Source organism: Peromyscus californicus, unplaced genomic scaffold (assembly GCF_007827085.1).
Source record: "Peromyscus californicus insignis strain IS unplaced genomic scaffold, ASM782708v3 Scaffold_15__1_contigs__length_86483966, whole genome shotgun sequence".
Lineage (NCBI taxonomy): Eukaryota > Metazoa > Chordata > Mammalia > Rodentia > Cricetidae > Peromyscus > Peromyscus californicus.
The window spans coordinates 55,606,382-55,678,470 of NW_026294447.1; the positions used below are offsets into that span (position 1 = coordinate 55,606,382).

Below are 72,089 nucleotides of genomic sequence, written 5' to 3' on the forward strand. Positions count from 1 at the left end.
ACTTGGGTTTAGGCCTTCAACATATGAAATCCAAGGAGAGCATGGTCAGCAGTGACAATGGAGAATTCAAACAACAGGTCATGGAGAGAAGGGGAAGGTCCTGCATAGGACAAACTGACAGGAAACCAGGCAGCCAGATAAGCAGGAAGGAAGTTCATGGGGAGAAGTGCAGAGGAGTGGAAGCTTCCCGAAGAACAGAAGATCTGGAGCTTCGGATGTGGCTTCGCCCAACACAATGAAAGCCCTGGGCTCTGTGGTCAGCACCGCACAAACTTGAGTGGCAGTGTACTTGGGCAGCAGAGCACCTGAGTGGCAGTGCATCTGAGTGGCAGTGCATCTGAGAGGGAGTGCATCTGAGTGACTGAGTGGCAGTACAACTGAGAGGCAGTACAACTGAGAGGCAGTGCACCTGAGTGGCAATGCACCTGAGAGGCAGTGCACCTGAGAGGCAGTGCACCTGAGTCGCAGTGCACCTGAGCGGCAGTGCACCTGAGTGGCTGAGTGGCAGTACATCTGAGAGGCAGTGCACCTGAGTGGCTGAGTGGCAGTACATCTGAGAGGGAGTGCATCTGAGTGACTGAGTGGCAGTACAACTGAGAGGCAGTGCACTTGAGTGGCAGTGCACCTGAGTGGCAGTGCACCTGAGAGACAGTGCACCTGAGTGGCAGTGCACCTGAGTGGCAGTGCATCTGAGCGGCAGTGCACCTGAGAGGCAGTGCACCTGAGAGGCAGTGCACCTGAGTGGCAGTGCATCTGAGCGGCAGTGCACCTGAGAGGCAGTGCACCTGAGAGGCAGTGCACCTGAGTGGCAGTGCACTTGGGAAGCAGAGGCAGGAGGATCAGAGATGCCAGGTCATTTTCTGCTGCGCAGTGAGTGTGAGGCTGGCTCAGATACCTGAGACCCTGCCTGCCTGTCTCAAAATAGATGTAAACATTTAAACAGTACTCAATGCTTATCACTGTGTCTAAAGTGTACCCCGAAAGTTGCTGCTGGACTGAGGTCTCTTACTGCAGCTTCTGCTCGCACATGCCTCACCTTTCTCAGGATGTTATTACAGCCACATGGCCTGCCATTCCTTTCCCCAACACACCAAGTATGGTGGCCTCACCTCGTGGCTCCAGGGCTCTCTGGTTCTCTCTGAGCGAACTCTCCAATCAGCTGGTTCACTTCCTTTCATCTTTGAGGTCTTAACTCAAACACCTCTGTGTGTAAAGCCATCTCTCGTACGCAAAAACAAACCTCTCTACTCAACACCCCATTTTCTCCTCTGAGGCACCTCGCCTCTCACCGTTACGTTCGTTTGTGCGGGAGGAAGGAAGGGAGTAGTTGCCTGTGAGAATCCTGGAATTCGAAGTCTTTAAAACACAAAGTGTGAAGATCTGAGCCAGAGACGTGGATTTGGAAGTTTCCAGCTTAGAGTGTCTAGTTCAAACCACGATGCGACTGGGGCCTTCCGGGGAGAGGTTCTGAGTCGGGGAAGAAGAGGGGAGAGCCTTCGTTCAGTTCCGGGATTAGAGACGACAGACGGTAAGTGAAGAGCCAACATGGAAGTCACAGCAGAAGTTCCTGGGCTCTCTTCTTTCTTTTTCCCTGAGGGGAGATAATTTTAGCGGCCTGAGGAACCTTCCTTAGCGTGGGGGCTGAGTAGACACCAGATGGCATGGATGAGTCTGTGCTCACGGCCCTGTGCTGATCTCATGGTCAGAGCTCCCATGTGTCTAGAGACATGGGACCATGAACCTCCCTCATGTTCACTGTGCCCTGCTATGCCGGTGACAGACTACCAGAGTGCCCGTTACCAAGGACAAAGCTGGTCCTGAGGCTTGCCCTAGGCACAACAACCCTGCTTGCAGAGTGCATAATTGATCTCCCTAGACCTGTGACCCACCTCATCTTTCTAGAGCATGGCCAGGTAAGCAGGGCTACTGTGGAGATCTAGAGCTCTGCAAATCAGACAGGGTCTAGGACCACAGAGCTTCAAAACACCAGTTTCAGCCAGAGATCTACTTCTGGGCTCACCAAGACCCAGGATCCTGAAAGCTTTTGTCGCCAGAGCGGAAGCCCTCTCAGGGAATATGGCGGGTACTACCTGGGTGCCCACACGTCTTCTGACAGAAAGGATCAGGTGAGAGTATCAGGATTCAGGAGCCCAGCACTGAACATCCAGCCAAGACACTGCCGCCTGCCATCTCCTAGGCCCTACCATTAACCACCCCGCCCTGCCCACTCCTGTGGTGAGAACCTGAGTTTTCTGGTTTCAGATGGATAGTGCCAGCTCTTCTCTGTCCAATTCGGTCACTTGACAACCTTCTGCGTCAGACAAAGTCCATGTCTTTTTACCTCCCTCTGTTGAGGAAAGCGGTCAAGCAACTCGTGTGTTCCCTGTCTTTCTGGGAGGGAGGTTCTAAGATCACCTTAGCTACTTGGAGTTCCTGTTTCCTGGAGGGTCAAGTGAGGGTAAACACCATTCACCCTGCAAAGTTGTTCTGATGATTCAGTATCTGACAAACCGGGAACAGCCCGGCTGACAGGGGCTGTTAGGTGCATGGGAGAGCATATGAGAGGGGCAGGGGTTAAGCTTGGAGCTGAGCTTGTGCGAGTGGAGAGGCGAGGGGGAACATGACGCTCTCCCATGCTTATGAATTAACCGGCACTGTTGCCATTTCTCCATGTTTCCCCCAGGTTGGGGCCATTGGAGATTTATTTATTTTGGTGTCGACTGACTGCATTTTGAAGTTACTGGTGTTCAACGTGATCACAGAGATTTTTCAAGCGCCTTCCAAAAACGGAGTGCTTATACAAAAGAAAAAGGCCACTGAAGAGTCCAATAATGTTAAATTGTTCTGCACTATGCATGCCCAAATCCTCCATCATTTCCAAATTCAGTACTTCACATTTTTAAGAGCACTCCACTTTAGGAGTGAATGGGGTGTTCTGGGCACATGCACAGTGGGCCAATTTAGACTCCCTCGATGGTGCTGGGGAAATGAAGAGCACTCCACTCTGCGTGTTGTCAGGGCTCTCTGAGATGGAGGCCAGCTGGCTTCTGGAATGCTGTCCTACACAGGCAGCTCCGGGCTGGACCCACTCCACACCTTGGTATTTCCAGGGCATTGTTCCCATTCTGATTCTGAGTCTTGAGAGGAACCATAGGACTAGGTGGGTTGGGGGAGGAGGAGGGGAGGGAAGGGGAATGGAGTCTGTTAGTTGCTTTTCTCATGGCTGTGGCACAACATCTGATGAGAAGCAACATGAGGGAGGAAGGAAGGATGTGTTTCAGCTTATGGCACAAGGGCGATATGGTCCATCATGGCGGGGAAGCATGGTAGCGGGCGTGAGAAGCAGCTGGCTGCATTGCATCTGCGGGCAGGAAGCAGGCTGAATGCTGGTGCTCAGCTTCGATCTGGCTCATTTTTATTTAGTCTGAGATCCCAGTCAATGTTATGGTACCTGCTGTGGGATGGTCTGTATGTCAAATGTGTTGCTGATTGGTCAATGAATAAATCACTGATTGGTCAGTGGCCAGGCAGGAAGTATAGGCAGGACTAACAGAGAGGAGAATTGAGAGAACAGGAAGCTGGGTGAGAGAGACACTGCCAGGACAAGGAAGATGTAAAGTACCGGTAAGCCACAAGCCACATGGCAAGGTATCGATTAATAGAAATGGATTAATTTAAGCTGTAAGAACAGTTAGCAAGAAGCCTGCCACGGCCATACAGTTTGAAACCAATATAAGTCTCTGTGTTTACTTGGTCGGGTCTGAGCGGTTGTGGGACTGGTGGGTGGCAGAGATTTATCCTGACTGTGGGCCAGGCAGGAAAACTGTAGCTACAGGTACTACCCACAGTTAGGGTGGTCTTCCCACCTTAGTCAAGAAGAAGAAACTAGAAACTCTCTCACAGACACATCCGGACGACTCCCACATGTCTGCAGAGGGATTCTAGATCCTGCCAAGTTGACGATCTGTATTAACCACCATGGAGCCTCCAGTGCTACCATTGTAGGATCCTCATAGCTGGTTTGTCTGGTATCTCAAGGACAGAGACCAGTGGCCTTTAGAGTGCTTCCCTCTGTCAGCTCCACCTCTGTGGTTTTGTGAACTCTCTTACTAGGTTGTGATGGGGTAGGCATACAACATGGAGACTGAAGATCAGAGATATTCCTACAGATGGTGACGCCCAGCTTTGGGCTTGGAACTGAGTTGGCCTGTTTTAGCAGCTGTGTGTGTGTGTGGCTGGAATGCAGAGTGGAATTAACAAAGACTTGAGGAGCAGAAATGCAACCTAACCTTGTCCCATGACTTCTGACTCCAAGTCCAGAGTTCCTTGTCCTCACGTGAAATTAGAGCTCTAGTCAAACTCAGAGTTACCTGACTCCAGTCCATGCTGGTCTCAGCTGCTCTGACTCTACAGCTAAACTGCTATGCTGATGGATCTCTCAAAATAACCCATTTAATTTTTTCCTTTCTTCTTTTCCAAAGCTTATGCTTTGTAATGACATACTCATGCCAGGGGGATTTCACTGTGTCTTTACCCCACACCTTTCCCCCCAAGAAGATAATGTCCGTGGCTTTTTGATTTGGGCATAAATTCTGTTCCTGAGTTGGAGCTGGAATGTAATTCATCTCTATAAATAGGACCAGAATAAGTGAATAGGACGCTACTTCTTTTGTTCCCTTTGCAGATGTGGCATCAGAGAAACCTGTTTTGGGTGTTACACCGTAAGGCCTGCCTTCCTATTCTGCATGAACATAGGCCAGACTGTTGATATATTTTCACCGAGAGGGTTTCATAGTGATGTGGGTAGCCACACCTCTTTTCCAGGGTGCTTAGAAGGTCGAAGGAGAGGATATCTGTGGACTCTCACGCTAGGACTGAGTCAGAGCTGCTAACTGGCTTTGTGCAGTGCTCTTTATCTGAAGTGTCAAGGTCATCAGCTGTGAAGTGCAGAGGACCAACGACCTTTGGGAGGATGAACAGAGTCTGATTTTTCTGGCTTCCCACCTGGAATTTCCATACGTCAGCTCCTGCACCCCCTCTCTGGGCTCTGTCAAGAGATCTTGCTCCAGGGACTAACAGGCTATACTCCTCAGCTGTTTGCTTTTTCTAAATGAAACTAACACTGAAGCTTTGGCATTGCCATAAGGCAAGGAGTATTCTATTATTAGGGAAATGCTCAGAAAATTTTCTCGATGTTTCCCACACATTTGGGGAGAATATCAGTAGGGGCAGCAGAAACATCTATAATAGGAGAAAGTCACTGTAACACTGTGAGCAATGGTCAGAAAGAAACAGTGACAGAATAGAGCCTCAGCGAAATTCTGAATTTAAAAAACATAGTGTTGTGTGTTATGATGTGGGCATGAAGTATCACTCAAAAGATGTATGTATTAGATGTTGGGCAGTGAGTGAACCCAGCATCCAGCAGCCATCCAGTCATAAGGGGAACAACCTACACTCTTCAGTATGTCCTGTGGCTGAGCTGGGATGCTCTGTAGCGTAGGTATGATAAATGCATCTTGAACCTACCCCACTTTACATTCATTTTGCAAGTAGGTTTATGAGGATACAGCCCATGGCAAACTAAGGAGAATCGGTGTTGATATTAAAGAACATAAAAGGAAAGGGGAAAAAGGCAACATGTTCCCAGAAAAGAGAGATGGGTTACTCTTGCAGAAATAGCATTTAAATTAAAATCTGATTTATCAATAGCCACCCTGAAGCAATAGAAAAACGGAGAATTATTTTGAAGTATTGAGTAAAAATAACCTTTGACCTTCAATTTTATATCCAGCTCAACTATCTCTGAGTATGCCAGCAATAGAATGATTTTTTTTTTAAATGAGTGACAGCTTAGTAAGTTTCTTACTCATGTATAAGGATTACTGTTACTCTATTTGAAACATATTTGGAAGAATGATTACAGTAGGAGGATGATTTTATAATACAGATATTAAGGGTGAGTATGTAAATTAGCATACTTTATTGTGTGTATGTCTGTGCATGCACATATTTATCTGTGTATTTAAAGTAATACCCATAAATGAAATAAGATAATTTAACATATGACAAACACTCTTCTATGTAAGGTGGCATTAAGGCATCAAGTTTTCAGGGACAAGAGGCAGGAAAAACACTCAGCTGGGCAGAAAAACAAAACAAAACAAGACAAACAAACAAAACAGAAAATATCCTAGATACTTTTTACTCAAGGAAAATGATACTTTCTCATTCTGAGGAAGCCTGGTTTTAATGCTGCCTTCCTTACTTTATGTCAATGGACTTTCCAGAAAATTTTGATACTATCTGGTCCTTAATGTCCCCTGTCCAAATCCTGATGGTGAAGTATATCCTTGTGGGTTATTTCTGACATAAAGTGTGGATTCCCTGGCCCTGCGTGAATGCTGACCTCTGTGGCAGAGGTAGGAAAGGGTCTTTATTTTTATTTTTTATTTTTTTGTCCTGAAAACAGCTTACATCATCCTCATTCCTTCACACAAGGTTGGTGACAGTGATATTAGTCCTGTCTTGAGGGGCTAAAGTTGCTTAAGGGTAGGGAGAAGTAAGTTATGTCTGCAATCCACGTCTCTCTCTGTTTAGGTTTTAATGCATCATTTCCAAGCCTTTGCACAATCACCCTTCTGACCCAATACATGTATGGGGCCCAAGAGATCAAGGGCTCCTGCAGGGCCATTAATTGCAGGGCCTGTTTCCGAGAAGCAAAGCTAACACATGTTCATTAGGACATCTTAATTGGAAACAAAAATCACCATGGAGACTGAGAACATGATTTAAGAAGAGGGAGGCATGCTGGTCAGTTTTCATTTGGATTTTGTTTTATTTCATTTTATTTCAAATTCTCCCCAAGCCCAGAAACAGCAGTTTGCGATAAAAAATAATGGCCTGAGAAATGTCCTTCTGGAACATCCTGGCTGTGTGAGTTTGCATAACTCAAATGCCCCACCAGGGAGCTATCTTAGCCTATTGCCCTGCTGAGAGGGAGTTGGGGTACCTTCATGTGAATCACAGATCCCCCAAACTGCTACCTTGGGATATTCCAGAAGATGGTCATCAGGGACCCATTTCTCCTTTTTCTTTGTCATCCTATATCATACTTGTTCAACTGCTGACCTCCCCAAATTCCAGTCTCTAAGTCTGGGTGTCCTGCTAGGCAGCCGTAGGCCAGTCTTCATTTTTCCAGCCCAGAGGAGCCTTTCAACCTCTCCCACCTGCCTGTGTCCCTGCCGCCACCACAGAGCTGAGCTCTGGATCCCGGAGGACTGGGACTGGACTGGACAGAATAGGGTGTGCACGTGGTTCTCCTTTCTCTCTATGCCTTCCTCTTTATCCTTCCAATTAAAGTCTTCCCCCAACTTCCATCCACCATTAAGATGTCTCGGTGTCATTTAGGGTGTTAATTGAGAGGAGGTTTAAGCTCATCAAAGCGATTATAAGTGATAGTTAAAAATTTCTATATATGGCCTGCGCTGGAATCAGCACAGTGGGGTGCCATTTTTTTCTTTTATCCAACTGACATTGGTAATAATACATGAAATTATTACTAAATCGCAGCTGCGGAGATGATATCATGATTTTTTTTGTGTGTGTGTAATCTTTGATGAAAAATTAATTTTTGAGAGGGATAATTTAAAATGATTTAAATAGTATTATACTGGAGTCCTTGCTGGTAATTAACACCAATCTTGTCAGAACTGAAGGCACCTTTCAGCTGCTTCTAAAGTTACCCACAGTATTTGTCACATTCGTGAGAGTGATTGCAGCGTTCGGACTTTATTTTTGCTACGCTGGGGCCATCGAAGGAAAAAGCGCCTGGCAGGAACGTTTCTTCTGAGTTCACCTTCACTTCGCTCTGGACTGTGGGGCAGGCTAAGGGTTGGCCTCTGTGTTTATCCTTTAAGCCTAATAAAGTGCATAGGCTTCTCATTCTTTTAACACGCTGTGTACCTAGCTCTTGTCGTACCTGAGTATCAGCTCCTTAGGAAGACATGACCTCATGGGCTCTAATGGACAGGACAGATGGCTGGCCATAGTCACAGTGTTTGCTCATTTTCTTAGAGACTCGACTTTCTCAGAAATTTACTTACTTTCTTTCCCCACCACAATGACAAAAATAAATAAAATAAATTTTAAAAAAAAGCATTCTAACAAGATATAGCTGAAAATAGATTTTTTTCCTTTGCTAGTTTCTTCATACTTTAAATGACAGAAGTGTGTGGTATCCTATATATAAAGACCTGCAGGAGAGGTTAAAAAAAGAAACGCACTGAAATTTAAATAGGGAGAAAAGAGTGAATGAGAATGGGGCGAGCCGTGCACCCTTCTGAGCCCCGAGTTCTCCTTTCTTCTCTTCTAAAATGCTCCTGATTTTTTTTGACAAGAGACACTGGGCTGGATATTCATGGCAGTTGCTGTTACCTGCTGCTTCGTAATTTCTCCCCCTCCACTTTTGTGCTGAGGAGGAAGAGAATGGGGGAGGGGGGAAGAGCAGGGACGTAGAGATGGGGAAAGGCAGAAGATGACGGGAAAGCTTCGAGAAGGGTTCTGCTGGCTATCCGCTCATTAACGAAAGAGTACAGTTCTGACATAAGAGTCAGGCGCAGTTTGATTCTACCAGAATACAATTGTCACTCTTACATGATCCTACAAGGCAAAGGGAGAGAAGGAGGTAAAAGAGAAAGCCCCTTTTGCAAGCAGAAAAACCAGTTTATTGGTGAAGGTGGGGCCTGTGGGGTGCTTGTCTGTGAAACATGCAATGTGGAGATATTACCCAGATAAGATCTCTCACTGTGATACAAGAAGGCTCCCTTCCTGGCTCAGGTAGAGGGCGACTCAGCACTTGGGAAATCTTATCAACTGTGATGCCTTAGGTGACCACGTTTATACCTCATGGGCCAAAAGGAGGAGGCCTTTGGGAACCAACAGGCTTGCCCATGCAGGACTCTAGAATTGGGTTAGGCAATAGGCACAGGGTTGCCATGTTGCTGCCAGGAACATGGACTAAGATGCCGACTTTCATGCCAAGTGCACCACCACCATTTGCACTGTGAATCTCCCTACACAATTCAGCACACGACAATCTCCATCATCCTCCCCGTCAGAATCATACAGAGTTGGGACAAGGCATGCATCTGCTCTAGTCACAAGGCTACCCCAGAGAGGTGAGCCTGGCTCTGCAGAAGCGGAGCCCGGTCTGTCCTTCTCTTCCACCCTGTGGTCCTGGACTTTTGTCAAGGTTGGGAGCAGAATCAGAGTCTGTTCCAAGATGTGTGTCTCCTGATACAGAGAGTAGAGGAAGGAGAGATGCGAGCTCCCTTGGGGCTTCCTCTAGCTGTCATGATCTTGCCCCCAGTATGTGAAATCTTTTCAGCATCTGGGGGCTTTTCTGAGTTTTCTCACAGTTGGTTCCCCAGCAACTGGCATAGCCCTGGGATCATAGCTATAACACAGTTAGTGTTGGAATCTCTGGCAGATCTGGGCTCCTTTCAGCCTCATTCATCCTCATCTTAGGTCCCCTGGACCACAGACTTCGAAACTCTAGGTCAACATTATTCAACACTCTGCTCATCCACTTTCTCAGCCCAGGCTTAGAGGCCATCTCCCCTGGAAAGCATTTCCACGAACATGGTAAGCCTTTTTCAAATTCCATTTCAATCTTGGTCCTACCACACTAATATCCACAATGGTAGGGATTTCCAAATTACTGTATTTCTTCATTTACTCACCCAACAAACATTTCTCAAGACCTTATTGGATATGGGGTTCTGCCTTGATCATCCCAAGACAGATAAGACTGGGTCTGTTCCTTATGCATAGTCTGTTGAGAAACCATCTAGCAACATGGTAGAATGAATAGGTGAATGAGTCAATGAAAAAAGTTTCCCTGTGATGTTTCACAGAAGAAAGATTGGCTAGCCTTCCCTTTAAGGACTAGGATTGTAAATATTTTAGAGTTTCATAGGTCATACAACCTGCTGCAACTATTCAATATGACCACTGTAGTGCACACACAGTCTTAGATGAAACATCCATGAATGACAGTGACTGTGTTTCCATAAAACTTTATTTACCAAGCTGGGTAGTGGTCTAGGCTTGACAACCACAGACCCAACACACAGGATTCACACATACATTTACCTGTAATAGTATTTCCAGGTCTGCTCTGCAAGCTGGGTGAAAGATCATCTGGGATTGAGTAGGGATAGGTTTTGATAAAATCGTTCAGCTGAAGAGGCAGGCAGATACTCTATCCTGAGTGTTCAGAATGAAAATATTAGTGTCGACTGAGGTAGGGGAGTTTTGCCTTTTGTAAGCTTTGATTCTTTGCTCTTGCTTGGACTTAGATAATCCCGAGAAACTCAGAGGAGGGCTTGTCCATTTGGCAAGGCAGGAGGATTAGGCAGGTGTGGGCAAGGAGTGAGTCCTGAGCCAGGCCAGACAGTAAGCCCAGCTGCTGCGTGTCATCCTGTGTCCCTGTGTGAGCATGCCACGGGCTGTGATACAAAGCTGGGAATGCTTCATGCTTTTTCCTGCTCCTGACACACCCTGCCCTTTGATGGCATGTTTTCAGTGGAGGAGCCAGCATCTTGAGAGTCTCCAGGAGCTTGGTCTGTCTTCAGAGAGTGGTCAGGGTTCTTTGTAAGGGGGTCTTGCCTTGCTATCTATCAACTTCACCAGTCCACCTGGTAATTGCCTCCATAAACCTGTCTGTGTTTTTATGATTCCACAATAAGGAATAGGGCCTTTCTTGTTGCAGGGAAGTTTTTTTTTTTTATAGCTAAATCTGACTGACCCTGGTGAACACAGGTGCTCTGGGGGCAAGTACCTTGATTGCCCTAAAAGACTTGGTTTTTGTTTTCTTGGTCCACAGAATAAACTAGTGAGAGTTTGGGAGGTAGAAAGAACACTGTGCTCATTGTCCTGATAACCAGATCTTCTCATTACTTTCTGCTACACACCCAGATTTAGGGACCAATCACTAAGCCCACATTGACAGCACCATGAATCGCCATCCTACCTGAGCATCTGGATGACCTTATCTGCATCTATCCATATGGATATCACCATGATCTTGTGTCTCAAGCACTTATACATGGGTCATCTCTTGAAGAGACTGTGTATGGTACTCCAGTGGTTCATCCTACCAACCACCACAAGGCAGCAGGTGGCACAGTAGGATCATACAGTGCCTGGGCATGCGTAAGAGAATGACATAGGAAGGAGTGTCATCAGGGACATACGAGGTCCACATAGACAGTGGTCTCCTGATCCCCAGCTAGCCTCTTCACTGCCACCCCACAAAAGAAACTGACTCCACCTGGAAGAAGAACAGAGAAGGGCTTAGAATCGGAAACGGAAGCAGGACTTGGAGGAAGGAATTGTAGGCCTAGGTCCAGGTCCCCACTCTTCTGATGACCATGGCGGGGTGGTCTCTTGATCTCCCTCAAACCTCCTCTTTCCTTTTTAGTTACACAGGATAATAGCTCTCAGTTTGGAAATATGTTATAATGTTTAAATAATGACTGAAAACAAAGTAAAACCAAACCTTTCAAGCCTAGTAAATAATCAGTAACTCGTTGGACTAGCGACTCAAGGATCTCAGAATATGAGTTCCAAGACCGTAGGAAAAACATCTGTTTTGTTTACTGGTGTATTCTCCAAGCCAGTGAAAGTCTAGCATCAAGGAAAGCTCCATCAAGACTCAACCTGAGTAAAGGAAGTCATGCTTTGCTTGCTTGTGTTCTGTGAAGTCACTGGTTGTCAAGATGAAGTCCCGGGTGGATAATTCCTTCCCACAGCATCCCCATCAGGCTGTGTGGACCCTCGCTGTTACAGGTGCACACTTGTGCCACAGAGGGGTCACAGAGGCAGACTTGGGAGAGGGGAGGGCTGAACCTGTGTATCCCCAGACTGTGGGAATGCCGCTGAGGCCCAGTAGGATGGCAGCCTGGTATGCTTACTGTCTCAGGCAGAAGGCCCAAGGGTAAAGGCCCCGCCAACTCTCAGGGTAGACTTGCCCACGCAAGTTGGCACCATGCAGAGCCTCAGCCGAGCTTATCCTCCCCAGGGCACCTTGTCTGTTTCTTGTTTTGTTGGGCTTTGTACCTTTGAGTGGGCCAGACTGTGAGCAGACTGTGTCCTGGGCCCACCTCCGCCCTCCATAGGCTATCTGAGTCCTCTGATAGGACTAGGGTGGGACCCAGATGGGAACAGAGCCTGGGGAGGCCAGGCCCCAACAGGGTGGATTAATCATTCCAGCCATCACCCTGGCAAGGACAGTGTGACTCACGCTGAGCCAACAGGACTGCCCATGGCAAACTGGCAGGTGTTTGTCATCACAGGACCAAACTTCTGTACTCTTACACTCACGACATGTTTACACCTTGGTCATGGAATTTGTTTACAGTCTTCATGGCTGGGCAGGTGGCTCAATCTCTTGAAGTACCTGCCCAGTGATGGTGGGTTTGATTTTAAGATGGTAAATATCCGTAGGCCTATCTCAAAGAGGCCAAGACTTGACACTGACAATAAAGTCTCTCTCTCACTATGTGACATCACAGAACACCTGTGTGGGTAGACTTGAGTAGACTTAACCCTATTGACATTTGAGATGCATCTCCCTATTTCTGGGCTGCTGTCACAAATATACCATAGAGCAGGTGGCTTAGACAGCAAACACGTACTCCACACAGTTCTGGGGGTTGGGAGTCAAGGTGCTGTCATATCTGATGAGAACTGCGTTTTAGTTTGTCAATGGTTGTCAATGTGCCCTTACATGGTGGAGAGCAGAGACAGCAACACCTTGTATTTTTGTTATTTGTTTTCTTACTTGAGACAGGCCCTGTCTATGTAGACCAGGCTTGTCTCAAACCCCTGATCCTTCTGGCTCAGCAGCCTGAGTGCTGGAATTACAGGCATGCGCCACCACACCTGGCTTGTGTGTCTTCTTGTATGGTCTCCAAGTTTCAGTCTTTCACCGTGATAAAAACACTCTGACCAAAAGCAACTTACAGGGAGAAAAATGTTTATTTCATCCTACAGGTCACGGTCTAGCACTGAGGGAAGTCAGGGCTAGAACACAAGGCAAGAACTTGAACTAGAAACCATGGCAGAATGCTTCTTGCTAGCTCACTCACTCACAAGCTAGTGCTCAGCTAGCTCTCTTACATAGCCCAGAGCTACCTACCTAGGTATAGTGCTGCCCACTGTGGGCTAGGTCCTCTTTTATCAATGAATAATTATGACAATTTCCCACAGACAAGTTCATAGGCTAATCTGATCTGGGCAATTGCTCAATTGAGATTACCTTATCGGATGACTCTAAACTGTATCAAAGTGACATTTACAACTAAATAGGATATAAGAGTCTGAATTTCACTCACCAAGATGCCATCTTCAAGGCCTAACTACCTACCAAAGGCTTTACCACTTCTTGAGATTATAACTTCATGGGGCAAGATTTCCCACATGTGCGTAAGTAGGGGGTTCATGAAAGGCTTTGGCTGGATCTTTAACACAGATGCTGTTCCTATGCATTGGAAGATGCATCTGCATCTCTGGTTTCTACCTGAGGCTCATCAGTGGTGTCAGTGCCACAGAGGTATCAACCAAACACATCTCCAGATGTGCTCAAGTGGCCCCTGACAAGTGAAGTGCTAAGAGTGCTCCTCAGGAGGAGTCTGTGAACTCCTTGGAAAAAGTGCTCATTCCACACTGTTTCTCCTAGCATATGGCCTGTCCTGCTCAGTACTCCACCTTACTTTTAGAGCTATAAGTAGGTACTCAGAGGAGTCAGGAAATGTCTCCTTAAAGTGAGGCAGAATAAAGAGAGAGTGTGTATCTCCTGGGCAGGCAGCCTCCAGCCATCATGTCTGCATGTACTCTGCTCTCTTTTGCAACTTATCTTCACTCTAGAGATCCTACTGTTGAGTAAGGAGGCAGCCCCACCCCCACCCCGGTACCATATGGTTATCAATTCTAGTAGGATGCTTCCTACTATGGCCTGCAGAGGTCGTGTCTCCCGCCGTTTCCTGTGTTGAAATCCCAACCCCACACAGTAGCATTAGGAGATGGAATCTTCAGGAGGCGATGAGGTAATGCCAGCAGAGACATTCGGTATAGGATGAGTGTCCTTCCTTGTAAGAGGCCCTGGAGAACTGCCTGCTCCTTCTACTACAGGAGGGCAACAGCAGGAGGCCTTTACCAGACATCCAATCTGTCTGCTTGACCTTGGACCTCCTAGCCTCCAGGACTATGAGAATTTCATTCATTCTTTCTTTTTTTTTTTAAGTGACCCAGTATATGGCATTCTTTATAGTAGTCCAACTGGGTAAGGTACAACACCCCTTTTTTGTGGGGTTCCTCTGACCCCACCGAAGAATTAGGGCCACAGCCCGCAGCAGACCTTGACTGGCCTGTCACCCAGCCTCCCGGTACCTGGAGACAATCGGACGCAGTGGGGAGCCATGTCAAGCAGGAACTCATTTATTAAGCATCAGCACACTCTTTATAAAGCACCAAACCACAAGCCAGCTTTCCTTCTACCAATCACAACAAAAGTCATGTATCCACGAGACTCTCCAGGCATAGCTAGGCATGATGATCACAAGGAGGCCATGCACCTACATCATCTCTCCTGATCCAATCACAATTTTTGGTAAACAAGTTAGGTCCCTGCCCAGCTCACTTCCTCTCAGCACCATCTTTGGCTTTTGTAGCCCGACATGTGCTCTGCATACCCACACTTTTCTGTGCTCCTAGTATCTTTTAAAAGGCAAGAATCTTCTTATTGAGAGGCAGGTATTGTATCAATCAGTGTTGTGATCCATGGAGGTCAAGAGCTCTGAGTTCAGAAGTTACAGCACTTGGAGACCATCATCTGAACTTTTCCAGCCTCAATTTACACACCTGTAAATTGAGGGCCAATGGGAATGAACTCCTTTCTCGCATAGGTTTTTGTCCCAAAGAGATGATGCATGGAGATGAGTTGAGACTGACTCATTTTTATGTAGCTGTCTGTTAAATCCTGGTGCTCAATAGCTTTATAGTGACCCAACATGGTGTCTGGCACATGAGTGCCTGGTGTCCAGTCAGATACATAGCACTGAATGGAGCCCTAAATCTTTCTGAAGTTACAGCTTCTACTCTAGTTCCTTAAAATACCTGAAACTGGAATTTAACATACTCCCTGCCTCATAGAGTCATTCTGTGAACCAAAGGAGTGAGACCTACTTGCAAGCAGAAGTCAATGATGCCCCTACCCCGCCCCCCAACCCCAGGCTTCTTGACCTTGATGCTTAATGACCTTGATGCTTAATGTCTTTGTAGCGCCTCCCATTCCGTAACGAGACTGCTGAAGGTGTGGGATGGCACTCTTTTGATTATGCAGGTGTTCAGCACGTCCTGGTCAACGCACTGACTGTGGAAAATATTTTAAGTCAAGCTATGTTTGCCATGTTCACCTTGCAACTCCACTGGGCTCCTCTGAAGCTGGCTAGGGACAGAATGTCACTTTACAGTTGGGTATTGTGAGGGAAGAATGTACCATGCACAGTTAGTTCTAGGAGATCAAATTCAAAATTAAGGAAGACTTGGTTGCTAAGGTGCTTGTGGATCCCTGGCACCCACATAAAAGCTGGGCAGGTGTGGCAGGCCGCCTGCAATCCCAGTGCTCAGATGGCAGAGACAGATGACCCCCTGGGCAAGATGTCTAGCCAGATCTGTCAGTCTGGGAGACCCTGGCTCTGTAAATAAAGTGGAGAGCAGCTGAAGTAGACAGCAGACACCAAACCCTGGCATTCACGAGTGTGCACGCACTTACTCTCACATGCCAGTGACTATGCAAGAGTGCATAACCCCCACGAGTAGACATGCCAGGGGAAGTGCAGCATCTACTGAGTGCATGTTGCATTTACTCTACTATAAAGTAGAGGAGCTGTGCCTCAAGCCATTAGAGCCAGCCCAGAGACTGTCTGAATTGTGTTCCGGATATATGTATTTGCTATAGATACCGCCAAAGTGTTCCGTTGATGGTCTCTGAGTCTAAAAAGAGAAAGCATCCTGGCTATCCTGATGTGACTGGGAAGCCCTGACAGAGGCAGACACTGTTGGCCTTGAAGAAAACAGAGCCACCTTGAACCCTGGCTGTGGAGGGGACTCATGGACTCACTGAGATCTAAGAGTAGTCTGCTACCCAAGTGGGTTTCCCTGTTGACAGGAAGGGAGCAAACAAGGAGCCTCACTCCTTCAGATACAAGGGTCTGAATTCTGCCCGTAACCATGTGAGTTTACATGCAATAGCTGGGCTTCACAGGAGAGCCCAATTGGGTGAGAGCTGTACCTGCAGGATTTTTGTGGGTCTTTCCACATTAAAGCTGGGCAAATGGTAGCTGAGTAAAGACCCAGGATTTAGGACTGGGATCTCCTGAGAAGTTCATTACAGCATCAAGCAGGGACACACAGGGAAGCGCCAGTTGTGGTGGGAACTCTGGGGAGGGCCGTGGAGGGTGTCTGTGGGAGGGCACGCAGGGTTGGGGGGAGGAGTGGGGGAGAGCCTTGAAACACCCTTACTGGTAACATGGCAGGAAGCTGTGGGGTCCAGTGTCCTCTACTGGGCCCCAAGCAAAGCACAGATATTGGGGGATTAAGGATGAAGGGCTGTAGTATGGTTTTCACCAGGTAGACACATCCCATAGATATGTCAATCAAGCTTGCTGTTAGTTTGATGATGGTTAGTGGGTGATAAATAAATGAGAGCTTCTTGACAGCAAAGTCACATTTAGGCCTTCATGAAGGTTATAGGAGACTTAATGTCACCTTGTTAGTAGAATATGTGGTATCCATGAAACCCAGCTCCTGACCTGCAGTGAGTGGGAAGTGTAACCAGGTCCATGGTCAAGTCTTCCACCTCAGTGGGGTGTGGAGCAGCAGGGACAGAGTGAGCAGTAAGCACACAGCTTACTGTATGGAGTCACATGGACAGGGACCAGAGTTTATTTTAATTTCTTCTTTGGCTAGATTAGCCTCAGGCAGCACAGAGTCCAGCTGGCTGCTTTTCCAGATTTGCCTATGTTCCAGGAGTCTGGCTTTCTAGTCTGCTCCACTCAGCTTTAAGGGTTCTTTCTGAGATCAGGCAGGTGTAGGGAACCTGAGAGGCTGAGGGCGACCAGGGTCTTCTGGGCCACTCCTGGAACTTAGTTATTCCCCTGGGGCTCCGTGTAGGAAATGGACTTGTGCTGGCTCCACTCTGAGTCAAGAATCCTGTGTGGGGGCGGATGTCACAGTCCCCTTCGTTCAGATTCACCAATGCCTGTCTTCTTCTCTGCCTCATACCTTCCCTCTCCCCTTGGCTGAGGTTCGGAGGCAAGAAGGGGAAACTTGCAACTTCTTCAACCCTTCCTTCCCTTGCCTCTAGCTCATTGTGCCTCTAGGGATATGGCTTTTGGAAGAAAGAAGCAAGAGCGGTGCAAACAGCATAGTTTATTTTTGCCTTAAAATCCTCTGCCTCTGAGGCAATGAATACCAGAAAGCTGGGCTGGGCAAAGGAGCGAAGTGGGAATGAATTCCATGAGAGAAACAGACAAACAAACAAACAAACAAACAAGCAACCCTCCCCCAAAACCAAAGCCCTACCATCCTTAGTTTATACTGCAGAGAGATTATTGCCATGCATTGTTTAAAGCCATAGCCAGCGTTTCGACCACGGCTGCTGTCTTTGTGTTTTATTGTTATGAAGAGACACCATGACCATGGAAACGCTTATGAAAAAAAGGATTTAGTTGGGGCTTGCTTACAGCTTTACAGGTTTAGTTCATTATCATCATGGCGGGGAGCATGGTGCACACAGGCAGACATGGTGCTAGAGAAGGAGCTGAGAGTTCAGCATCCAGATTCACAGGCAGCAGGGAGAGGGAGAGCCACTGGTTCTGACTTGAGCACCTGAAACTTCAAAGCCTATCCCTATTGCTGTGGGATGTCTTTCTGTAAGCTGTGAATATGTGTTGCTGTGATTGGTTGATAAATAAAGCTGCATTGGCCTGTGGCAGGGCACGATCGGTTGGGGGTACATTCAAAATGAAGACAAGACAAAGAAGGATGGAGTTGGGGGAGACACCAGCCTACCATCCAAGGAGAAACATGATGTCAGCACACCAGTTATGCCACGGTCATGTGGTAGCATATAGATTAATAGAAACAGGTTAAGTTATAAGAGCTAGCTAACAAGATGCCTGACCCATAGACCACTCAGTTTGTAAATAATATAAGCCTCTGTGTATTTACTTGGGACCAAGCAGCTGAGGAACATGGATGGGAGAGATGCTTCCAGCTACACCCTAGTGATACACTTCGTCCAGCAAGGCCACCACTACTCTAACAAGGCCACACCTCCTAATCCTTCAGGCAGCGCCACTCCCTGATGACAAGCATTCAAATAGATGAGCCTATGAGGACCATTTTTATTCAAATCACCACAGCTGCCATGTCAAATATCTGTTGCCCTGTCTCCTGGGTCTGAATTGTTAGGGATGGATCCAAAGTCTCCGTGAGAGATCAAAGTGTACAGAACAACTGTAAATTTTGGGATGTATGGCAAAGCAAAGTCTAGTCCTGCTGCTCTTGTTGAAGTTGGAGAGTAGTAACTGCTTCCTTACCTTAAAAAAAAAAGCCTCTTAATTCAGAGTTACAAAGGATATGTCATGAGAAGACTCTGTATAAAATAGTTTGAAAGCAAGACCACTACCTGTGAGATAATTGCACAGAGAAGCAATACTGGACACCCTGTAAGTCCTGTTTATCTCCTTTTTAAGTTTGATAGAAGCATCTACTATCTTCCCAGGTCTTGTTACTCCAGCCACAGTGATTGGCTAGCATGGGCATTTGGCTGGAGTTGGACCAATTGCAGATCCTCATGTCCTCATCCAACTGGCTGCTTGTGGACATGGGATTCTGAGTGGCCCCTTCTGAACCTGCTTTTGAGGTTCAAAAACAGAACTGATAGATAGAGCTGATCAAGGGTGCACAGGGGTATGTAAATGAGAAGGAGGGAGCTGAGGGCTCCTGAGCCCAGGGCTGTTGGTGGCCTTCTTTCAGCCACATGCAGACAAGGGTATGGCGTGGAAACCAGGAAAATTAGAGGGCATGCTGATGGAACTCTCTCTATCTTTGACTCCATCTGTAACCTTGAACTACCCACAGATGGGTCATGTGGCCCATAGATTACTTTTTTCTTGCCAGTCTGGGTTACTGGAGTATGTGTGTGTGTGTGTGTGTGTGTGTGTGTGTGTTATGCACAGAGATCAACACTGGCTATTAAGTGCTCTCTTCAGTGGCTCTCTCCCTTCTCTTTTGATATGGGGTCTCTCACTGGACCGGAGTTCATTGATCTGGTTGGTCAGTGAGCTCCAGGCATCTGCCTGTCTTTGCCTCTCCAGTCCTGAGATCACAGAAGCAAGCCCCTTAGCCTGTCTTCTCATGTGCACTCTGAGGCTCGAACCCATGTCCTCAGGCTGGTTCAGGAAGCAGTTTATCAACTGAGCCATCTCATCTCCCTGGTCCTACTCGGGGTTGCTTTTCTGTTGACTGAAGACAGAGTCAGCCTCCATTAAGGACTAATTATGTCTTGCCCTCTAGGTCTAGCACAGAGCAAAGAAAGAAAAATGATCTGTGAAGGCCTCAAGTCAGACAGACTTGGGATGCTCCATTCATCATCCCTACAACCTTGGGCAAGATGCCCAACCACTCTGAGCCCTGGTTTCTTCATCTGTAAAAGGGGGGATGTAGGGTAGGAAGTCTCCTTTGAATTCCCAGGAATGTGTATGGAATGGCTGTTTTACTTCTCTTTTCCTAGAGTCACCTTTCAGAACTTCACCTCCAACCCAGTTTATTAAGTCTGTGTTGTGTACTGACTCTTACTTTGAAATTCTTCATTCTACAGATTCACAGTTAAGACTCCAAACAGAAGAATCTCCTTCTGACTGATGCATATGCCTGTGAGTTGAGACAACCAGTGTTCATTTCAGGATATTTTACTATAAAAGAGGAGAAGCTGGGTTTAGGGTGATGAATCAGCCCTTTTCCCTGCAGGGAGGATGTCTGTAGCTAATCAGAGAGGAGGGGGAACAGAGGCAAAGGAAAGAAGCAAGGAGTTTACTGATATAGAATACTAGGGTGACTGAACCCCAACTCATTGTGAACCAACAGCACGTGACATACACTCATTTCCCTCCACTCAAGCTACTTACATTGAGTTTTTGTAACTTGCAGTAATTTGTCCTCTGGAGAGTCTTTGGTGGTGCCAGTTTCTCTGGAATGTGGTAACAGAGTCTGTTCCCAGTTTGGATGATAAATGCCACTGGACTCAACCCAATGCACAGGTGTCACACAAGAGTTCAGGAATGTGGGGAGAGCCACTCACTCGCAGAAAAGTGAAGAGAGAAGACAATGAAAGGACTCACAAAGAGTAGAAGAGGAAGTACCCTGCTCTTTGCTCAGGGCCTGGGAAGGAGAAAGAATGGGTCGGAGGATGGGGCTGGGAAGTGGGGAGATCAGGACGGAGGAATGAGTCACAGCATCACCCACTCCAGTGCCCTCCCTGGATCCCTGCCTTAGGGGATAGCCTTGAAGGAAGACGCCTGCTACAACATCCTCCTGATAATGGCACCATGTCTCTACCCTCGAGAGAGCCCATGACCTGGAGAGGTTCTCTTCCTCCATTGTCAGCCCTTAAGAAAAGCCAGAATGCTCTTCACCTCTGCTCCTGCCTTTCCATCCAAGAGGCCAGAGCTGGCCAGGAGCACAGCAGAGCATCGTCTCACAGCCTCTTCTTCCCAAGCACTTCCATTGTCTTATTTCCAGGTAGAGATACTAGATCTTTACATCTTTATCTTGGATTCTGTTTCATGCCTTTGGCTTCTTCTGACCTTTGTCTGGGCTTGGGGTGATATTTTCATTCTCATTCTGGTATAACTAATTCACTGAAGAATGGAAAACATTCAAATCAAATCTGAAGTGGAAGGATCCAGAAAGGGCTACCTGCTGCTGAGCTTGGCTGCACACGGACAGCATGAGAAAAGTTCTTTGAGAAGTTCTGGAGAGAGCCTGGCCACTTCTGGGGATGTATGCAGTCTTCATTGCTCTGCAGAGACTGGAGCCCAGGATTTCAAAGACATTGCCAACCTAAAGAATTGGAATAAAGCACTTTTCAGAAATAGAAACTGTTGTAGCGGGTTGATGTGCTATATCTGTCTAGAATCATCTCAAATGAACAGGCAGAACTCAGTTTTGTTCATGTTGCTTGGGAAGGGACTCAAGTAGAAGGGACTTTGAAGATACTGGGTTCTTCACCCAGCTTGTCTTTACTGCAGCTAGAATACAGAGACCAGAGCGACAGAAGCCAAACATATATTCCCCAAGTATGTAAGTACTGATTCTCACAATGAATGGACCGGACAGAATGCGCTTGGTAAGGTTTCAGCCTATGGAATGTCACCAGAAGGAACTGGTAAGAAAAACCATTCCCTGGCCCATGTCGTGACACTGTAGAGGTTGGAATCTGCAAAAGCTGTCGGGCTTGTTGGAAAACCGAGTGAGTGAGAGACAGCATTGAGCACCCTATCTCCGTCAGCCTTTGTTTTCAGGCTTCTCCCTCTGTGACTTGGACCGCATCATGGCCTATTCACCCAGACACCCACACTGTCCCTGTCCACTTCTCAGACCCTTGCTGAGGCCCACTCCTGCTTCGCTCATAGGATTCCACAGTGAGGAACCCAGGAAAAGTTCCGGTCATTCCTCTGTGTGGTTTCCATCTCTTGATTACTAAATTCAGGGATAAAGATGCTGCCATCACGCTTGAGGGTCCTTTTGGCATTTGTAAAATGCTTTCACAATAAGACTTTTGTGGAGGTCAAAAGACTCATTCTCTCATTCCATAGGTGGGAAGTCAATGGGAAAGTCCAATAAGATGGTCAAGGTCACCAGCTAACCCCAAACCACGTCTCTATCTCCTATTCCCAATTTTTAAAATTTTATGTATTTTTAATGTAGCTGTGTGTGAGTGGGAGTGCACGTGTGTCCACAGTGCCCATGTGGATCTCAGAGGACCACTGGTAGGAGTTGGTTCCCTTCTTCTACCATGGGTTCCAGAGATCAAACTCAGGTCTTCAGGCTTGGGCAGCAAGCACCTTTGAGCTATCTCACAGGCCCAACCTACCTCTAATTAAGTTATTAAGCATCTCGCCTTCCTGTTTGAAATTGCAAGTTCCAGTAGGCAGGAAATTCTGAGTAGATACGGAGATGAAAAACAATCAGAAATCCATCAGTCAGTAAAGTCTTTCGAATTCTTTGTACCACGAAAAGGCATAAAGCAAAAGCTGTAACTCTACTTGGCTCCTTATTTCATATTATGACTTTAGATTTTGGAAATAATTCTAACCGAATCCTTTTGGGTTTTGCTCTTCTATTTTTCCAGGGAATGATTTTAGAGTGAGAAGAGCCTAGTGTAGGGTTCTGTCTCCCCACTTCCCCCTCCCTTTACTTCCTCATCATTCAATAAATGTAAGTAACTGTCTCTCTGTGGCAGAGACCAGGCCAGTGACTGGTAACTCAAAGGCGAATAATACAGCTCCTGGAGGCCTTTGAGAGACTTGGAGAATTGAGACAAACAGTCTTAAGCTTGGAGCTGATATGATCAGCACCTGCCACAGGCCACACAAATACCAAGAGTGGAGACCCCCTCCTAAGCAAGTATGGGGGCCTCACGGAATCAACCCTTTGAATGGCTTTGTGGAAAAGACACCGGACGGGCCACATAGACTAGATACACTGTCACAACTGGTAATGCTGTCCAAAGGAGCAGTCAACCCCTGGGGGTGAGGAGATGGGACACGTGCCAGATGCTGCAAGAAGCAGGCTTGTGCGGTGACTCTGGGCAGGCCCACCTTGGTTGGATGATGGGATACACCGAGAGATGGGCTATCTCACACCAGCTATTTCTAGAGTCCTCCTGTGTGTGCCGTGTCTCCCCCGGAGAGCAGGTTACCTCTGTCTGAGGTCTTCACTGCTGTTTCCCCTGCCCCCATACCTTCCCCTAAGCCTTTTATTTGTTCTTAAGTCATCCACACCCTCCTGGATTGGGCCCCGCCTCCTTCTTCTATTCCTGCTTTAATTATCTCAGAGCTATAATAAGGACCACAGTCTGGGGTGGGGGTGGGGTCAGCTTATAGACTCTTGCTGCTTACATGTCTGGAGGCTGGGAAGCCCGAGATCACAGAACTGCAGTGGCTGGCTTCTGGTCAGCTCCTCTTCCCGGCTTGTGGGCTTCTCTTTGCTTGCTGTCACTGTGGAAAGACAAAGATTGATCTCTGACATCTGTTAAAAGGACAAGGCATTGATCCTATGGGCTCTGGGACCTACATTCATAGTCACATTTAACCTGAATTATCTTGTTACTATGCGTACATGCAGGGAGCAGGAAGGACCTCAACACAAGAATTTGAAGGAACACAGTTCAGTCCTAGCAGCCTTGAACTGAAATTTGTCTAGTGAGATCACACACACACACACACACAAACACACAGAAGTACACTCATGCACACATACACGCACTCACACATACACACAACACTCTCACTGACTCACACACACTAATTTATACACACACACACACACACACACACACACACACACACACACACACACACTCACACTCAGCACTGAGGGCTTGAGTGATTGACCAAACAATACATATACACCTGTTACAAATTTCATAGCTGACTCTTTTCCTGGGATCTTTTTGCCTTTCTAAAAATGGTTAATATTTAAAAAATACATTATGTTTATTGGAAGACTTAGTGCCACATAGTGAGAACAAATGAAAGATGAAAGATAACAAAATAAAAATGTAGCTCAATGGAAATCAATAAATGTATAGAAACAGGAAAAAAGAAGAAAAACAACACAACACAACAAAGCAGACAGCCCCAACACTTTCAGTACCATCCCAAATCAGCAGAGGAGCTATGCCTGCAAGCAAGCATAAGCAGGAATTTAAGATTCCTCATGAATTCAGATGCTAATCCAGTCAATCAGGACATTTTAGGCTTTAAATACAGAGTCGGTAACTTTGACAGAGATTTAAATATAGGGTAGTTTTGGCTGCAAGTCATTCCCCCTCCCCCCATGGACCCTTCCCTGGCTTCTTGGCTCCCAGTTCTCTCCCTCCCACATCGATATGCACATCGAGAGTTGAGAAGCGACACCGGTGTCGTTCTGAGCCCGGGTTACCTCACTTGATACAGCGCTTCTTGTCTTTCAGCCAACGATCTCTCAGTTGCTCACGGCTCTCTGCAGATGTCCTGTGCCCACGTGGCCACACGTGAGTTTGCTTACTGGTGGCCACAGGAGACAAAGTGTTCTCTGCCTCTTCACGCTGCTGATCCTCCACCTCTGAGAGCATGCCTCAGGCCTGTGTGTGAGGCAGATCTTCCCTGCCTAACAGCTACAGTTGTTAAGACTCCTCTGAAGCCCAGTTGAAAGGCATCTTCATGATGAATGTGGCATCCCTTTCAGTCTCCTGCCGATGATCAGTGATGATTGTCAACATGACCCAGTCTATAGTTTCCAGGGAAGCGACTCAGTGAAGTGTTGTCTAGACCAGGTTGGCCTGTGGGAATTTGTCTTGATTGTGTTGATTGAGGTGAGGGAGACCAACCTTAAGAATGGGTGGTACCATTCCCTACACTTGGGTCTTCTAATGTATAAAAGGCATAGAGCCAGCCGAGTGTAAGCACGCATGCATTTGCTCTTTCTGCATTCTCAGTTCCCTGCTTCAAGTTTCTGCTGCCTCAGCTTGTCTTTGACGATGGTCTCTAACTTGGAGCTGTAAGCCGAAAGAAACCCTTCCTACTCTAAGTTGCTCTTGTCTGAGTCTTTTATCACAGCATCAGAAGAGAAAACAAGGACACTAACAGAGACAGTGATAGTGTGCTGTCACACTTACTATAATTATAACTGTCATCCACTGAGGCCCAAGAACCCCATCAAGGGCTAGCATCTTCTTTTCCCATACTTGTTTCCGCTAAACTTCCTCAACTGTTCCTGGGACCAGGCATATGGCCTCACTGTGGGCATGGCTTCTTCAGGCTAACTATAGAATGGGGCAGTGCTCTATCAGCTGCTGAGGGCTTGAGAGGAAGTACTGAGGTCCTGCCACTAATTCTCTTAGGACAGATCTTCCACACAGTAGGAACGGATGCAAGCTAAATGTCCTTATGTTACCACTACAATCCAGAAGTGCCCCTTGTGCAGAGGCTGAGTGTCGCCTTCCCTCGCTCCTCATTCCCTTGAGTTCCTGTGGTAATTATGTCCCTCTTGGAAAGCATCAACCCATTGCAGAAATGGGGCATACTGATGAACTGACCTCTCCTGCCTCCTAATGTGAAAGCCATTTGTGCCACCATGTCTAGTGTTGGAAGACTTCCTGTGTGGACTCATGGGATTCTATTTCCAAGGCACAGACCCGGGATAGTATGCAAGCAGGAGATCAAGCTGCTCTTCAGCTTCCTCCTTCATAGCCAGGTGACAGGAGATGGGATGGGGTTTCAGAGATGCCAACTGTGTCATCTATGGACTCCCCAGAGCCACAGACTCCTGAGTTTCCGGGAATGAGCCCTTCTTACTAGTACGTGTATGATGAATCACATGCACACCTGTTAACTAGGAAATAAAATATTCTCCATCTTATATTAAAAAAGAAGACTCTTCCAAAGCACACGCCGATGCTTTGACCAGCCTACAAACTTTAAGGTATAAATATTAAGCCCAAGTATTCAGATGCAGTCGAAAGGCCCATTTGATGTGGCTTTTATTTCCCATCAAAGGCTGCTATCTCATAACACAGAGCCGAATCCTGTAGCCAACTTTGCTTTGCTTCCATCAGATAAAGAGGTACCCTGGAGAATGCCATTTATCTAGCCTACTCCCAGCCACCAATTCCAGGGAGAGGGCTTACTACGTGCTGGAGAGACCCGACTGCCAGTCGGCTTCTGGGGCAGGGATGAGACACCTACTTGCTTGTCCACAGTTCCCACTCCCTTCCAGCAGGATGAAGGCAGGACCCTACTAACCAATGGTCATCCATCACAAGGGTAGTTAGCCTCTGTTGGGTGGTGAGAGCCTAGGATGAGAGGACATGAGCACCTGTCTGGAGCCCACTGAAGTCTGAGGGGCTTAGAGTCCAGGGAACTGTGAGAATCTTTCTAGGTGTCTGGCGGTGAAACAGACAGAAAATCCATAGCAACTCCATAGGCAGTCAGGAAGAGAGTGGCAGAAGAGCATATTCTAGATTAGTAGTTCTCAACCTTCTTAGTGCTATGACCCTTTAATACAATTCCTCATGCTGTGGTGACCCTCAACCATAAAATTTTTTAATTGCTATTTCATAACTGTATTTTTGCTACTGTTATGAATCATAATGCAGATATCTGTGTTTTCTGATGGTGTTAGGCAACCCCGGTGAAAGGGTCTTTTGACACCCTCCCACGTGTGCCAAGGGGTCATGACCCACATGTTGAGAACCACTGCTTTTAAGCATGAGGTATGGAGGCAATTGGGTTTGGTGAGAGCAAGGGGCTCCTATGGCAGGACCACTGGTAAAGTGAAGGAAATATTTCACCCACCTCTTCTCCTGGGTGCAGAGACATTAAACATCACCCATACGATAGCCATGAAGGTCCTGAGAATTGAACTAAGGAAGTTTCATTCCAATTTTGTTTGTCAAAGATTTAGGAGGATAATCAAATTTCTACTCTGCTGTTCACCTCCTATTTTAGATTTTGTTCTTGGTAAGTGATCCTTCCACCTCTCTGACATGCTTGCTTAGGTCATGTGGTTTGAGGATGTAGACTGCGGCTTTTCTATCACTGTGATTTCAAGGATACTTCAATGGTGCTGCTGTGATAGCCAATCATAGTTCTTCATCTTCCACTGTGTCCTCCTGATTGACTGAGGGACTAGTACATCTTAGAGTCCCCATTCAAAGAGCAATAGACCAATGCACCTAAATACAGGTATTTGCCCCTGGGGACCAGCCAGCTATAAGCAGGAAACAAACAAGGAACTAGAAGACTCTGCATTGTAAGTGTTGGGATGAGACCCTTTTAGGGAAAGGAGATTTATTTTTAAGTCAGGTGACTCCCTCTAGAACAGCAGTTCTTAACCTGTGGCTCTCAACCCCTTGGGGGTCAAACAACACCTTCACAGGGGTCTACTGAGACCATCAGAAAACACAGATATTTATATTATAATTCATTACAGTAACCAAATTACAGTTATGAAGTAGCAACAAAAATAACTTTATGGTGGGGGTCACCACAACATGAAGAACTATATTAAAGGGTCGCAACATTAGGAAGGTTGAGAACTATTGTCCTAGAGGGTCTACAAGAGAACAAAGTATCTAATAATTAGGGCTCATTAATCAAATCTTGACTTACTTCAAGGACTATACTACTTTGTGTCAATAACTATGATGTTTTTGAAAATATAACAATGGGATAATGGCAATGTGTTTACATGAATTTTAGGGATAAAAGATAAAGCACAAATTACATGTAGGAACTCTGCTCACCATCTGAGTTTTGGGAGGGAAAGTCTGCTTTTAAAGCCAGTTTGCTAGAACTGAGGAAGTTGTTAGAGATTTTGAGTTGATTATCTTCTTAGTAAATGAGGAAACAGAGGTATAGAGAAAAGAGGGAATGCTGTGTGGTGTCCACCTGTGAGCTAGCTGTAATGTGACTCTAGCCAAGGTTCCTGACTCTATCTACCACCTTCCATCACCCCCACCCTACCCCACCCCAGGCTTATGATTTTCTAAAAGGGGAGCAAAGGAGGGGGCATGAATTTGAAAAGCAGAAGCGTGCCTCAAGATTCAAATCCATTGTGAGATAAGTTGGCTGTACCGGACCCAGTAGAAAGGGTATGTGCCTGAATTTGATCATAACTTATTGGCTGGTGCATCAGCATGAGTTCATTTTCAGATATTTTTACTATAGATGGTCCATTGTGACACACTGGCACCCTGCCATTCCTTGTGTATATGTCAAGATGCTTTCATACTACTAATAAAAGAGCTCTGTATGGGAAAAATATTCCTTAAGGTTAATATAAGTGGAATTCTGAAGTGACCATAAGTCCATACCCTTCACATATGAGGAAGAGGGCAGCAATTGTCCCAGGGTAGCTCAGTCTGTTTTGAGTTGCTGTGTATTTGACACACTACCTTCAGATACAGCCATAACCATTACCACCACCACCACCAGCATCATTGTCACCACAATAATCACCACCACTGTGGTGATTTGAATGAGATTGGCCTCCCTAGGCTTGTATATTTGAATACTTGGTCCCTAGTTAGTGGAACTGTTTGGGAAGTGTTAAAGAGTATGGCCTTGCTGGAGGGGTTGTATCCCTGAGGGTGGGCTTTGAGGTTTCAGAAGACTCGGTGATTCCCAGTCCTTGTTCCTCTATGCCTCATGGTTGTGGATCAAGATGTGAGCTTCCAGCTGTTCCTTTGCTCTACCTCCATGGACTCTAACCCTTTGAAAACATGAGCTAAATAAAATGCTTTATTTTACAGTTGCCTTAGTCCTTGTATTTTATCACAGCAATGGAAAAGTAATTAAGACAACCACCATCACTATCATCATCACTACAACAGCACCACCAATTACTACCACTATTACTATTATCATCACCACTGTTACCATCACCACCACCACCACCACCACCATCGTTACCACCACAGTGCCATCAATCACTGTCACTATCATTAACACCACATATCCATAATTATCACCACCATCACCACCATTATGACCATCACCAACACCACTGTCATCATCACCACTACCACAGCACTATTAATCAATACCATTACCATCAATGCCACATCGCCATCATTATGAACACCACCACCACCACCATCATCACCGCAGCACTGACAGTCATTCCCACTATTGTCCACTACCACCATTATCCACATTCCATCACCATCACCTCTACCACTACTCTCAAATGTTGTTACAGAGAACACAGCAGTTTGTTGTATAGGAGAAGAAAGAGTGTTTCTTTAACTCAGACTCTGCATGGCTGAAGTCTCACCATTTCAAGTTTTATCTCTGACGGACAAGAATACGGGGAGAATGGTCAACGGCTTTACCTCCTTTACACTGTTCACTCTACTCAGTCTACTTATTAAAATGGAGATCACATCTGACAAGTACGACACAGAGTAGCAACACAGAGTAACACTTGAACAAGAAATGACCTTTGTTTCCCTGTCAAATTTGGACCACATTGTCCTCGGGTGAGGGATGGCATAGTCACTAACTGTCCACCATCCCTTTTCAGGCTCCGGGTGGAAGCAGGTACTCTGCTTCCAAGATAACTCACTGGGCTCCCAGGAGCACTTCCTGCCCTCTCTGGCCAGTGGTCACCCTGGGCCCTGACCCTGAAGCCTGGAGCTTGTACTCACAAGCCTGGGCCTGGCGTGCTGCACCAAGTTAAGAAAAGGGATGGGAGGACAAGGCACATTGCACTAACTCCACCAAGCACAGAGCAGCAGGGAGAATTTGATTAAAATATGCATTCCCCCAAGAGAATGGCTGGTCCCCGTCTGGAAATTAATTAATGCTAATAGTCCACAATCAAAACTGCTTTTGGAAATCTTCTTAGAACATTAACTAAAATGTTCATCTTTTAAATGCATTTGCCTCAACCACCGAGACTAAAAGCTTCGTTTGCTCCATGCAAATGCGAGGGTGAGGGAAGAGGAGGAAAGAGGGAGAGAGTTTAAGTGTTTTAAGCCTGAAGGTGGCTTCCTTCTGAACCTGAACCTGATCCTGGGGGTCAGAGCATAGTGACGGATTAGACTCTGGGATGCAGGGGAGTATGTCCTGAGATTAGAGACAGCTACCTGTGCATGTCATACCGTCCTCCAAGCCAAGCAGGGAAAAAAGAGACAAGGACTGATGAAGGTCACCCATTGGCTGTCCCTGCTATGAGGATGTGAGGGAGAGCAGTTAGCAGAGCTGTGAAAAGCTATACACCCAGCACAGTGGTCCATCAGTGGGTTCTCCACAGAATGGTTTCTGAGCATCTTCCCATGAAGGAACCAGCCTTTTGCCCGTGTGATGAGCTTGCCCAGCCATGGACACCCTCGTGTGGAAGTGTGAAATCCTATGCACTCCATCAGCATCCTGTGCCCATCATCACTGCACTGAGTTGTCAAGTGGCCTATTTCCCACAAACTATCTTGCAGACAGGGCTGGCTCCCAGAGATAGGAGCTTAGAGTGGGACACAGACCGTGTCAGGCAAAAGATGGTTTTTTGATACGTCCTATTAGTGGTTCTCAACCTGTGGGTCATGGCCCCCCACGTATCAGATATTTACATTGTGATTCATAACAGTATCAAAATTACAGTTATGAAGGAGCAATAAAATAATCTTATGGTTGGGGGTCACCACAACACAAGGAGCTGTATTAAAGGGTTGAGGTATTTGGAAGGTTGGAAACGGTATGGAGGAGGTTGTAGAGGAGGGATGCTTGCCCTGGCTGCTAAAGAAAGGCCTCATTCAGAAGCAGAAATGACAGGTGACTGAATGAGGGATCCAGAAGAGGAGTCAGGTGTATGTGTGTGTATGTGTGCATGCTTGTTTTCACATGTGTGCACTGTGCTTCAGTACAGGCTAGTGTGAGCTTGATCATAGTGTGTACAGGAATTTGTGTGTCCCTGCATGTGTGTGCCAGTGTTCATGCATGCAAATGTGAGTATGAACCTGTGAGTGTGTGCATGCTGAGTGTGAGAGAATATGCCTGTGTTGAGTTGGGTAAGCATACATGTGCTTGTGTGTCTGTTGCTTGTGTTTAAGTATACACCTGTGCCTCTGAGAACGAATGTGTGTGAGAATTTATGATTGCATGAACATGTTTGAATGCACAAACATGCATAGTGTTTGGAAGGTGCATAAGGATGTGTGTTGGGGGTGAACATTGTTTGTATATATCTGCTAGTGTATAGTGTTCACATGTATTGGTATGTATGCATATGCATGTGCAAGAGCTTTTGTGTTTGGGTGGGTGAGACTGAGAGTTTTACAGCGGAGCCATGGCTGAGGCAGACCTAGGCATGCAGGAGCAGTACAAGAAAGAAGGAGCAGCCTCTGGTGTGGTAGCAGCACTGGTCAGTGGTCAGTGGAGCCCTTCAGGAGGTGGAGGGGGCAGTTTCCGTAAACCCCAGCCCATTCACTGTGGGAGACTCTGCACATTCAGTAGATCATGTGAATCACATAAGATCTGAAGGGAGAACGTCTCATGAAGGTCAAGTTCAGATGAGAACTGGAACACTGTGTGCTGAAAACATTCACTCAAAGACTCCCCAACTCTCAGATGAGATGCCTTGCCACTCACAGCTCAGCTGGCCCTCTGGGCAGAGTCTCCTCCTGGGAGAGTGGCATCCTGAGCACTGTCCTTGTTCCATGGCATCCCTGACCTCTACCCACCAGGTGCCAGTCATGGTAAACAGGCTTGTCCTTGGAGTCGGTGCCATGTCTCCCCTCAGCGTGGAAGGCAGTCACTGAGTGCAGATAATGGCAGTGGAGTGGTAATACCACTGTCTCAGAGGGCCTGGGCCTGTGGACATTGTCAACCTTTGACTCCTAAAAGCTTCCCTTGGCCCCATAGCTCACGTTTGCCCACAAAGACATTGTCAGTTCTACTTGGTTTAAATTTTAAATTTTCATGTATTGTAATTTAAAAAACTGTAAGAGAGTATTAAAATGCATCTTGATCTTTTAAATGGAGTTTATCTTCTTGTCAGTGTCAGTACTGGCTGGACACACAGGTAATGGGAGATTTTCATTAAAACAGGACTATCTATCTATCTTACTACTACTGTCTCTGTGGAGGTGAGTTCATCTACAAACTTTAATATCAGGGATCTCATTTCGAAATAAACTGTAATAAGATAGATATTAATATTTTAACACTAAAAAATGAGCTGGGTGTGGTGATGTTCTCTTGCAATCCCAACACTTTGGACTTGAAGCTGGAGGATTTTTGAGTCCGAAGTCAGCCTGGGATATGTAGTGAGCTCTTATCCCCCAAGCCCAATCCCAAATCCGAAGAACAAACCCTCAGTATTGATGCCTTTATATACTAACTGCAGTCCCGCAGTTCAGGTCTGGTTGGGGCTTACAAGCCTTGACCTTGGCATCAGGGCTGTGACCAGGGCTGACTGTGACCTTCTTCCCTCCTCATGGCTCTGTTCCCTCCTTGCTTTCTTTCCTCATGCTCCTCTTCCCTGGGTTGTTGTTGACAGGCCTCTGCCTCTGCCCTCTCTACTCAGCAGCTCCTTTCCAAAGAAGGCTCGCTAAACATGAGTCCGCCCTTGGCTCCCAACCCCACAGCATCTCTTATGGAATAGTCAAGCAGATTTGGGGATTCTCTGGAGACCTGCTGTGCTCAGCCCTCCAGCCTCCTCACAGCCATGTCTGTGATATTGTCGATTCCAGTCACTGCCACTCCTCACAGTGTACCCAGAGCCTTGCCCTGCCTGCGTGGGGGACTCTGGGTTGTGTAAGATACTCAGAGCCTCAAGTCTGCTCTTGCATGTTTCAGCTACCACAGTGACTGTGCTTCATGGACAGCTGTGGCTCCCTGTTTCCCCATGAAGCTGAGAGCCATTTGAGCTCAGAGGCTGACTCTCAGCGACCAGTCTCCGCAGTCCCTGCTCAGTCTGGTTTGTGACCCCAGTGTAACTCTGTGCAATGTAAGATTTATCATGGTGCCTCCAGAAAGAATGATGGGGCTTGCATGAGCTGACATGATTATTAGAATTCATTTATTTAAAAACTTCATATATTTTATTATCCCAAACACTGCATTTCAAGACATTTTTTATGCCAAACCTGACAAATGGATAGCTTTCCCTAGATTTTTTTCCCTTTTAATTATTTGCATTCATTTTCTGTTTCAAAGGCATTTTAACATTGGGCAAACAACTGATTGCTTAAATAGGTATTATTAATGGGAATATTAGAAAAATTAACATCAGAACTTTTAATATAAGTTGAATGAGATCTTCAACCCCCTGGCCAAGTGGAAAGGATGGATTACCAGCTCTGACTGCACAAGAGAAGGTGAACTTGGGAGGAATATAGGGAAGGGATGTAGAGGTGAAGCAGGAACAGAATTCAAGTCTAGCAGGGACCCCCAGGGACCCTGTGACTGTGGCTTATCTGGTGAACTCTCCAGCTAAGGTTTCTTCCCCTGCATACTAAAGAATGTTGAATGAGCTTTTTGGATCCCCGGACTTTCTCCCCTTCAAGGAGAAACCCTTACATTGTGAGTTGCACCGAAGTGACTGGGTGTGCATTTTTCTCGTGCCCATAGTTTTTAGAATTTTCCAGAAACTGGCAGCTCCCACTTTTAGTATCTTCTGCAGTAGGTCATTTCCAGGCATCACTCATCCAGTCATTCTTCCAGGCAGCGAGTGTCTAGGAGTACCTAGCCACTTCCTGGCATCCTTCGAGACCTTGAGGACACAGCAGAACAAGAACTCATCTTCACACTTCCATCCGACTGTGCAGGGAAGCCCACCTTAACTGATCCCTGGGCCGACTCAGAACCTCAGTCCCAGTTCTCAGCTTCTTGGCTTTGACTGGGGCTGTGGGGCTCACTTGTCAGTAGCTGCCCTGAAGACCTCAGGTCTTCAGTCCTCAGCAGCCCATGAAAACAGGCCAGGGAGGAAGCATACACTGAGGAGAAGAAGAGTCTGTGACTAAGGTCGGCTCATCTTTGAGTCTCTACAGCGTGAAGACAGCCTTCTCTACAGAAATGCCTGTGCAGGGGTCACAACCTCTCTCTCCCAGGTTTTCTGTATCACAATGCAGACACCCAGCCCTGAAAACAGTTTTCAGGGAGAGAAGAGAAGGAGATAGAATACGCAGACACCCCAGAAACAAAGGGGGTGCTCTCACTCGAAATGCACAACCTCAGTCCCGGACATCAGCAGACACGGTGACACACTTGTGGCTTTTGAACCCCTGTGTAAACTTGAGTGACTCTCAGTCCAGCACAGGCAGAGGAACACCAATCCCTCAGGAGGCTTGCTTGTGAGCCCAGCCTGCAGATCCCCTCCAAGAACCCTTTATGGAGCGTTTGGTCGGCTTGTCAGGGCTACAGGTCAGAAATGGTCATTTCCTCTCCAAGGGCAGTAGGAGACTATTGTGGCTCAGAAGGACCCCAAGTCAAGAAGATGGTAGGTTAAACCAAACCGGGAACAGAAAACGCTACCATAAAGGTATAGCAGATAGAACCGCACGGGGGGGGGGGGGGTCCCTGACAGGCACTATGTAGGCCTCCTAGATTCATGTGCAAACTATACAAGCAGATGGATAACGCTTTACTGCTCTTTATGTTCTCAGTATAGGGACCTCCTTATGACAATCATTTGTTGCTTATAGGAAATTCAAATGTATTTGGGCACTCAGTGTTTTTTTATTCTTCATTTGCATAGCTTAGCTATATTTCTATAAAGCCTTCCAGAAAGTAGAGCCACGGTTCATTTGGACTGCAGGTCATAGTTGGCTGACTCTTGACCTAAGAGCCTATGACTTAGCTCAAACAAAGTTGAATGGAAAAGATCCAGCCAGCTAGTGGAGACACGGGCAGCAGGGAGCCTTTTGTTAGGTAGAATGGTTCCTCACACTCAGGATCCCCAGTCAGAGGAGGGGCTGTTTAATGCTTGCGGGGAAACACACACTTAAAAATGACCCAGTTGCACAGTTCCCTGTGTGTTGTCTGTGTTCAAAAGCAAGGAAAGTTGTTGTTTGTGCTGGAGTATAGTCTCCGAGACTCACGCAGGGACGGACAGCCACTGACTTACCCTACTAGTTACTTGCCTCATTGTCCCTCCCCCACCCACTACCCTGCTCCCCTCCTGAGCAGGCACGTGTGCTCCCAGAACCCAGAAAGCCTTTGCATCCTTGAACTGGCTCACAGTTTCAAAGAGTACAATTCCTCAGTCATTGCTGCCAGGTCCCATTTGCTAAATCATCATTTTGCTAACTGGGATTCAGGCAACGTACAAAGAAACACTTGCAAACAGTTTTAATTGGTATTGAAAATAAGAAGGGGGAGGGAGAAATAAAAAGTGAGAACATTATTAAATTTTCGCTGCCATAATGACCATTGTGGAATTGGCTGGTTATTTCCCCATTAGGGCATAATGACATCCATTGTTGGCAGATCTGTGCTTGATTAAAAGATAATGACAATAATTCATTGTTTGCTGCTCTCTACCTTGAGACAAGGTAACCACAAGTTTAAAGAAGGATGTACAAGAGGTAAATTACACGTTGCTAAATATGAAACGGCACCTCGCTCGTCCCGGTTTATAACAATAAAAACAACAATTTTAGATGGAACGTATATTTAGTAGGTTCTCCTGCAGAAGTGGAGACATTGATCACCACGTAATTACCACAAAGGAAAAGTTGGCTAAATTGTTAGGTTTAGATGGTGCATGTGAAACCGGCTCCTTGAACTGGGAAAGGAAGGGGGATTTTTTTTTTCCTGAACCTTCTGCTTACTGTTTGAAGGAACGCTTTTAAATCACAGAGCTAGCGGCCATGGGAAGATCGTCAGGCAGGGCTTTTCAAGCACCTTGTATGTGTGTGTTCCTGTGTGCAAGTGCGTTTGTATGTGTAGATGTGGACGGAGGGTGGAGCCTAGGGGCTGTAGGTCAGAGAACAACCTCAGCTGCCATTGCTCGCATGCTGTCTACGAGTGTGTGTGTGTGTGTGTGTGTGTGTGTGTGTGTAAGAGAGAATGTGTATGAGCATGTATATGAGAGAGTATGACTGTGTGTGAGAGAGAGAATGTGTGTGTGTTTGTGTGTGTAAGATAGAATAAGTATGAGTATGTAAGTGAGAGAGTATGTATGTGTATGAGTGTGTGTGTGAGAGAGAATGTGTGTGAGAGTGTGAGAGAAAGTGTGTGTGTAAGAGAGAAAGAGAGATTGTGTGTGAGAAAGAGTGTGTGTGTATGAGTGTGTATATGTGAAAGAGAATATGTGTATGTGTATGAGAGTGTACATGTGAGAGCGTGTTTGTGTGTGCAAGCATGTGAGAGAGAATGTATGTGTTTTTGAGAGAAAGAGTATGTGTGTGAGAGACTGTATCTGTATGTGTATGAAAAGGTGCGTGTGCATGTGCGAGTGCGTGTGCGTGTGCGTGTGCGTGTGTGTGTGTGTGTGTGTGTGTGTGTGTCTGTGTTTAGACAGGGTCTCTCATTAGCCTAGAAATCCCTGAGTAGTCTAGACTGACTGACCAATGACCCCAGCGATCTGGCTGCCCTTGCTTCCCTAGTGCTGAGATGACACATTCCTGCCACATTCCTGCCTTTTTTATGTGGATCCTGGCGCTCAAAATCAGGTCCTCATACTTGTCTGTCAACTACTCTACTGACTGAACCATCTCCCTAACCATTCCAGCACCTTTTCAGTGCAAAACATATCTGCAAATACTGTCCTTCACAAGGTGGTTCAGACACAGTGCACACAGGGGTTTAGTTCCCACCTGACACTCTCTGTTTTAGTAGCTGCATATTCTTCCTATCAGTCCATAGAGGTCCAGGCTCTAGTCACCAGGACTTTTCTCCAACAACCAAATGAATCGTTAATCCTCAGACCAGACCCAACACTCCTTTGTAAGACAGTTAGATAGTTTCTTTAAAGCCTGACAGATTTGCCATGCAACCCTGAATTCACGGTCCTAAATACTCTCCACAGAAATACTCTGACGTTGACGTGAACACCTGCACACGATTGCCTGGGAGAGAGCCACAGTCACCATCGCCCCACACTGGGAGCAGCCCGCGTGCACTTCAGTCCATGGGTCCTGGTGAATAAACAATTGGTGGAAAGTTTGTACCAGGGAAATTACTGAGCAAGCCAAAGAAATCAGCAACTGAGCCCTGAAAAGACACGGAAAAAAACTGCAATGTAGATTACTGAGTTAGATACGCCAGCCTGAGATGGTGGACACAGCATTCTGGAAAAAGACAATTACACTCAGTAAAAAGATCAGTGAATGCAAGGGCTTCAAGGTAGAGGAATGTCCAAGTAGAGCTCAGAGGACTTTTAGGGTGGGATGCCTATTCCATGAAAACAAACAAACAAACAAAGCCCCCAAAAAATCAACAAACACCCCCTTTTTTTTAAACAATTAAGTTTTTAAAATTATTTTATGAGTATGTGTGTTTTGTCTGTGTGTACATCTGTACACCACATTTATGCCTGGTGTCAGAGGAGGTGGGTGAGCTGTGGGTGCTGAGAACTGAACCCAGGTCCTTTGCAACAAGTGCTCTTAATCGACAAGCCAGCTCTCCATGGCCTACATAGAATATTTTAACGGTGGATACCTGACAATCCCACATTTGTCAAACCCCACAGAAGCAAAAAGGGTGAATGCCAGTGCAAACTATGGACTTGAATTAGAAACAGCGATTCCTTCTAGGTTCAATGGCTGTAGCAAATGCATCACAGGGAAGTGAGATGTTAGGTATATTCATGAACACTGTGTGCTGAGGGACAGTGCTCACACACGGGGACTTTTATTACCTTTTGTGCAGATTCACATCTGTTCTTAGATTATTAAAGGGGAAAAAGTCTCTCCCTGAGACTCATCCTCTGATGGGCTCCCATGTCCCTCCTGTAGCACCTCAGACCCACAGGCCTCCCCTCAGCTCACGTGCCCACTGGATTGATCCATTCTACTCTGTTCCGAACACTGCTCAGCCTCCCTCTCCTCCAGACCTGTGTTGGCTTGTCCCTTACCATGGACTATCTGCCTCTTGCCTGAGCCTTCTCTATCCCTGTTCAAAACACTGAGGTCAACCTTCCACCAGAGTGGCTCTCCTCTTGCATCTCCTCTCTGGCTTTTAGACTTTGGTTTGTGTTTGTCTCTGTTCTGCTGTCCCGGCCCCCAGCACTGGTTTGGTGTCTCTCATACAGTTGCTTCTTAGTACATTATCTTTTGAATGGATGAATGTGGAACTGCTCTTCCCTCCCCTCCTGGGGGTCCACACTGTCTGACATCTCCCGAATAGTCACTGAACCAGGACTAAAGCTCCAAATTCTTAATGTATGTCAGAGGTGGATTGGATGTGGGCCCGATTGGACAAGTGCCATCAGATGGAACCTCTCTCTTGACGTTCTTTGACTTGTGACCCATGAGGAAAACCCCACCAGGTATTCCAGGAATATCTTGTGACTGCTTTTTTTTATTTTGGAAATTTTTACTTTTCATTAGAATATGTTAATTGTACAAGAGAAGCTCCATGTCTGTTTCCATAGAGCTTTATAATGTTCTTTTGTAATACACACCCTACTGTTGCTGCTCCCCACTCTACCACTTCTCCTAAAATACCTAGTAAATACTTGTGCATGAAGCTCACTCATTTCCCTCAATGGAGTGATCAGCAGCTTCCCCACCAACAACATAGATGTATTCTTCCTGATAGCGGCATACAACTCCTACACGTACCACATTGGGCTTGTCCCTTCATCTGTCAGTGGATACCAAGGCTGATTCTGTGACGTAGTAATTGTGAATACCACTGTGATACACATGACTAAATAGATGTCTCTGTAGTAAGTTGACTGACTTTTTTTTTTTCTTTTTGGAGGGTAGGTAGGGGGTGAGGGTTACATATCCAGAAGTACAGTTGGGTTATATGTAAGCTGAATTTATCCAAAGTGTTTAAAAGAAAGATGTCTCTATAGATGAGAAGGTTGGTTTGTGTATTCACTCAACACACACTTACTAGATGTCTTTCTGCTCAGTCTAGTGGGAGGACCAAAGTAAACCCCTGCTGTGTTTGAGAGGCCAGCAGGGAGGTGGAGGAAATGAGAGGAAGGGAGATGCAGTTTAGACAAGTCTGTTGAGGTTCAGGAGGACATGGTTCTGAGAGAGGGCAGCCCTGGATTTGAGCCCCACACCAGGATCAGACTGAAAGGAAGAGAGCAGAATGTGCCTCAGTGTGAGGGACAGCCTGTCAGGAACCCTGGCCTTTGAAAGAGGACAGCTCTTGAGACTGATGAACTCTGCAGGCCAGAGCACAGGCCCCAGAGCCGGGTTGCCTGGTGGTGAGTGCTGTTTGCACCATTTGAAAGCTCTCAGGACTTAGAGTTTCTAAGTGCTGCTAATTATATCTATATCTATATCTATATCTATATCTATATCTATATCTATATCTATATCTATATTCACACACACACACACACACATATATATATTATATATATATATATATATATATATATTTTTTTTTTTTTTTCTCACCTCCCAGGCTGGGTGGGAGTTTCAAGTTCATAAGCACAGAACCACTTGGGGCAGTAGATGAGTCTTCAGTGTTACCCACCACAGTGGTCAGCGTGTCCCTAGCACCTAGCCACAAGGAGGTCCACAGGGTGAGTGTACAGTGCTGACCATTACAGGTTTCCAACAGACAGTGATTCTGTGGTTTCAGGACCCCCTGAGCTTAGTAAGTTAGGTATTTGTCATCTTGGAATTTCATAACCTGGACTCAGCAGGTCTCCTAATCCTCCAGGGTGCTCTAAGAAAGTACATAAATACAGCCAAACAGATCGTTCTCCCTCATGCCCAGAGCAGGAAACCTTGATGGCCCCAACAATGGACCCCCAGCTTCTGTAAAAACACTTTCAGAAACAGGTCTGCCCTCTCTCACCAGGCCACTCTTACTGATGCACATGACTACCCCGGGGTTTGTCCTGGAAATGAGTCCAGGCCGGAGGTCCTATAACTCCTTCATCTTCTCATTTCCTACCCAGAATTCCAGTAAGACATTACTACCTCAGCCAGAGGGGAAAGAAAGCAAAGAGCTGAGGCTGATTTTGAGCATTGTGGGGTTTTTTTTCTCTTCTGCAGGAAGAGCCCACTTCTTCTAGCTGTTGTCTTCAGGGCCTGTTTAGTCCTAGGGCCATCTTGGATTCTAGTCCCTTTTAGAATTTTAGCTGCATTCTGGGATTTCTCTGAGTTCTGCTTTCTGGAGAAAGCTCAGCACAATGTTACCCTGGTGCCAGAATGGGTGCCCCGTTCCTTGCTGTGGAACTTCCTCCTCAGTGGAGGGATTCCTCAGCATCCCCTGGGAACCTCCCATCCCATCACTGGCTCTTCTTCCCAGAAGGAAGGTTCACTAACCACCGGGGTCTCTCTATCCCACCCCTGGCTCTTCTGCCTAGAAGAGCCACTAACCACTGGGGTGTTTTCCAGGAATGGCCTGGGATGCCTAGCTCAGACCTCTTTTTTTTCTCCTGTAAGCCCAGGGAATGAGAGTTCTGCTTGGTTGTAGATATAGTGCTGGGTTCCCACATAAAGAGGTGTTTGCCACCACCCCCTCATGAGAGAAGCATCAGGAGGGCAGACCGGGAGCAGCCCCTACAGCACATATTGGTCCACTGTGATTGGTCATCTAGGTGGCTGTCCTCTGTTGGCTCTGGCTGGCTTCTCTGTATATTTCAAATTTATGTGGGGAGGGGACTCACCCTAGCAGACTCTTGATCCCTACAACTTCATGGGTTTGTCCCTAGAGACCTGATACTTCTGTCACCCGTTGCTGCTGTTGGATGTGACTTCTTAGGCTCTACATCACTGCAGATACAGAACCTTAAAGGACACGCAGGACCTTCAGATTGCACGAAACATTCTGGAAGGGCTATGCAATTGCCTCAGCTTTTAGTCTCCCTTGCAGTCACCAGCGGCCGTTTTGTGAACGCTTGATCTTGACAAGCCTTGATGAATTGGCCCGAACAAAATCATCCTGTAATCCAATCCAGCCACGCTTAGATCGCCACCACTTTATCCTTATCTCATCGAGACCCACGACCTTTAAAATAATCACATTGTCCTCTCCATGTGTCTTTAAGTCCTTGGCTAATGGAGGGGGACACCCCAGCCGCAGGACCTGGCTGTTCCTTCTGTAAAGACATTAGAGACCTCCTCAGATGGCTCTTGCTACGTTTCTCCTAGGTCACACTAGATTTGAGAGCGTTTTGTTGTGTGGAAGAGGGGCAGGAAATTTACACACACGTCCCAGTGCTTAGTCCGGCTTTGGTTTTTCATCCTGAGAAGATCAAGTCTGAGTTGTAGCTATTCTTGCAAATTAACTCAAAAATCCTTTTTGTCAACTTGCAGTTTGAAATGATCAAGAGTTGCCTGTTCTGCAGACACCAGGAAAAAGATGTTCTCATTTGCTCCCGTCTTAAAAATAGAAATATTCATGAGCTGGAAAATGCTTCCCCCTTATAACCTCTCACCCATGCAGAAACTACAACAGGTGGCTGCCCCTGGCCACCTCCCTAAGCAGATGCACTGAACTTCAGTTAGGACACCTGTCTCAATCACTGAATGGGAAGAAGAGAGTCGCTGGATGCAAACACTGGACTAAGGTGATGCTTGCTATGGTTCTGAGGCCAGTGAGCTCACTTCTTCTGATTCTCTTTCTGTGTGGGTTCTAGAAGTTTCTTTCTGTTGCCTTGCCTGCCTCCTGCTCCCTATGTCTGCAGAAGCCTGGCACAGCATCTCTGGAAACTTCTTCCAAATTCAGAACTCACATCCTATTCTTTTTTGGCGTGGTGTGTGTGTGTGTGTGTGTGTGTGTGTGTGTGTGTGTGTGTGTGTGTGTGTAAGGTCAACTTTAAGTATATTTCTTTTTATTGTTTTTCACCTTTGTTTTTAAGACAGTATGTGATAGTTAGAGTTAATTGTCAACTTGACAGAATCTAGAATCACCTGGGAGATGGGGATCTAGGATGCCTGTTGGGACTTATATCTTGATTGTATTGTTGAGGTAGGAACATTTGCCCACTCTGGGTGGCGTTATTCCCTGGCTGGTATCCTTGACTGTATATATGGAGAGAAGGAACTAGGCAGCAGCAGGCCTTGCTTCTCTTCCTGACTGTGGATGCAATGTGACCCGCTGCTTCAAGCTCCTGCCACTTGGATTTCCCTACTCTGATGCACTCTACCCTTGAGCTGTGAGCCAGAACAAGCCCTTTCTCCCTTCAGCTGATTTGTCAGGGAATTTTTAGTCAGTAACAGAAAAGTAGATAAAATATAGGGTCTCTCATTGGCCCAGGCTCTGAATATCTGAACTCAGGTCTTCCTGTTTGCCCAGTAGGCAAATCAAACAAGCCAGTCCTCCAACCTCCACTTGCCAGTTTTAAGAAAGTTCACGCGCACGCCTGTGCATGTGCGTGTGCGTGTGCGTGTGCGTGTGCGTGTGCGTGTGCGTGTGCGTGTGCGTGTGCGTGTGTGTGTGTGTGTGTGTGTGTGTGTGTGTGTGTGTATGCAGATACTGGTACAGGCCAGAAGAGGGAACTGGATTTTCTGGAGCTAGAGTTAAAAGTATTGTGATTAGCCCAACATGGATGCTGGGAACTGAACTCAGGTCTCAAGAAATAGCAGGGAATGCTTATTAACCACTCAGATGTCTCCCCAGGCCCCCATGTCCTATTCTTTTTTTTGTTTTGTTTTTTTTTTTTTTTGTTTTTTTTTTTGGTTTTTCGAGACAGGGTTTCTCTGTGTAGCTTTGCGCCTTTCCTGGGACTCACTTGGTAGCCCAGGCTGGCCTCGAACTCACAGAGATCCGCCTGGCTCTGCCTCCCGAGTGCTGGGATTAAAGGCGTGCGCCACCACCGCCCGGCCCATGTCCTATTCTTAATGAAAGCATAGCAACCTTCTAGAATTCTTTCCCCTCAGCTCAGCCTTCATTTTGTCTTTCAGCTGGAGCACAGGTGCACCCTTCGGGAAGAAGTGAAATAATGACCAAAATTGGCAATTATTTTATCTGGTTTTGTATGAAAAGTTGAGTGTCTCTACCAGTGTTCACTTGCAGAACCCACAAGTACTACCCATCACCCACCCCTTCCTGCCCTGCAGTGGCATCTATGAGCTCCAAAGACATAGTCCACGATCCAGCTACCCTCCAACATTTCCCGATGTCTCTTTTTCTACTTGTTTAGCTGCTTGTTTCTCCATGCACCTGGTGCCTTCTGCCTTCCCTGTATCCGTAACTTCCAGGATATGGCTAGACACTTTTATTTCTGCTTCTAAACTGGAGGGGCTTCTTAGACGAGGTGGTTGACTCATCAGGAGGTCTCAACAAGCCCAGAGAATGTAAATATAAATCAGAGATTCAGAAACATTTTCTGAGTTCAGAATCGCGTTTTCGGTAAAACACTGTCCATATTAGTGCCAAACTGAGAGTCACTAGAGCTGCCTACCCCACAGAATGGGAGCAAAGATGGATGAAACCAGGAACACAGGATCTCATTTGCCAGCAGTAAATGCCTGTAAACAGGAGACGTGTTGGGATGTCACCCTCTCTTGGAGAGACTGAAAGCCTAGCTTTTCTGCTGTCAAACCTGTGTTGGGGGCAAATGTCCCTTCCGAGTGACCTCATCTAGAGCCAGTCTATGTTGATATGTCCCTCTCAGAAAGTGTCACAGCCTCCTATGCTTAGGCTACACATTGACACCAGTTTCTCTGCTTTCAAGAACTCAGCAAGGACGGATCACGGCATGGGATGGAGCAGAGATGTCTCTGCAGTGTCCTTTCTCCACACATTCTTATCTTAAAAGAAATATCAAATCTGCCAAAACACAACAAATCACTGATTTCACAATGTCCTAGGGCTCCCTGGTAAACAAAATCTGGAGAGACGGCTCCAACAGTCAAGCACTTGCTGTGCTCCCATGGGGACCCACATTTGGTCCCCCTGACCCACGTGAAAAACTCGACATGGCATCATGCACTTGTGATCCCCGAGCAGAGACGGAAAGAACTCTTGTGCTCACTGGCCAGCTGGCCTAGACTAATTAGAGAGTCCAGGACTCACTGAGAGACTTGTCTCAAAAACAGTATAGGTAGGGCCGGAGAAGCAACTCTGAGGTTGACCTCTGGCCTTCTTCTACATGCACACAACAGTCCAAATATGTGTGAACCCCCATACAAGAACACACATGTGCACACACATACACCATGCATGCACGTACACTCACATGCACACAACATGCACACACAGACATATGCACACACATCCATGCATGCTTTCATACACATGTACACACACCAAGTTGGTAAAGTTATTATATTGTAAATGTTTCACTGAAGGAAAATTCTTGAAAATGACTCACATTGTATGAATTCAATACTGTGACCCATTCATTCAATAGAACTTTCTAAGGGCTGCTCTACCATGATCCAATCTTTGATAGATATATGAAAGACACTGGTGCTAGTTTCTTACGGTGTACAGGTCTGGTCTTGCCTTGGAAGCCAGCTTGGGGGTTGATCAAGGCACATATGTATTACATTTTGCATTCTCTCCATCCCTGTTCCAGGGCAAACCCATATCATGTTCTTGACCACACTGGTAAAGTAGTTGGGGAATAAGTCGCAGTAGTAAGTGAAATAATTAATGTCAATTAACATGCATCACTTAGTTAGGAAGTAACATTGAGAGCAGAAGAATAAGCAGGCCGTGACCAAGTGTGGGCAGGAATGACTCCAGCAAACACTGTAACTCTCCGGAATGAGTTAGAAGATCGTCCCAAGTAGAAGGGGTCTGAGCTAAGCGGATAGCTTAGTAGGTCGAGCAACTGATTTGCAAGCATGAGGACCTGAGTTTGACCCCAGAATCCACACTGAAAAAATCCTGGTGCTCTCTTCGGCAGCACACGTACTAAAACTGGAACAATACAAAAGATTAGCAAGGCCTCTGTGCAGGATGACATGAAAATTCATCAAGTGCCACAGAAACAACTGATCTGGGTTCATAGGAACTCACAGACTCTGGACTGACAGCCAGGGAGCCTGCATGGGACTGACCTAAGCCCTCTACATAAGTGTGACAGTTGTGAAGCTTGGTCTACTTGTGGGACTCCTGGCAGAGAGAGTGGGGCCTGTCCCTAACACTTTGGCTGGCGTTTAAGAACCTGTTCCTAGTGCTGGGTTGCCTTGCCTAGCCTTAGCACAAGGGGAGGAGCTTAGTCCTACCTCAACTTGATATTTCATGCTTTGTTGACACCCATGGGGAGGCCTGTTCCTTTCTGAATAGAAACAGAGGAGGAGTCAATTGTGGGGGCAGATAGGAGGTGGGGGAGGGAATGGGAAAAGAGAAGGGAAGGAATTGCTGTCAGGATGTAAAATAGATGAAAAAATTTAATTAATAAAAAAATGCAAAAAAAAAATCCTAGGCGTGGGGGTTTGTGCATGTAACCCCTGTGTTGAAAAAGCAGAGGCAGGTAGACCCTTGAGGTCACTAGACAGCCAGCTTAGCATACTGTCTTCATTTGGGTTACTATTGCTGTTATAAAACATCTCGACCAAAAGCAGCTTGAATAGAAAAGTGTTTATTTCAGCTTACAACTCTCAGGTCACACTCCATTGCTGGGGGGAGTTGGGGTAGAGACCTTGGAGGAATGCTGCTTACTGGCTTGGTCCTCGTGGCTCACTCAGTTTTCCTTCTTATACAATCCAGAACTACACGATCAGCTGCATCACTACCCACAATGGACTGGGCCTTCCATCATCATCATTAATCAAGAAAACGTTGGACTGACTTGCCTCCAGGCCAAGTTGAGAGAGGTGTTTTCTCGATTAAGATTCCCTCTTCCCAGATATAGTTAGGCTCAAGTCAAGTTGACAGAAACTCTCTAAGATGTCTGCCTATTTAGCTAGTGATATCCAGGCCAGTTGAGAGACCCTGTATTAAAAAAAAAAAAAAGAAAAAAAAAGAAAAAACAACCAACTAAACAACTAACCAACTAACCAACCAACCAACATCAACACCCACCCCCCCCCAAAAAAAAACAGTAACCAACAAACCACCAGACAAACAAAACACTTAGAGTGGACGGAATCTGAGCAAAGACAACAGAGGTTGTTTTCTCTCTCTCTCTCTCTCTCTCTCTCTCTCTCTCACACACACACACACACACACACACTCAGATTGGAATCTATCCCACAAAAGGAGCCTCCTTGTATCCCTGTAGCTCAAGTACCTTGCCCTGTCTATTTCTGTTTGTACAGTAGCTTTGGAACATCAGTGGCTCCAGCAAGAGAAAGCTGCCTTCACCCTCAGAGGATCCTGTTCCCGTCCCCGCAGGGACATGGGGGTGGAGAGGAGGTGCTGACCCGGGCTCTTGAGAGCTAAGACAACACAAGCACCCACTCACATCTTCTCCAAGACGCGAAATTCGCTTTCAGCTTATTTACCTGAGAATGAATTTCACTTTGAAGAGGCCTTTATGTCGCTGGAGATGAGGCAGCAGAGATATAAGCAATTTGAACAAGGGTACTGCACATTTGTCTTTATAACAATTTGTGTGTAACAGCTTTTATGCAAATGATGCTAAAGTGGCACCTTTTTTTCTAAATTGGACATTTTTATGGTTATAATTTTCTTCTGTAATAACACCAAAAAAAAAGGAAAAGAAAGAAAGAAGCTAGATGACGAAGATGATGAAGAAGGCTGTCCCTGTGGGCTTGAACATCTCAACTTCCAGCACCCTCTCATGAAGTTGGGCTGACAAGTTTCTATCATTTGCACCAAACCTGACAAGAAGAACGCTCTCTGTCTCCTTTTTCTTTGCTTTCAGGGTGGTTAAACTTTAGATGCCCCCATCAGCAACCAACCCTTGGCACTCGGAATGATCCAGCAAGCTTCTCACCCAACTTCCCAGATCCGCCCCTGCCCCCCAATCCCTCTCCTCCCAAGCTGAGAAGCACCAGCCACCTGATTGGATTTTAGTTTCAGCACTTGTTGTGTCTTTTACATTCATCCTCACTTTCCCCCAAGTCAGACAGGTGACTTTTAGAAACAATAGGGTTTAATTGACTTTGATACAATTGGATTTATATACAGTATTCTGGGCAACTATCCCAAGGTACTCATAGAATAATCCACATTATTGTTGCTTAATCGACCGAAAATTTTTGCAGAGGCAACAGAAGACGGTGTATATTTCAAACAATGACTTAAATTTACCCAAGGACTCAGCTAAACAATATATATAATTTGTGGCAGTGGAGGCCTTTGGGATGGGTACAGCTAGAAGGTCGTAGCAAGCGCTGGGGAGGCGGGATAGAGAGAGAGGTGCTGGGAGGAAGCAGAACAGACAATGATGCTTTTTGAGCCTGACCTTGGAAGAGTTGACCTTCTTTCTATGTTTTGGCTCTTCAGCTTTAAAAAATGGTCTTTCTTGACAGTTAAAAAAAAAATTTCAGACAATGGTTTGAAAGGATTGTGTAAATACCTCACTGGGACTTGCTGCAGAGTGTATCTGGGGTTTGGGAATTTGCAGGGAGTAAGGGGAGGAGATACCGAGCGGCATGCTGGTGATAGCATGCGTGTACATTACAGGAAAGAGACTAGAGCTTAGCTTCAGGACATCTCGTATCAAAGGCAGGTGCACAGCTCTTCAGATACTTGGCACTTAGGACAATGTCTGCCCAACTTTTATCTGTACATGTCCAACGTGGCTGGAACCAAATACCTCTGGTGGGGTAATCCACACACAACATACTTGTGTCTTCATCCTCACAGTTATGTAGTCTGGGAAGCCCCCAAACCAAGGCACTAATTGGTTTGGTAGCTGATGATTCTCACTTCCAGGTTAGTACTTTCTGAGACTTCCCATGGTGGGAGAAGGAAAAGGTTCCACCGATCTTCTTGTATAGGGGTTCAAATCCCAAATGTGAGCATGGGGCTCCTGACATAATTACTTCTATTAATACCAGCACATGGAACATTAAATAAATGTCAACTTATGAAGGGGGTTTGTGTAGAAGTACTCAGAGGTCTGCCATCCTCATGTCAGATGAAGTCAGACAGACTTTGTGTAAGGTTCTCACAGAAACAAGAGGACCATTGCATCTCTACTGATGCTTATTATTATTATATTATTATTATATTATTATTATTACTGATACAGGACATCTCTTCTTCTCATCATTGACTTGATTTTCTAAGGCCATCCAGAAGCCACACACCAGCTGTTAATAGCACCCATGCCAAAGGGTTGACCTCTGATATTCACCAAGATAAAACACAGTAGGCATTCCTTGACTTTCACAGACACTACACACCTAGGTCACTTGGCCCTGTTCATTCCTGGAGATCAAGAGAGGAGCAAGATGTGTTCTCTATGCCCAGACAGCTCAGGATTTAATCAGCACAGGGCTTGGTGGGGAGGGAAGGGCCATATGAGGTCACATACTCTTGGGAGAGTGACCTGGAGAGATGCCTGGAGGGTAACCTAGAGAGTGGCCTGGAGGGTGACCTGGAGAGTGGTTGGGGCTGTTGGGGTACTTTGTTTTCTTCCTTAACCTTTGATGAAACATGTACACATACTATTCTATCTCTGTCTCTCTGTCTCTCTGTCTCTCTGTCTCTCTGTCTCTCTCTCTCTCTCTCTCTAAGTGTGTGTGTGTGTGTGTGTGTGTGTGGTGTAGGTATGTGTGGGCACACATACTTGTGTGCATGTGTAGAGGCCAGAGGAGGGCACTGAGCGTCCCCCTCCATCACTCCACACCTACTTCTCTTAAGATAGGGTTTCTCAAGAGTTTATTTTATTTTATTTTTCAGAGAGAGATGGTCTCTTGTCTTTGGGACCTGTGACTTTTCATTCAATCTGCAAGACCTTACAAATTTGTTGTTCCTAAGGTGTGCTGAAGGAGAAAGCACGACCCTATATCCCTTTCTTCGCATTCCCCCTTGTTTGTGACACATCTTCCTGAGATCCGGTCTGCTTGTCACAAACATGGGGAGAGCCGGGAAGATGGCTCAGCAGGTAAAAGGCGTCGTCCACTGAGTCTGAGGGCCTGAGTTCAGTTCCTGGGACCCACAAGGTAGGAGTAGGGAATCAGTTCCCACAGTTGTTCTTTTACTCCCACTGATGTGCTGAGGAATGAATGCATGTACACACACACACACACACACACACACACACACACACACACACACACACTGAAATTTTAAAAAGAAATGGGGGAGATGAGTAAGGGCATCTGACCCCTGCTGGCCATTTCATTAACATCCCTTCATATTCCTCTCCGATTTGATGATTGTGCCAATGGACGGTGACATTAGACTCACCCATCAGCTCATTAATTGGAATTGACGTTTTATTTTTCCAGCAGAAGTCATCTCAGAGATAGGAGGATTACCACCTACAGCCCATTGGACAGATGAAAAAACTGAGTAGCAAGTAGGAGGTACCTGGATATTGGTGACACAAAAGGTCTGCCATCCGGGCCAGCAGATGTCCTTGTGGGAAATCCTGGATGGAAAAATCCCTCCGGGGGTTTCATCCTGCAGATGGAAGTGTGTTGGCAGCTCTGGCTTCACCTTGCTCTCCTGCAGGCAAAACTGCTCAGGGGCCAGTGTGCATACATCAGCATATCTACCCGTCCTTCCAGAAGCCAGACAGAGAGGCGCATCACTATGCTGGGTTGGCTGCACGAGACAAAGCAATTTGCATGGATCCTTTGTGAGCTTTCCCTCACAGTGGTACAAACTCATTAAAATCTCATGAAATTCTCCCACATAACATGTGGAGCAATGCAAGCTGCCGCCCTAAAAGTTAATATGTGTGCATTCAGGGGAGGGTCGGGAGGGGCCCATGTATCGCAGACTGCTCACCATTGGATCCAGTTGCAGTGGACCAGGGGACCTCCTTAGCATATTTTAATTACTGTCTGGATGCCCCTGTAAATAAATGAGCCGGTGGCTGGAGCTTGGAGCAGGCTGGGGACTGAAGCAGAGGCAGAGGGTCCCAGTGGTCCTTCTCCTTGCAGCAGAGCTGAACTTGGGCATGATTGTAGCAATGAGAAGAAAGGCTGCTGGCCTACCTGGGATTAATGAGGACCCAGGGAATGGGGGATGGCTCTAGGCTGAAGCTGGGGTCATTAAATCCTGCTGGTCATTAATCCTCTGGAAATGCCCAGGGCTTGGGTCATTATTCTTGGGAGATAAAAAATTCAGGACCAAACAGCACAAGAGCATGAATACTGTGCATTTCTCAGATTGGGATGTGCTATTTGTTAGCAGAGTCCAATCCCAGGAAAACAAATCTCTCTTTTACATATCCATCATGTCGGTACGGATCGTCTCTATTTTAAATGATAATTTAACTAGCATGCTTGCTGTATGCCTACTGTGGGCCAGAGATGTGGTAAGCTTGATTGCCTCTACCCCTTTGCTAGGTGAAAGGCGTTTGATAATGAAGACACTGAAGGTCAGAGATTCTAGGTGACTCAGGGAAAGTCACACAGCAGACCATCCTGTGTCCACACTGAGACTGCTGGAACAACGAATGACATTTGGAACCACAGCCTCGGGGACACACACTGTCTCCTTGAGGAGGGCATGTATGAAAACAGGCCTAAGTGATTCTGAGTGGTAACAGTGACTAAAACCATCCCTAGGCATACAGCTTTACTTCTTTGTGCCTCTGTTTCTTCATCTGCAAATTGGGGCAGTCATCATGCCACCTTTAGGGCTGCTGGGTGGACAGGGGAGCAGTTTTTAACAGAGCACCAAGAAAAGGGGTCTGGTGCAGCATTGGAAACATAGATGTGTTTTAGAAAGAAAAAGTACACACAGGAATAGAGTAAACTAAAGCCCTGTGAGATAAAATAACAGGACGAAGAAAGGAAACACTGTTCCAAAGACTTCAGTGTTCCAAATTTTTCGTTTGTTTCCAAGAACTCCCTGTTTAGTTATTTATTGTTCTTTAAAACAATCTTGGAATCTCTTCCAGCATCAGTAGAAGTATTGGTACCCGTTGCTACATTCTGCCCCTGCAAATTAGACGCCAGAAAGGCCAGTCTTGTGTATTGTTTGACTCTCAGATCCTTTGCCTCTGCCTCATGAGTTCTTTGCTTGTAAAAGAGAAAAGAGGGGAATGAGGATGTGGTTCCTCTAGTAAAGCATTTGCTGCACAAGCATGGGGACCTGGGTTCAGTCCCCAGCACCCATGTTGAAAGCTGAGCATGGCAATGAGAGCCTGGAATCCCAGGACTGCAGAGGCAGAGATGGGAGAGTGCTTGGGCCAGCCAGTCTCTGTTACAAAATAAGGGAGAGAGGGACGACCAAAGACACCGGACGTTGGTGTCAGCAGAAGTGACATCATTGACCTAAGACTGAATGAGCCCTGACAATATGGGGACACGATGAAAAAGAGGACTCCAAAGGGGTGGGGTTAGTGTTTGCAAAGGTTTGGAGTGAAAAGAAGTGGATTGTGTTCAAGAGAAAGACAAGTTGAGTGTGAAGGAAATGGGGAGTATGGAGTGAAGTTGGAGACACGAGTGAAGGTCAGGATTGCCAGGATGTGCCAAGCCTGTGGATCGAAGGAGGGAGTTGGGAATTTTACTACATATCTCTTGGAAAGTGGAGGACAGTCTTAGTAGATCAATGATCTCCTTGCAGTGAGTTTTCCAGAGATCCCTTTAGCTGTAGAGTGAAGGGAAGCCTGTTATAAGGCAGAGTCAGGACTAGGAGTCAGGATAGAGATGGGAGTGGTTTTCACAGGAAGGGCATCAAAGAGGGGAGCCGCTGATGGGTGGGGAGCACATCCTGAAGGCGGAGCCTACACACAGGGAGGGCAGCAAAGGGAGGGTCAGCTGCTGGGTAGGGAGCACATCCTGAAGGTGGAGTCTATGTACTTGTCAGCCCTTTATGAACTGGTTTGTCCAGGATCTACCTGAGTGCTCTCTACCAATGCCATCCGGCTCTAGGAAGACCTAACACACACCAAGAGGCAGACCGAGTGGCCCATCACTGTAATACTTATCTCTCACCAAAGCTGTCTCATTCCTGCAGCCTGCGGGTGTTGCCATCTCACACCGCAAAGGAACTTTGCAAAATAATTGAGTTAAGGATCTCAGTGTGAGATTACTATAGATGACCTGTGTGGGTCCAATGGAGTTGCAAGGCTCCTTAGAAGTTGGGAGTTATTTCTAGCTGGGGTTAGAGGAAGGACAATCACAGTGATGCCAATGGTCTGGCTTTAAATATGCGAGAAGGGATTACAAGCCGAAGAAGGGGGATCATCTCTGGACGCTGGAAAAGACAAGATACTGGTCTCTCTCTTCAAGCTTCTAGGAAGAGCACAGTCCTGAGGCCATTTTGGTTTCAGCTCAGTGAGACACCCATTGGCTTTCTGATTTCTAGTAGAGTAGACAACTGAAACACCCCAGGAAGCCTGTCAGGACATCTGCCATCTCATACCATGAATGCATTCTCCCCTCTACAAGTGAGCAAACAGTGGGATCCATGGATGCTAAGTCCTCGCACCAAGATTATGCAGAGATTCACCCCTGGTCAGTATTCCTTCATGTCAACTCCAGACCCCAAAGCATTCCATCTCTATTTCACCACTGACCTTTCTGCACCACAGTTCAGCATCATCTTCCCACACAGTCCTACACAACTCTGTGGATCGCCACCCAAATCCTACGAAGCGTGTGTGTGAAACTCTGCTTTCAGTCTTTGGCAAAGCCTGTCATGTCTCACAAAGATTGTGTGACCTCACTGGTAGGAGCTTTTGCTGTGAAGGTATCGCTTACTGGGGAGTGTGTTTTACTGCGCTGTTATGGATCTCTCCACTCAGGCAGCTGTCTAACATGTTGAATAGTCTTTCATCTTGTCAAACACTTTCATTCGCCTCTCTACAGCTTTCTCAGCCAACATGTACACACCTAATCAATCTCATGCCACTGTCTCCAGACTCCCAAGCCCAAAGCATTGCCCCAACTGCTCTCTTAAAGAGACACTCATTTCTTTCTTTTTTGTCATACTCAAAAAGTGCTGCTCATTCAAAATGCTTTCTGGGTGGTGTGAAGGAAGGTTGAGCTCATGTGTTAGCCTTTTTGCTACAACAGGCAGGCCCATGGGGTGATGCCTTTCCTACCATCCTGGCCTGTGTACATGTTCACACACACACACACACACACACACACACACACACACACACACACACCACATGCCATTAAAGCAGGTTTCATCAGTGCATCCCATTTACTCATGACCTAGACACCAAGTCCAAAGTCTGCAGGATTAGTGTGCTCACTGGACTTGAGGTCAAGTTCCTGTAATACTTGTGGGCTTTACTTTTCACCCCTGTGTCTTATGGTTTATGGTTTAACTACATCTTATAACTCTTACCTAGGCACATCTGTCCTCCAAACTCAGTCGTAACATAATGTTCTCGTGTCTCCCAGGATGCATTGCTCTGTTCTTGATACCCCACTAGGATTTGCCTCCTCTTCAAATATGCTGATTTACAAAATTTTGGCATGTGCTTGTCTGTTTCTATGAAGTTGATTACAAAACCATCTCCAGTTCTTCACCTCTGCCTATGTCCAGAACCTTTGCCATGCAATTTTACCCTGCTCTTGCCTCCCCCACCCCACCCCTGTCCCTTATTTGGACTCATGGATATCACCTTTAGCCAAGGTGAAGGCAGTAAATGTGACACCAGCAGAGTTTGGGAAGCACTCATGTGATTGAGTCTGGTTCCCCGCTGTGTGTGTCTCCACCATGGACTGAAAACATGCCCAGGCTAGCCCTCTGGGGAAGAACAGAAAAATCCAGCCAACAAAATGTCAAACTTCAGCTGTGGAAGCAAGGACAGGAACATCAGCAGAGCTCACAACAGACCCCTGAGAGGACCAATCACTCAGTGAGTCTTGTATGCTATGGAGACCGCTTGTTAAGTGGCATTTCTAGGACTGTAGTGGACGCTAGATGATGGAGCGCTCCATGAAAACCTATGCTCTTCTTACTGGTGGACATGGACTCCAAGCCCATTTGCATCCTCAGGCCCAATACTTAGTAGGAAGCCAATGAATATTTATTGAATTGGATGTAATGTGATTTTCAAATTTTGCACATGATAGCAGCCTTGAATTCTTTATTTTTAATGTGGGGCTTTTGTTATGCAGTATGAAACTTACCATCATTTTTCTTGTATGACTCGGAGTGGTAGAATTTCCATTAATAGATTGATCCCTTCATTTGTGCCAAGACAGAGGAGAAACCCACTTTAACACAGCCCCATGAAAAGGCAGGACTCCCTCCCGAACCATTGCTGTGCACAAAATAGTAATTAAAACTTACATATTTCTTTGTAAATATATGACATGCATTCCTCAAATGAATTGTGTGTCCTCAACTATGTCGAGGGCAGAGGTCACTTGAGAGTTAACTGTTGTCCCTAAACCAGTTCATCAGAGTGCAGAGTGAAGGAGCCGAGATAAAATGATTGTTGTTTAAAGATACTAACTCAAAGCAAAGAGCCTCCATAGCGATTCAGTGGTAGAGGGAGGCTTTCTCAGTCACATTTGGTTTCTTGGTGTGGCATTTCCCACGTAAATGAATTTGCTGCAAACACATCCACACAAAGGAGACACAAAAACTCTGTTTTAGCTTCTTCTTTAATATATATGGATACATATGCATACGCACACACATTTATTTGCACACATATGTATTTGACTTAGCCGGGGTGGAAGGAGGTGGGTGACTGGCTCCAGCGTTGAAGCCCCTTTGACTTTCACGAGGTGGTAAAAGTCAGCTGGGGTCTCAGCTCTGACGAATTTGCATCTCTTTGAATATGACGCTTGAAAAACCCCAGCGATAGATTAAATTTTGCCAAGGAGAAAATGAGAGAGAGGCTTCCATCTCTCGGGTCTGCTGGGAGGATCTTTATGGTTGATTTACTTTTTAAAAATAAATGTTTCTTTATGTGTTCCCTTCGGTTCCTGCCCAGGCTGCCTCTATCATACAAGCTGTAACTTCTGTGGGTCCTATCAGCTAGCTAACAGTAAGTCAACCTGGTTCCCAGTACAAGGTGAAGGGGTATTTCAATCTCAGCTGCATATACCTTCTGTGTTTTCTGATTAAAATTTGCAAGCAAACCTTGGAATAAACTCTACCTGACATGACTTCTAAAATAATTTATGCCGTCTGCAAACCTCGGATGGAGGGATTGATTTGAGTGCCTGTCACTGTATTTCAGATGATCAAAAATGGATCACGGCTTTTAAATGAATTTAATGGCCAAAAAGATTCTTTTGAAAAATGTCACTGAGGTTAGAACACATGAGTCCTTGTCGAAAACTACAGAAGAGTGTCATATTTTCTTATAAAGGTGGTCCATATTTATCGTCAAAATTTGAAAATGCACAAATAAAAAGAAAACAAAGCACTCATAATTAATGAAGCCAGAGACCTGTTGTTACAACATAAGCACATCCTCTTCTGGTCCCACTAGATATCTGTGCTTTTTAATGTAGGCAAACATCTTAAAATGATGCAACTTGGCTTCCTGGGAGTCTTTACATGTGACGATGATGACGGTGATGATGATGGTTGTGATGTCAATGTGACCAGGAGGACATTTCTCTCACACTACACATATACATGCACACGTATGTACACAAGTACAGCCACCCCCAACACACATGCACTCACCCCCATACACACATGCATGGATGAACACACACAATTTTTAGTAGTTGTATAACATACTGGAAGGTTCATTTATACTATAGTCACATTACACTCTAGGAAGACGTGTCCCCCCTCAAGGTGCACATGGGAGCAGCCTTGTACATAACACTAGAGGAAGGAGTGGTCTACCGTCTTTTAAAGCCACTTCTCCGTTTCTGAAAACCAGATAGTGCCGTTTTTCTCCTTGAGCCACATTCATGATATAGTTGAAAAAGCACCGAATTCTCACCACTGGTCCTGGGCTGGAGTCTCAGCTGTGCAACGTGCTATCAGGTTCTGTTGGATGAGACCTGTAATCTTTTTATACCTAAGACAAAGCCAGGTACTGCGAAAATGAAAGATGCCATGGGTGCGAACAGCTTGGCACAGTTGCTGACATGTTACGAGTAGCCTATGGCTAGTCATTCTTTACTAGTCATTTATACTAGCTAACCTGTTTGGGACAATGTCATCAGGTATGTGGCTTTAAACCATTTGTTCCACATGAGCCCAACAAGCAAGCTGTTATTCATTGTTTTTGACAGACAAGAATAGCCAGGCTGGGGAGACTCATTGATCTTCTCAGGAGTCTTGGCTGGGCACTGGGAGGATCTGACTTTAGACTCTGAGACTTCCTGTTACACAGGAGTTTGGTCACAAGGTACCTTAAAGGTCCCGCTGGGGAGTTTAATTCTATAGAGGGCACAGAAGGGACTTTAATTGGGGGATGGGCAAGGTTATCTTTCTAAGATAGGTCTCCATAGAAAGAGCAAGAAGAAGGGATGTCTACAGAAACTACACTGGGGGCAGACTTTGTAGGAACCTAGTGCCCCCCACATGAGCCAGGGAAGGAGAATAATATTAGAAGGGTTTCATTTCATCTGCTAGGGCAGGACAGAGGGGTGGTCACTCTGTGGTGTTCAGGGCTTTTCCACAAGTATCGCCATGCCACCCCATTCATGAGAACACGGTCATCACTGGGGCTGGTGAAGGGTTATCATGCCTGTGGCAGAGACACCATCACTGTGGCTCAGAAGGGGAAGGGACTTTCCCAGTAGCTACTCATCCCACCAGAGCAGGGCCAGGGCTTGCTCTATATGAAGCTTCATATCCCTCTCATGAAAGTGAGCTTGCTTTGGCCCTTTACAGGGCATGCTGTATATAAATGGGCCATTCTGATCACCCCTTTGCTGGGTTCATTTCCATACAAACCATCCCTTCAAATGCCAACTGGCACAAAGTCTCAGGAGAAAAAAAATGATCTTCTCTTTACGTTTAGAATTTTGAATGAACATCTCACATTGAAAGCTGGCTGGAAACAAGTACTGCATTTGCTAATAGAACAAAGCTTGTGTTTCGAAATGACAATTATATGGACAGGGATGTCTGAAATAAGCCCAGCTCCCAGTCAGTCTCCTTGGATGGCACGCCTACATTTAATATGTTGTTCTTATACTCCGTTTCCCTACTTAATTAAAATCATGTACCTAACAGGAGCCGTGTTGTAAACAGAATTCATTCTTGAACTCGACTTTACATACAGCTGTTGGCACAGCTGTGATTCAGTTTCGGGGCCCCAACAGCTTTGTTCTGTTTTGTATTTTCATCAGTGGTGCCTCTTCACAGTCTCTTCAGGTTTCATTCATGAGAAGTCTCTAATGCAGGCCTGCCTCCGAGACACTGTTCTTCAGCAATACCCTGAGTTTGGCAGGTTCCTGCCCAAGGTGTTCTATTGTTTCTGGCACAGCAATGCAGTTTTTTAAATTTTCTTTTAACATTAATTTTTATTGTATGTGTACACATGTGTGCATGTCATGGTACATGTGTGGAGGTCAGAGGGCAATGTAGGAGCTGGTTCTCTACTTCCATCAAGTGGGTTCTGGGGATAGGACTCAGGTCATCACGCTCGGCTGTAAGCACCAACCACACACATACGTTCCGAGTGTTAGACTTGGCATAAGGCAACGATACGGTTTGATGTGAAATGTCCCCCACAGACTCCAGTGTTTGAACACTTGGTCCCCAGATGGTTGTACTGTTTGGGAAGTATGTGAAGACCTGAGGATGTGAAGCCTTGAGAGAAGACTAGGTCTCTGGAGGCAGAAGTTCAGATTTGATAGCCTGGTTCTACTTTCCATGTGTTCTCTGCTCCCTGAATGCAATGTGATCAGCTAGCCTCTTCCGGCTGTCATCATGCCTTCCCTTCCTGGTTGCCACCGTGTCCTCCCAGCTCTGATGGGCTCTGCGACGTCTGGAATCACAAGTCAACATAGCAACACCCTCCTTAAGTTGCTTTTGTCCAATTATTTAATGGCAGCAACAGAAAAGGAACTGATGCAAGTCCTTTGGTGCACAAGATGCTGAACTCAGAAGATGGTGGCATTCCACAATTGGGGGTGAAGGAGTTGTTTAAATGAGGTGAAGACAGTGGGGCCCCCAACGAGGATGTAATGGAAGCACACAGTTCAGGATTAGACACATGTTGAGTCTAGGGTTTGGACACCGACCTTGGCTGAGAGATAGATGAATACATCACGTGTGGAAGCAATCTGAGAAAAGTGAGGAGGGCTGTGAATGTCACATCAGGTACTCAGCATCTTGTCAGACTGAATAGGGAGAATGACCAATCATTTGGGAGTTTTTAACATGTCCATCAATTCAGACACTCCGACATTTCCCCAAACATGCCCACGGTGGCTTTCCTCATCTTCATCTCTCTGCAGAGTGTTCCTGATCATGAATTTTCACCTGTTTGTCTGACTTCTGTTCATCCTGACTTCTTCGGTGTTTTGTGCATGGCTCTCTTGTTTACTTTCACAGATCTACTGTTCTCTTACCAAATTGAAGGCGTAGCCACGGGTATGTGTGAGATTTTCTGTAACAGGACAACAGTCACCCGGGCAGTCTGCCATCTTGAACTCATATCCCTAAAATTCTTAGAACAACTTTGAATCACTCTTCAACATTCTCCCTCCATCACAGCTCTTACAACAAGGGGGAAAAAATCTCCCCAGACACGGTAACAAAGTGCTATTTTTCCTACAATGCCTGCAGGTCACCCTGCAAAGCCCACTGTTTGCTGACCTTTCTTTTGTACCCTCTTTTAGAACCCCCACTGTAATGAACCAGAGAGAATGCTCCCATCTCTTTCTTGATTCTGTACCCAGCCTCTTGCTTTGGTTTTGTTGCTAGGGCACAGGGTAGGTCCCACACACCCTTGCCTGGCAGATAATGATACCTGCCCATCACCAAGCCCTAAAGATAAGAGGATGATGGTGGCATTCATGGTCCTATTTGTGTTTAGCAAGTGGAGAGTGTTTTGGTGATTAGACGCTGGGATCACAATGCTGATGATATTCATATGCTATCTTATCAGTGTAGTGGCCATCTCCATGGCACCACACAAGTAATGGGTCCTCATGGAAAACAACCCATTTATAATGAAGCCAACAGTGTTAAGTGTTAAAAAACAAACTCTCTGGTTGATTGTGATGGCACACATTCATCCCTTCTACACTGGGAAGGCTAAGGGAGTAGGATCTAAAATTTGAGGCTAGCCTGGGCTACATAGTGAGTCTCTATCTCAACAACAACAACAACAAAGCCTGACTAAACTGAATGCAACAAGGAAAGGAAAAAAAAAAACCCACAACCAAAAAAACCCCCAAACCTTCTTAATTGGCTAGGCAGGGGGTCACTTGGAAGACAAGGTTCTCTTCTAGCTGTGTTTGTTTTACTTATTTAAAGATGCTACATTGGTAACAACAATGTGTTTGCTACCAGCGTGTTACATGGGTTGTTGTCTTCACGGAAAGTTTCCAAGGTAGAAATTGCTATTGTTCCTCCTTTATCTAAATAGGAGAGTTTAAATGGCTGCTAGGAGCTACATCAGCCTAGCAAAGCCTTGGAGCCATTGTTCCAATTCTCCAGTGTGGAGGCTGTGACATTCATGGCCTCCCTGGAGAAGCTCACAGCTCTTCAAAAGCATAGTAAAGGCGAAGAGGAATGACTTCCCCAAATGCTCTTCCAGGAATTTGATGGCTCCTCAGTCCCGTGATGACGGCGGCTCGGTGGCTACAGACTGCATTATTCCTTGTTGTGTCAAGTGTGATTTGTGCCCCTGCTATGTCAAGAATGGTCTAGAAGCCACTTTCTAGGCAAGAGTCACAAGCACGGAGATTGCGGAAGATTTCTCAGGTCATTCACGGTCTAACGTGCTTCCTCCCTGTGTCCCACTTGCTGCAGAGCCTGGCTCTTCAGACAGAAGTTCCTGTGTACCATGTCCCATCCTCAGACACGAGAGGTGGATGTGAAAATCTCCTCATTGTCTGGCTCACTGTGGCCACATGAGACATGGTTGCTCACTTCAAGTCAGGAGACAGTTGAACCAATGATTTTCATGAGATACTGAATCAAAAAGCCAGCGTGGCCTGGGTCTTCCAAGATGACGTTTCCCTTCGGGGAAATTGCTCCTCCCTGTCAATCAAGATTCTTTAACAACTTTCTCTACTCAGTGGTGTGCCATTCTCCCATCTCCACCTTTAGGCTTTACCAAGCTCATGGGCTTTGAAATGTCTGTTTCCTCCAACTTGAAATTTCAGGATCAGCATCTATGCCTTCTGCTCTTGGACAATCCACCCAGGATAGAACATAGTTAGAAGCACCACATCAGCTCTTAGATACCGGCTTGGCCCCCTGGACAGCCATGTTCTGGCTGAGAATAAAGAACCGCTCTGAAAACATGAGCTAGCCTAGGGTGATACGCAGAGTACTGGTGTCAGAGAACCAGAGTATTTGTTTCATGGAGGGAGGGTTCTTGTTGACTATGATTCCAGATACTCCAGACATCATTTCATTTGGTGTTTAATGTTGTCTTTGTGTCATTTTACCATTTTCTTATTGTGCATATTTTAAAAAGAAACAACAGAAGGTGCTTCCTTCAGGTTACAAAGTTCACACAGTAAAGACTAGGTAGCCATATTGGGAGCTACTTGATGGTCGTGTTCTAACCCCAAGACTCCAGAACATTAGACAAGTGAGTGGGAGGGTAGAAGGAAGGCTGTCTGTACTCGCACGTGAGCCTTGATATTTGCAGAGTCTCTTCCCTCTTTCAAAACCTTGTCATACCCCTTTGCTTTTTTGATTCCTACGAATGCTCTGTGAATAAGCAAGAGTGTGTTTTATCACTGATCCCAGCAGACAAAGCCTTTGATATTTGCCAAAGCTTAACTTAGTTAAATTACATTGACTACCTAGAAGTGGACAGGTTTGGGCTCCGTCACCGATTTCCCTAGTGTCTCAGTCTACTGACGTGCATCACCCTGGGGATTAGAGGTAAATATTATTACTGAGGTTTTGGTCCATGGATTATTAACTTCTTTCCCAAGTTGCAATTCATGGATTATTGGTTCTTTCTTCCTTTCATTTTTGATAATCAGTACTTGATAAAAACGAAAGTAATGTTCAGCCAAAATGAGTGTGCTGGATTCCAGTGTTTGATTTAGTCATCAGCTTTGGGTGGCTGCCTCTCTGTCTTCACTTGATGAGATCTTTCAGAGTCTAAACCATGGCTGGTCACACGACACTCCCTGCCTGGCCTCCAGCCACCTCTGGATGCTGTGTGCTTGTCAGCCTGGCTTCTCTAAGTCCATTCCCCTCATCTGCTGCGTAAAAGGCGGTGTGGCTATCTTTGTACTTCCCATATCCAATTTCTTTAAATCCCTGTGGCTTGTCCAGATCAATAAACTCATAGAGTCTTAATTTTTATGTCTAATTTGAGCTTTCAACCAACATATTTGAATGCCTATTTAGATCAATCAAATACACTTACCCACTACTTATATGTTTTGAAGGCACTGTGAATACAGCAAGGAGAGGATTTGGGGGTAATTTATTTGCCCATAACCTTACCAAAGTGCATCTAGGAGCTATATCTATGAAACATACTCTCCAGCTTTTCCAAATTACTGCTGAACCACCATCCGTCTAATTTTACTTGCTGGAGACCTGGAGACCATCACAATTCTTTCATTTCTCCCACTTCCCAATGCCAGTCTCTAGCAAGTTCCATCAGTCCCTCTTCCGGCATTTCTTCTGCTGCTTCCTTCCACTCTTTCTCTAAGATGTTGCAGCTCTACAGCATCCAGTAAGACTTTTGTCATCCCAGGGTCACGTGACATCAGCAGAGTCATTGTCTTCATTCCACAGCAAGAGTGACCTTGACACCAGGCCATGTCACTCCTTGATGGTGACCATTGGTCCATTTCTGTTGTATGAAGACGTTGTCTGCTTACATGGCTACCTGTACATCTCTGAGCGATCCAACCAATGAGCAGATCTCTGAGCTCAAGGCTCACCTTCTGCTTCCCCTAATGTCCCGCATCTACCCTCACCAGTAGTCCCTTGAAGATATTAAAACTCTGCCTATCTCAAAGTCTTCATGGACACAATGTTGCGTGTACTATATGTGGTATGATTCCCTGTCAATCTTCCAAGCTTAGCTTGATGGTCTTCCCCAGAGAAATCTTCTTTCATTAATTTTTCCTCAATTCCAGTTTTTCATTCTTTATAGACTGCATCCCAATTGTGATTATTTTACAGATTTTTGAGTTCAGATTTTCAAATTTCCTCAGTGCAGGTTAGGCACAATGATAGCTTGTCCTTTGGTTTTATTCCTAGGGATGCATCTGATGCTCAGCACACAGTGGAGCCACTCACGGCTAATACTTGCTGATTAAATGGATGCTTCTTTGCCATCCAAAAGGCAGGAAACAAATTTTCACGCAAATTTATTCAGATATTTTAAAGGCTTTCCATTACATAAAAAAAGTGACAGCCTCCTGAGTGACGCTTTGTAACAGTGACAGACAAGCTAACTGTGGTTAATAGGGATGGTCTTTCTCTAAGTGTGTGGTCAGTCACTGTGATCACCAGGCCTCTTTTGCTCTTCAGGAGGCTCACAGCAGGAAGTGTTTCGAGATGCTGTAGTTCCCGGATTCTGACACTCAAGAGTTTGCTCTTGTGAGTTGTAAGATTAATGCCTTTTATGTCATGTATATGAGTGTTTTGCCTGCATGCGTGTCTATGTACCACATGCATGCAGTGCCCATGGAGAGGAGACGAGGGCATCAGATCCCCTGTAACTGAATTTACAGGTGGTTGTGAGCCTACTCACACTCTGTATCACAGATTCAGGCTGCCCTGTCTCTAGACTCTGATTTATAATCTGATGGGTTATATAAATATAATATAACCAGGGTACCTGATTTAGCTGTTGCTATTGTTTGATCATTTGTTTTTGAAAAAGGAATTCAAAATCAGAGCAGCTGGGTGTTGTGCTGAAGGCTGCTTGTCTTATAGGATGAAATCTTGGAGCAGAGTTTATAGAATCCGTTTGCTGCATAAGCACTGAGCTAGTTTGCCCTAAGTGGGTGTGGGATTAGGCATTAGCCTGTCTCTTTACCCTCTACTCCTGCCACTAAGCAAAGAGATGCTTAGGCTAACTCACTTCCTAGTGAGGAAGGTACCATCCATCTCCTTAGTCATTAGCAGTCAACTCTACCTCATCAACATGTCCCCCCCAACCCAACAGGCGAGTCTGAAAGCTTCCAGCTGTCTTGATGTCTCAAGCAGTGTCTCAGTCAGTGAGTCCTGATTCTTGGCTTCCCTGATGCTACAGAATGGAGGATTACTCTGTGGCTGCTGCAGGTTGCTGGACCAGAATTGTGGGATTCAACCAAATCTTCTTCAAAGCTATGTGTCATACAAGAGACTTCTTCAAGAATATCATCAGTTAAAGCTTCTCTCCTCAAACTGGCTGATGACCAAGCTCTCTGTGAGAGAGGCAGGCTGGTGGTGGCTTGGAGGAATCAGAGAGGAGAGCTGGAAGTGAGGACACATTCGAGGTACCTGCACCCAGTCCTGGGGCATCATGTAGATCTCAGACTCATGTATTCTGTTATTAAATTGATATCAGGAGGGAACCTCAGGTAAGGGGACACTTCACAACCCTATCACATACATTCAAGGAGCCCTGTCTCTCCTCTACCATGCATTGCCTCAAACCTTACTTTAACCAACCAGCTATTTTATGCATATAGTCAGCCCTAGTAATCTGTGGGTGCTCAAGTCATACATTCAGCCAAAAGAATATGATCAAAATATGTTGTATGAAAAATTGTCATAAAATATTAAAATTGCATCATACTGATTATGCATTGACCTTTTTTTCTCTTTGCTCTCTGAACAACATACTGTGATAGCTACTTACATGCTCTTGAGAGTTAGATTGCAACAGGCATTGTAAGTAGACTATGTAAGGTTTACAATATACAAGAAGATATGTGTAGGTTATATGCAAACCTTGTGCATGGCATTGTATATAAGGTTCTTGAACAACTTCTGATGTTAGTATCCATGGCTGGGGGTCGGGAGCTGAAACTCACTCCCTGTAGAAAGCAGGTCAGATACACACACATCAATTCCTCCTTGCTGATCTAAGTGTAAGTTGATGAATTCTAGAAAGATGATGGTGTGTAGGTCAGATAGAAGAATCTGAAAGGGCCGAGACCAACTGAAGTTCTTTGAATCAAGGAAGGTCACTCACTTTGATGTCCTCTAACTATTGTAGGCATTGGGAAACAGGGTTCTGGACTCTCAGAGAGCCTGGCGTGCAGGGCTCCTGGTGCTGTTCCAAGCCTTGCTCCCTCTGCTACCCTGACTGCTCTTTCCTTCGGCTATCACTACCCACTGATGACCTGGCTTTTGGTTCCAGTCTGCGGGACACAGGCCCTGGGCTCAAGGAACTCCTGGGAAGGCTGTGCAGGGATGTAAAAAAGGATGAAGGTCATGGTCAGGAGGAAAAGGTGAGCTGGGATTGAAAAATCAGCATGGTGGATGAGAAGGAGGAAGAAGAGGCCACATAGGGATGTGACATCAATTGCTCTTGATTCAAAACAAACCATAAAAGTGCTGAAGATCTGAACGTTCCACAGAGCCAAGGACTGTGAAGAGGGTTAACCAGAGGAGAGAAGAGACTGCAACCACAGCTCAGCCAAGCTCAGAAGTCTTCCGATTCTGCAAAGCCCTTGGGTCAAGCCATGAGCAAGTGTTAGCAAGATCCACTGGGTTTGTCTGCAGGTCCTCTGAGATCCCAGGAGGTGGATGCTAGCCACACCTATGCTCTCTCCAGCATGCTACTATAGTCACCGTCTAGTCTTTCCTGCCTGCTCTCCAGCTACATCCCCCTGATTTCTTCCATGTATGTGTGTGTGTGTGTGTGTGTGTGTGTGTGTGTGTGTGTGTGTGTTGTATGTGTGTGTCTGTATGAGTGCACTGTCCCAGACTCTGCATTCATTCATTTATCCCCCTTGACTCCCTCACTCATTCAGCACCCAGCGTCCTCTTGGAACACCCACCCAGTCACAATTCATCTCTGCCCACCCTGACATCTCAATGGAGCTGTTTTTCTCCCTCACCCCAAGTCCCCATCCGTCCCTTTCCTCTTCTTTTTCCTTCCCAATGGCAGGGTTTTTTTTTTTATTAAGAAGAAAACTTATGAAAATTGTTGAAACATGCACTACAAAGTGAATCCTTATTTTTTTTAACATTTGGTGGGGAGCTCCTCACCCCCTTTTCCCCCCAAAAAGGCAGCCATGTCAAAGACACTGCCTCCCCCCTTTGACATTCACGCCGTGCTCAGAGTCAGCTGGGGTCTACGCTCTGACAAATTTGCATCTCTTTGAATGTGACGCTTGAAAAAAGCCCGAGCCGCTAGATTAAATTTTTTTTTTCCGTCGAGAAAATGAGAAAAGCCTCTATCTTTCGCTGAGTCTACTGGGAAGATCTTTATTCTGATTCTTGTTAGAATTGTTTATCACCCTGACAGGCCAGACTCGGACGAGATAAAGGCTTAGCTGCATCACGGGGCCTGACAGTGGTAGGACATGCAGAAAAATGAAAGGAGCCGGAGAAAATATTATTAATAGATGCCGACTCGCTTTGCCTGCATGGCACGTCAGGGAAAGAGAGGGAGCCAGGCTTGATTGCAGGCCTATGAAGTTCTGTCCAAAAAAGAAGCCATTTTTCATTAAGTGATAGAAGGGCCTTTTTCATGTTCCTTCCTGAGGAGCTGATAACTTATGCAGTTTATTCTAACCCTGCTGATTTCTGTCAGGGGAAGAAAACTCCTGAAAGATGGCTTTGCCTTGTCCTTTACAGGGAGAGCAGGTTGGTTTGACAGGCTCGAGAGCAAAGTCAGGGAGGCCCGGCCTGGGCAGGCTCAAGGTCCCTGGACTGGGGTGTTTCTTGTGAGTGTCAAAGATTGGGCAAGGGGAGAGAAGGGTAAAACCTGGAACCCTGTTAGCTCTACAGGTTTACCTGCCTTGGCAATACCAGTCTGTGTGGACTGTCCTCCTCAGCATCCACATTTAATGCTGTTCAGCATCAGCTCCCTCAGAATGCTGCTGACTGTGTTGGAGCCCACCCTGGCTACTGTCACGAAGCCTCGTTCCCTGTCCCAGAGCTGGACATCGAAGATCAAGGGGCCAGCAGTGTTGGGGACACTAAGATGCCCATCTTCATGCTTTGTCCTCATGGGTTGTTTCCCTGCAGAGTCTCAGCCTCATGTTTCCACTTCCTGTGAGGACACTGGCCTTGTTGGTCAACGTGCCATGCGTATGAACTCATTTCAGCTGAATGATTTTCTGAGAGGCCCTGTCTCCATGCACAGAGGCCTCCTGAGGTACGGATGAGGCCTTCCACAGCAGATGGGAAGAAACACTTTGTGCGAAAGGAGTTTTTCACTTGCACCTTTCTGGATTGAGCTACAGGTTCTGGAGTGGGTAAGGACAACAGCAGCCCCCTAGGTAAGAGTTTCAGGCTATCAGACTATCCTTGGATGGCCAGCTCGGGAGTTTCCTGACCCCAGAAGTCCCTTGTAGGAGGTTGCGTAGAGACAGTACTTTCTCGCTGATGGGACAGCCATGGACACGACTCAGTGGCTGGAGTGAGTGGCTAAGTGTCCCAGAGCAAGTCACTTAAGCCCCTGTGCCTCTTTTCTCTCCTGTTCAAGTGATGCATTTCTTCTGCTGTCCCAACTGCACAGAGAATGAAAGTGGTCAGGAATGTGTGTCCCAGGTCCTCATCTGGGATGGAGGCTCTGGCAGGCTGTAAGGGAATGCCACAGCTGCTGAGATGTAGGCTAAAGAGTATGTGTCAACCTAAACGGGCAGCACTCTTCACAGCAGCCCACAGTGTTGATTTTGTGCCCTGTGTCCATCTTTGGGCTCTGCTACACTTTCACAGTGAATCAGAGAGAGCTGCTCGCAGAAGTCCATGGAATGGCTGAGTGTCCTTGTAACCTGAACATCGGTCCTTCTGCCTGTACATGGAGGTCAGAGTCTTAGTTGAGGCTTCTGAAGGCTCAACAGTGAGTGTCCATGAGCCCCAGGGAACCCTGCAATTCGCCCCAGTTAACACTTTGAGATACAGACAGAAAAAAAGGACAACCTGGTTGAGACCAGAGAACTATGAACCAGGAAACAGACTTAAGTGTCAACATAGGTATCCCTCTACCCTGACAGGGTCATTTACCACTTTAGAACACGATTTGAGCTTCAGGGCCCTCATGTGTAAAGTGGAAGTAACATGATTGGAGACAGCTGTGTATGTTAAGTAAGATATCTGCACTGGTCAGAGTGGTATTTATAACCCAATGAGCTCCTGCTTCTACAGTGGCCATGATGCTGTTGATGATGGTAATGATGAGGTGAGCTGCTGCTGCTGCTGCTGATGGTGGTGATGATGATGAGGATGTTGATGATGATGCTATGATAATGTTCATAGTGATGACGATGGAGATGTTGGTGATGATAATGATGTTACTGGTGGTAATGATGATGGGGGTGATGTTGATGATGATGTTGAAATGATGCTAATGGTGATGATGATGATGATGATGATGATGATGATGATGATGATGATAATGATGGAGGTAATCATTCTCTTGACAGCAAAAGAGTATACAACACTTGGCATATATCAAACCCGTTCTTTACTCTATCCATACTTCCTTTAATTTAATTCTTACTACCATTTCAGTGAGTTTCCATTGTTATTATCCTTAAGTTGATGACCTAGGTTCCCAAGAAATCTTGGGTCACACAGCCACTGAGAAACTACATGGTTAGCAGGGATAGTACTGGAGGTTGCCTGGAGAGATACAAACTAGAAAAAAATGCCAAATACCTCCAGGAGGGAAAGGGTTGAGTCCCAGAAGAGTGCCATCACTATCACTTTACATTCTAAATGATGAATGGAATTCCTGGCCCACTGCATACACAGTCACATGATAAGACACATGATAAGATAGTTTGGTAGAAATCATTTCATCCTCTTGTAAGATTGTAGATAGACAAGGCTGATCAAGAACTGAAGAGGGACTTCAAAGATGCCTCTGTTGGTCAAGTGCCTGTCCTGTAATGATGAGAACTTACATTTGGCCATCAGAACCCATGTAAAAATCTGGGTGTGGCAGCATGCATTTACAACCATAGTGATGAGAAAATGGAATTGCTGATCAGACAGCATAGTTAAATCAGTGAGTTCCAGGCCAAGGAAGCAAAAGGTGCTTTTAAACACTGAGCCATCTTGCTAGCCTCCAGTATTGCTTACATTTAATAAAATGTAAGACCATGGAAAGAGTTACACATGCAATGAAAGAGTGGCAGACATTTATTATGGGCTGTGCTAAGGTTTAGATATAATGGGGAGTACCTTGGCCACTGTTCTATTATTGTGAAGAGACACCATGATCATGGAAAGTCTAATAAAGGAAAACATTTAATTGGGACTTGCTTACAGTTTCAGAGGTTTAGTTCATTATAATTGTGGCAGAGAGTTTGGTGGTAAGCAGGTGGCCTGAGGTGATGATGTTGATAATGATGGTGATGGTGATGATGAGGATGCTGCTGCTGCTGATCCAACAATGTTCATGGTGATGATGATAATGATGTTGGTGTTGATAATGATGTCAATTGTGGTAATGATGATGGGGATGATGTTGATGATAATGTTGAAATGATGTTGATACTGGAGAAGTAGCTGAGAGTTCTACACCTAGATTTTCAGGTAGCAGGAAGAGGTAGAGGGAGAGAGAGAGAGAGAGAGAGAGAGAGAGAGAGAGAGAGAGAGAGAGAGAGAGAGAGATCTTCTACTAATTCTTCTCAAATAGTGCCGTTCCCTGATAACTAAGCATTCAAATATTTGAGCCTGTGGGGGCCATTCTTACTAAATCACCTAAGAGAGCCATGGCAGGACTTTGAGCAGAAGTAGCATGGCTGTATCCATATATCATCACCAGTGAGGCTCTCTCACATCTTGAGCTGTTGACACGATGGTTTGTATTTGTGAGCAGTTCCATATCCCCATTAACTCTGATCACTTGGGTCTATTGCAAAGCGTATCTTAACTTCTTCTGAATAAAATCAGGTTTTGGCTAGAGACAAGTCAATTGAGCTCTGCCTCCGTGGATACCAACTCTTACAGTGGATTTGATGATGCCTGGGGATCATGGACCACCAGAGTTGAACATCATCATAGGGGTGGCTGAAGCTGGCTCATCCTACAGAGGTGCTTGGGGACAGTCTGAGTCCCTGCTGCTCAGACTCAGGATAGCATGTTGAACTACAACGTATCTATAGACCAGATGCCACCTGTCTCACAAATCCACCTAACTTACTGACCATGTGGCTGAGAGCTGCTGTAATCCTCTGTCTCCTATCTGTGGATCCTCTGGAGTCAGGTCACAGAGTCTAGACCTGCAGCTTCCAACTGCAGCTTCTTGCAACCAAGACATCCACAACAGGTTTGTGTCTAAGTGTCAATAGACACACATATAGCTCCTCTCTCTGACTACTGTCCCTGCCACAGAAGTCCTCCGGTACAGAGTCCACATGAGGGGCAGTTACAATTTTCATTATGTGTGGTCAACCAGAGCCAGAGCCAGTGAGGACCAGGAAATGATTAGGATTATCCAAGTCATTGTCAGTGGGCTGTAAGTTCCCTGAGCACAATAACCTTGACAGTACTTCTAACCCGAATTTGAGTTAAAATACTACATCCTTATTGGTTGGCTTGGTGACTAACTAGTGGGAACTTTGAGCTTAGTGTTTGTTTATAACTATTTAAAACATTTCCTGTGAAGAATTCTCATATTGATCCAAATAGCTTCATGATCTAAGACAGTCTCTGGTGGGTGGTCATCATGTTCAGTAAGAGCCCCCCCCCCCCCCCCCCCCCCCCCCCCCCGGCAAGTCTCAAAATTATGTGCTGTGTGGATCTTATGGATATTAGTGCAGAGCAATATAGTTATAAACCATTAATGCTGGCAAATTGCTAAGGTGTCTAGACCCCCAAATATATTTAAGGGGTCTAATCCAGCAGTACCCAAGATAGGTGTGGCTGCTGTTAATGCTGTAACTCAGCGTCTGGGTCCTCTCTACCATGGGGCTCTGTCACTGCTGAGCAGCTTGCCTTTGCCAACTGACAGGAAGCAGTTGAGAGCATGGAGTAGAGTCACTGTTTCTGAGAACATTTGGTAGAAGGGGCGCTCATCACTTTGTCCCCATTAGTGAGAACTAAGCCAATGTGAAAAGACAGATGTGGAAGGTGTGTGCAGGGGAAGAGCAGGAAGCTGGCTTTGGCCAAACAGTGGTCTCCCTCTGCTTGCATATGGTAAGCGGTGTGTGTGTGTGTATGTGTGTGTGTGTGTGTGTGTGTGTGTGTATGTGTGTATGTGTGCATGTATAAATGAATGGATGTGTATATGCATGTCTATGTGTGTGTGACTATATATGCATGTATATGCATGACTAGGTGTGCAAATAAGTACATGCATATGTATACATATATATGTAAGTATAAGAGTGTCTATGTATGTATGTATAGTATGTATGTATGTGGGATACATATATATATGTGTGTGTGTATGTCTAAGTGTGCTTAGGACACTGTATGTGTGTGTATATGTGTGTGTATATGTGTGCATATATGAGTGTATATATGTGAGTATGAGGGAATGTGTATTTATGTATACATATTAGTGCCTATGAGTGTGTGGGTGTGCGTTGCATGCATTTTCCAACATAGATTTGATGGAGACTTTATAATTTTCTAGCACATAAATTTCATGTTGGGAAGACACAGCTGAAACCCCTTTAATAATAACCATTTTGTTTCTGGTTTCAGGAGATGCAGTTGCCATCGCCGCTTTAGCTTGGTTTATTGTCGACTTGTTTCTGCTGGATAACATTCTTCTTGAGGGTTTACTCCACACCGAAGCATTGCCTGGTAGTGCCGTGTCAATCATTTCACTGGCGTCCGGTCTTTCACAGATAAGGAAATGGAGGCTGAAGCAGCAGTACTCTTAGTTTCTGGAGGGGTGACTGTGCAGATAGAATTTGAAACCAGGTTTCACCCATTCGCTCCTGCAGCCCTCTCCCTGCAGGAGCAGCATGGCCTCCAACACCAAAGCTTGTGGGTACTGTGAGGAGTATGGATGGACATGTAGTGGCACATGCCACAGCGACAGAGCTGGTGCTCATATTAAACGCTGAGGGATACCCACACTCCCACAGAGACACACTCAACACTGTGCCAAACATGGCCTTCCTAGTCTACCAGGGTGGTTGAGGTCATGCCCAGCAAGGAGTGAGTGTCATGAAGGGCAAGGACCAAGTTCTCTGCAGGCTACAGCCACTTCAGTGCAAGCAGTAATGAGGTCATGGTGGCCTTGACTTCCAGATTGTCAATGGAAGCTGAAAATCAAGCTGTAAAGCTCCTGTGTTAAATATTAGATCAAATCAAGAAAAAAAAAATAAATAACAAGGTCCAATCAGTCCCTGGTGCAGGCTGGATTCAGCACCTGGGACAGCGGGTTGGGCCCTGGTGTGTAGGCTGCGGTTCCACATCTCTGTCAATTCTTTGTGCTGTGCACAAAGCCACAGCCCTGCCAAGGACATGGATCCTCAGGCTTCCATTTGGAACATCCCAGGCAAGTACAGGGCAAGCCTAACTGCCCATCCTCAGCCAAGCCTAAAGACAAAGGCAACAAATTGACTCTAGACCTTGGGGAAAACCCTAGCTCTCCCGGGTGGAAGGCACACACGCCTTCTGCAGCAGTGCAATTGGGAGCTGCAAAGAAATTCAGACATGTGCCCCGTCTGTGTTGGCAAGTGATATAACTGCACCCCACGAGGTGCAAAGCACAGGGTGTGTGTGTGTGTGTGTGTGTGTGTGTGTGTGTGTCTGTGCATACATACTTGGTGCGATATGCTGCCACCCAATTTTCCAAGTGATTTCTAACTTGAAGTTGATGAGATGGGATATTGTGTCTTTTTAAAAAATGTAACCAACAACAAACTTTACTGAGTGTAA

General features: G+C 46.0%; 1 long non-coding RNA gene and 1 other non-coding gene across 3 annotated transcripts; one reads left to right on the forward strand and one right to left on the reverse strand.

Moving 5' to 3' along the window:
- Positions 1–14,486: 14,486 nt before the first annotated feature.
- LOC128110912 (uncharacterized) lies at positions 14,487–49,644 on the reverse strand. 2 transcript variants are annotated; one of them, XR_008218378.1, is made up of 4 exons: positions 49,380–49,644; positions 23,253–23,351; positions 22,226–22,292; positions 14,487–21,192 (listed from the first exon to the last, which is right to left on the reverse strand). It is a non-coding gene; the product is annotated as an uncharacterized LOC128110912 (long non-coding RNA). The 2 variants fall into 2 exon arrangements; XR_008218379.1 differs by lacking the exon at positions 49,380–49,644 and adding an exon at positions 24,298–26,388.
- Positions 44,817–44,920, forward strand: LOC128111298 (U6 spliceosomal RNA). The gene has a single exon (XR_008218563.1). It is a non-coding gene; the product is annotated as a U6 spliceosomal RNA (small nuclear RNA).
- Positions 49,645–72,089: the final 22,445 nt, after the last annotated feature.